This window comes from Haemaphysalis longicornis, unplaced genomic scaffold, assembly GCF_048455015.1.
Source record: "Haemaphysalis longicornis isolate Haplotype H1 unplaced genomic scaffold, Haemaphysalis longicornis Haplotype H1 scaffold_1, whole genome shotgun sequence".
Taxonomy (NCBI): domain Eukaryota; kingdom Metazoa; phylum Arthropoda; class Arachnida; order Ixodida; family Ixodidae; genus Haemaphysalis; species Haemaphysalis longicornis.
The window spans coordinates 87,482,627-87,554,715 of record NW_027526203.1 but is presented as its reverse complement, the minus strand read 5'-3'; the positions used below and the strand labels follow the sequence as shown (position 1 = coordinate 87,554,715).

Genomic DNA, 72,089 nt, shown 5'->3' with positions numbered 1-72,089 from the left:
ACAGGCGCCGGGCCTCCAGAGCGTGCATGGGTGGCTTCTGCCACGCGCTCGCGTGGTCTGCAAAATTAAGTCCCCGACTGTACGTGTGCGTGTGCGTGCCAGCGTGGGTGTGCGTGTACGTGTGCCTGTGCATGTGCCTCTGTGCTTGTGTACGTGCATGCGCGTATACGTGCACGTGTGCGCGTTCGTGCGCGTACGCGTACGTGCGTGTGTGCGTGAGTGCGTGTGCATGTTTGCGTGCGACCCGCCGCTGTGGCTCAGTGGCTAACGCGTTGCGCTGCTGAGCATGAGGCGGCGGGTTCGATTCCCGGCAGTGGCGGTCGCTTTTCTGATGGAGGCGAAAAGCAAAAACGCCCGTGTGTACAAGATTTCAGGGCACGTTAAAGAACCCCAGGTGGTCGAATGGAGCCCTCCACTACGGCGCGCCTCATCGCCTGCGTTGCGTCGGCGCGTTAAACCCTACAATCATGGTGTGTGAATGCATGTGCGTGTGCGTGTGTGAGCGCGCGCAAGTGCGCGTGCGTGTGACTGCGCGTGTTTGTACACGTGTTCGTGCGTGTGCGTGTACTTCTTCATGTGCGAGTGTACGTGCATATGCATGTACTTGTGCGTGCGCGTGCGTGCATGTGCGTGTATGCGTGCGCGTGTGTGTTTGTGTGTGTATTTGGGTTTCTGTGTGTGTGTGCGCGTGCGTGCCTCCATTTGGTGTGCGCATTTACGTATATACTTGCCACTCTATATACAGGCCTTCAATGGCTTTGATAGTTGCCCAACATTTTCTTTTGCGTATTTTTTGTATTGTTGCATGAAAGAAACAAGTGAACATTCAAATGCCAACCCTCATGCAGACGTGATTGGCTGACCGTGAGCAATACCTGTAGTCGGGGGAGGAGGCGGGGTAAGGCGAGAGTTGTCAGGAACGTTTAGAGTGTGCAAACTCCGGGTGCTTTATTATCGTTGCAGCTAGGCCCAAGAAAGTGCGTATTTTTTGTTCACACACTTTCATAAGAGGCCATCTGTGGCCAATATCCTGCAAGAATCAGCGCATAAAAACAGACTAAAGATGGCGCAGCGAGAGTGGTGGGCTGTATGAAAGAAACATCGACAGTTTTGCGTGGATTTGAGATCTGTGGCGGAACGACCAAGTTTTCCATTGACTTAACCCGTGAAGTCAACTTCATAAATAAGGCCGAAATTGCGCGGTCTACCCACTCCCAAATTCCACTACCAAATTTATAAAACAAGACATAGCTTCTTAAAGTGTGTAATGGAGTATAAATACTTAGGAGTTTATTTCTACACTGTGGTGGCAGAGACACATTGATTATATTACACGTAAGGCTTTGCGGACGTTAGGTTTTCTTTGCCGCAACACAAGCACCTTCTCGCAAAGTGCCAGAGAGCTATTGTAGAAAACTAACCTACGGCATATACTCGAATATCCTTGCATGGTATGAGACCCACCAGCCCTTCTTAATTTTTGTTTTTTTTTTCTTTTTTTTATTTACGAGTACCTTACAGGCCCATTGTGTAGGGTATTGAGTAAGGGGGGCAGAAAAAGAAAAAAAGTACACGTTTGTCTCCAATATACAGGAGTAATGCGTAAAAATTACTAAAAACAAGGAAACAGTGCAGCAAAATAAAATACATAAACCAGCATATCGCTTCAAAAACAACGTAGAATGCACAAAGAAACAGTGTAGCAAAACAGAATACGTAAGTCAGCATATCGCATCCAAACAAAGAAGAATGCAGTTTACAAATGATACAGGATGCGTAATAAAAATGGCTAAAACTTTGAGCAAAAAGGTAAGGATGTGAAGAAGAAAGGTAAAAAGCATGTTGACAATAAAAGATAAGAATTCAATCAACAACAAAAAAACGAAGCGCAAAACGTGGTTTTAGAAATTCACGGCGTACTGCACGTGCCAGACATATACGAAAACAAAAACAGTCTATTGAATTATGAGACTGTCGAGATAGATGTAAGACTAACTTTCGACGGAACGAATCGAGGTTAGTGTCAGATGCTATGTTATCAGGCAGGGCATTCCATAACCTGATTGCACAGGGCAATGCGGATGCGTTAAAATAATTTGTTTTCCCATAGATACGTGAGAAACTAAATCGGTTGTACAATCTATTTGATAAGTAGGAGGATCGTAGAATTGGTAGCCTAGTTATTTTACTGGTGTGTAAGTATTTGTGAAAGAGGCATAAGAGAGCGATGTTGCGGCGAGTGACTAAGAGTTGAAGTGAATGATCCTTTTTAAGTTGCGTTACACTGGAGCCGTAATCGTAATTGCGGGAAATGAAACGGACAGCCCTGTTTTGTATTGCTTCGACGATATTTATAAGGTAGTTGGGGTAAGGTGACCAGACTGCCAAAGCGAATTCAAGTTCGGGGCGGACAAATGTTTCGTAGGGTAATTTGCGGATGTTAGACGGAGTAGAATGTAGGTTACGGCGTAGGCATCGTAATGATCTTGAGGCACTGGCGCAGATGTTAGTGATGTGAGTGGCCCATGAAAGGTTATGGGTGAGATGAACTCCGAGGCATTTGTAGGTGGACACCTGCGCAAGCACTTCATTGCTTATGCGGTAAGACGGGTCATGCAGACCACTAAAGGGAATTGTTTTACATTTGGATGCGCTTAACGTCATTTGCCATGCATCACACCATTTGATAACTAGGTCAAGGTTTTTCTGTAAGATATTGCCGCGAACCATGTATGGGCTTGCTTGTTTACTGTTTGTTTTTACAGCCGGGCCACGCCCGGCTGTGTTATCTTCGTTCCAAGCAAAACGCGTCTTCCATTCTTTATTTTTATGCCGCACGGTCTATCCCATTCAGATAAGCAAACTGTTTCGCCCTAACGTCGCTAGCCCAGAATAATCGTATGTGATCTACAATGTTCTGGATGTGAATCGACGGTTCCAGAAACACTCGCACCGAAAGATAAAAAGCCTCCAGAGCAGACGCCTCGGCATTCGATTCTGCGACGCTCGCCGACGCAAGTCACTTTGTTGACCACTGCTTCGTCGCCTCTGTATGCTTTTGAGTTGTTAGGGGAGCACAAGTTCGCTCCAATAAACTTGTTTCTCCTTCAAGACAACTGCATCGTCCTTGGCTTCGTGACATCTGGTAGAGGTGCGGGGTACTCACCCTTTATGCTCTCTACGACATCTGGAAGCCGCCAAGCTAGCCCAACCAGAGAAAACCGCCGACTGCAAGGACTGTTACCCGAGTTCGGTTTGATGCCAGAAGGGCCCAAGAAAAGGAACGCTGCAACCAACACCATGGTGCAAGAAACAACATCGCCAATCGTCCTGCAGCAGCCGCGGGAACCGCCATCGTTCCGGGGAGCACCCGCTGAAGACCCCGAAGAATGGTTGGAGAAGCTGGAGCGCGTCCGCATCTTCAACAGGTGGGACGACGAAAAAACTTTCCGGCATGTCTTCTTTTACTTAGAAGATGCTGCTCGAACTTGGTTCGAGAACTATGAGAGTTCTTTGACCGACTGGGCTCAATTCAAAAGGGAGTTCCTTAAGACCTTCACTACCGTTGTGGGAAAAGAGCGAGCTGCGCTTTTGCTTGAAACTCGAACGCAGCACCCCAACGAAGGTGTCGTGATCTTCGTTGAGGAGTGGTGAAGCGACTTTTTCGCCGTGCGGACCCCGAAATGACCGAAGAAAAGAAGCTCAGGTTTCTAATGCGAGGAGTGAAGCAAGAGCTTTTTGCTTGTCTAGTCCGGAACCCGCCGAAGACGGTGGCTGAATTCGCGTCTGAGGCGGCCGCGATGGAGAAGATGGTAGAAATTGGAACGAGGCAATACGACCGCCCTGTGAACGCGCTGTTCTCGGAGACCATCAGTGCCGCAACTGGAAGCTCCGATACATTGCGCGAGACCATTCGAGCAGTGGTCAAGGAGGAGCTTCAGAAGCTTTTTCCAACAACGCCGCAACCACAAGTGGCTTCTCTGACTGACGTCATCCTTGAAGAGGTTCAACAGGCGCTGGGAACTTCTATGCCTTCAGAAGCACCCCGTCAGCCCCAAGCGATGACCTACTCCGCAGCTCTTCGTCAACCCCGCTTGCTCCAACCCGTCGTCAAGAGAGCCAGCCATACCGCCGTCCAATGCCGCCCGCCCTACGCCCTGTAGACCAATACCAGACGCCAAGGAAGACCGACGTGTGGCGAACACCCGATAATCGCCCGCTGTGCTACCACTGCGGAGAGGCCGACCACATCTACCGTCGCTGCCCTTACATGAGGCTTGGTCTGCGAAGATTCTCCGTCGACGCACCACGCCCCCGACCCGGCCACCGCCCTACTGAGATCGACGAATACCTGTCCAACACGAAAGGAGGACCTGCCCGCTTCAACCGTTCGCCGTCGCCCTACCGGTACCAGTCGCCAAACCGCCATAACACCGCTGTCTTCTCACGTGGAAGGTCCCCCAGCCCACGCGGGGGAAACTAAAAGCAGCAACTTCTGGAGGTGAAGTTGCAGAACGGCGAAAAAACGAAAACCCCCCAACGACGCATGGCCGCAGCGAACACCGTATACCTGCAGCCCAACGACTCGATCTAACCCGGACGTGACTCCCGAACCCGACGACGACACGACGCGACGCGTACACGAAACGACAGAGCCTGCCGCTGAGAAGATAACGAGAATGACGACGCATGGTGCCCAACCGTCAACACGTACAAGCCGAGATACAACGCCCCGACGGACCAAAAACTCCAGGAAAGGGGCGTCCGACGTCCAGTTGTCCATCGACGGCTTTGAGGTAGTCGCCCTCATCGACACGGGAGCCGACTACTCGGTAATGAGCGGCTAATTCGCGTCGAAGCTGAAGAAAGTTACGACAACATGGGACGGTCCGCATATACGCACAGCAGGAGGCCATCTCGTAACGCCAAGTGGAACGTGCACATCACGCGTCACCATAGGCGGCACCGCGTACCCTGCTGAGTTCGTTATTTTGCCTAACTGCTCCCGCGACGTAATTCTCGGATTGGACTGTTTGACGGACAACGGCCCAATAATTGATACGCAGACCAAGTCGATAACTTTTTCCTCCGATCACTCCACGACGCCGCAGCCGAACCCCAAACACCGTGCTGCTGTCAGGATCGCCAACGATCACATCACCCTGCCACCCCGCGCAAGCTTGATGATCGCCGTCTACTGTGAGGATGCTGCTTCTGACATCGACGCTATAGTAGAGAGTGATCGAAGGTTGCTTCTCGACCGCGGTGTCTCCGTCGCAAGAGGCATTGCGCACTTTAAGCAACGCCAATCTCACGTTTTGGTCACTAATTTTACGGAAGAGTACCAGCATTTAAACAAGGGAGCTGCAATTGCGTTCCTCGAAGAAACGCAAGAAGCAAGTGATGTGATCGCGGTCGCCGACCTTGAACACACACCTGATGACACCTTCAAGCTTCCGCAGCCATTCGACGTGAATCCGGCGCTACTGCAAGAACAACGGAACAAATTATTGGCTTTGCTGCGTCGCTACAGCGAGTGTTTTTCGTCGAGTTCAAAACTACGTCAGACACCCCTAGCTAAGCACCGTATTATAACTGAAGATGGAGCCCGACCTACCTGACAGTCACCATACCGCGTCTCTTCCCACGAACGGGAAGCCATCAGGACTCAAGCCGCCGACATGCTCAGCGACGACATTATACAGCCATCGAAAAGCCCCTGGGCTGCGCCGGTCGTACTTGTAAAGAAAAAAGACGGCACATTAAGGTTCTGCGTTGACTACCGGCGACTAAACAAAATCACCAAAAAGGACGTGTATCCCCTGCCACGAATCGACGATGCCCTTGACCACCTCTGCCATGCGAAGTACTTCTCATCGATGGATTTGAAGACCGGCTACTGGCAAATTCAAGTGGACGAGAGAGACCGAGAGAAGACTGCGTTTATAACCCCGGACGGCCTATACGAGTTCAAGGTGATGCCTTTTGGGCTGTACACGGCGCCAGCAACGTTTCAGAGAGTCATGGACACTTTGCTAGCTGGCCTGAAGTGGCACACTTGCCTCGTATACCTCGACGACGTTGTGGTATTCGCCCGGAATTTCGACGAACACCTTGCAAGGTTGGAGTCTAGACTTGAGGCCATTCGTACATCGGCGTTAACGCTGAAGCCTGAAAAGTGTCGTTTCGCGTATGAGGAGCTGAAGTTCTTGGGCCACGTCGTCAACGCCGCGGGAGTTCTACCTGACCCGCCAAAAACGTCGGCCATTCCAAACTTCCCAAGGCCGAAAGACAAGAAGGGCGTGCGAAGATTTCTCGGACTGTGCGCGTACTACCGGCGCTTCGTCGCAAACTTTGCCCGCATTGCAGAGCCACTCACACGGTTGACGAAAGATAGCACGCCTTTTAGCTGGGAAAACGACCAAGAAAAGGCATTCTGCGGGCTGCAAAAACGCCTGCAAAGCCCTCCCGTGCTCGCTCATTTCGACGAAAACGCCGAAACAGAAATGCACACCGACGCCAGCGATATAGGCTTGGGTGCCGTTCTCGTCCAAAAGCAAAGCGCTGGCGAAAAAGTAATCGCCTTTGCAAGCCGTGGTCTGTAGAAGGAGGAGAAAAATTACTCAGCCTATGAAAAAGAGTGCCTCGCAATTATATGGGCCATTTCAAAATTTCGCCCATACGTATATGGTAGACCATTCAAGGTTGTCACAGACCACCATGCGCTGTGTTGGCTCGCCAATTTGAAGGACCCCTCTGGCCGTCTTGGTCGCTGGAGCTTGCCCCTGCAAGAGTTCGACGTTACAATGGTCTACAAATCCGGCAGGAAACACTCCGACGCCGACTGCCTGTCCCGCGCCCCCGTCGACCCGCCACCACTAGACTGCGATGAAGACAGCGCGTTCTTCGGAGTCGTTACGGAGAGCGACCTAGCCGCCCAGCAGCGTGCCGACCCCGACTTCCGCGTCATGATCGACTACCTCCAAGGACGAAATGTCGCCGTGCCTAGGTCGTTCAAGCGGAACTTGCCAGCATTCAGCCTCAAAAACTCAGTCCTCGTGAAGAAGAATTTCAGCCCCGGAACGAGAACGCATTATCCACTTGTCATCCCTTCAGAGCTCCGTGACGAAATTTTGGAAGCGTGCCACGACCATAGGTCGGCGTACTCACTGGTGAGTACTCATTTGTACTCATTTGCACTCAAACTCACGAGTGAGTACGATGATGAGTGATCACACACCCAGAAAAAAAACAGTGAGTACGATGACGAGTGAGTACAGGGGTAAGTCTACTACTTGTGAGTACAGTACTCATGAGTACACTACTCATGAGTATGAGTACTCATGAGTACAGTATTCATGAGTACAAGTTCTCACGAGTTTGAGCACTCATGAGTATGAGTACTCATGAGTACTTAGTACTCATGAGTACACAGTACTCATGAGTACACAGTACTCATGAGTACACAGTACTCATTAGTACACAGTACTCATCAGTACACAGCACTCACGAGTACACAGCACTCACGACTACAATACTCATGAATACTGTTTTTGCGAGTGCTTGCACTCTTGAGTATATGCACTCCTGAGTACAGTAGTGCAAACAGTAGTGCAAACAAGAAAACGGACGACAAAAGCTGCCACCCGAAGACACGCACAAAAACGCAGTTTACGGCCACGGCTGCACCGTTAAGCCCCGAGCTCCCCTGAGCCCGACCCAACCTCAGAACAAGAGGAGACGCGAGACGCAACGCGAGTGCTTACGTTCCGTTTCGCTTTCTCACATGTACTTGCCGTCGCGCAGTAAGTCTCCCAACGGCAGTGCACCGCGTCTGACGTTTTCTTTCTCTGTCCTGATTTATATGTAACCTGTGTTTTTCTAATCAATTAAACAATTTATTTTTTCTACTTAGTTTTTCATTCGAGCTACGACCTAGCTAACAGTGCAGATGAGTTGATTATTCGTGAGTAATACAAATTGAGTACTTATGAGTACAGATTGAGTACTCATGAGTGCAGAATGAGTAGTACTCATGAGTGCAGAATGAGTAGTACTCATGAGTGCAGAATGAGTAGTACTCATGAGTAGTACTCATGAGCAGCAGTACTCATTGAGTACTCATGAGTACAGATTGAGTACTCATGAGTACAGATTCAGTACTCATGAGTACAGATTGAGTACGAATACTCGTGAGGACAACTGAGTTTGAGTACAAGTGAGTACGATTACAAATGAGTATTTGATGAGTGAGTACGAGGGATTTTGTGAACAGACGAACTTTTTGAGTCTGAGTTTGATTGAGTACAGCGTGAATGAAAAAAATTGTGATTGAGTTTGAGTGAGTTCTTTCTGTTTTGCCGACCTATGGCCACGACGACCCGTCTTCCGGACATCTCGGCACAGCTACTATTGCAAAAATCAAGGCGACGTACTTCTGGCCCCGCCTTACATCCGACGTCACCCACTACGTTCGGAGTTGCCGTGACTGCCAGCGACGAAAAACGCCGCCAACACGACCCGCCGGCTTTCTGCAACTGATCGCCGTCCCGTCGAGGCCCTTTTAACAGATTGGAATGGACCTTCTAGGCCCGTTCCCTACGTCACAATCACAGAACAAGTGCATTGCCGTGGCGACAGACCACATGACGCGCTACGAAGAGACCGTCGCTCTTCCGAGGGGCACTGCACAGGAAGTCGCAAAGTTCTTCATAAGCCAAGTTGTGCTGCGACATGGAGCCCCGGAAGTCCTTATCACGGACCACGGTATGGCCTTTACTGCGGAGCTGATGCAAGGAGTATTACGCTACAGCAACACGGAGCACCGAAGAACGACGGCGTACCACCCCCAAACGAACGGACTAACAGAACGTCTGAACAAGACAATCGCAGATATGCTGTCAATGTACGTTGACGTTGAACATAAGACTTGGGACGAAGTGCTCCCGTATGTCACGTTTGCGTACAACACGGCTATCCAGAAGACGACACAGCTGACGAAGTTCGAGCTTGTCTACGGAAGACGGCGAACTCCGATGCTCGACGCCATGCTTCCGCACGTAGAAGACGACGACCTCAACACCGACGTCCAAGGATACCTTCAGCGTGCGGAGGAGGCCCGCCAGCTGGCTCGAGTTCGTACAACGCGCCAGCAGCTCGTGGATGCCGGGCGCTACAACCTCCGACGCCAAGACGCCGAGTACCACCCAGGGGACCGTGTTTGGGTTTGGACTCCCATCCGACGACGCGGACTCAGTGAGAAGCTTCTGCGATGATATTTCGGGCCCTACCAAATTCTACGACGTGTCGGCCAACTTACCTACGAGGTGATCCCCGATGGTGATTCCGGAACATCACGACGACGCACGCGGCCCGAAGTCGTCCACGTGGTTCGCTTGAAACCTTACTATGCAAGATGACGGACTTTTTTTTTGTTGTTGTTGTTTGTTCAGACTGTCTTTTATTTTAGCATAGAGGGGGGGGTAATGCCACGAACCATGTATGGGCTTGCTTATTTATTGTTTGTTTTTACTGCCGGGCCACGCCCGGGTGTGTTATCTGCGTTCCAAGCAAAGCGCGTCTTCCATTCTTTATTTTTATGCCGCACGGGCTATCACATTCAGATAAGCAAACTGTTTCGCCCTAACGTCGCTAGCCCAGAATAATCGTCTGTGATCTACAATGTTCTGTATGTAAATCGACGGTTCCAGAAACACTCGCGCCGAAAGATAAAAAGCCTGCAGAGCAGACGCCTCGGCATTCGATTCTGCGACGCTCGCCGACGCAAGTCACTTTGTTGACCGCTGTCTTCGCCGCCTCTGTATGCTCTTGAGTTGTTAGGGGAGCACAAGTTCGCTCCAATAAACTTGTTTCTCCTTCAAGACAACTGCGTCGTCCTTGGCTTCGTGACAATATAATGCTCATCAACGTTTTTAATAGGTTGGTATAATATGCAATCATCGGCAAATATGCATATGCAGGATGTTAGGCCTTTTCCGAGTCATTAATTTAGATGAGAAACAGAAGTGGAGCAAGGACGCTGCCCTGCGGCACCCCAGAGGTTACAGAAGAAACATGTGACGAGTCGTTACCGATGACAGTGAATTGTTTACGGAGTGATAGAAAATTCCGAATCCATGATAAGGTTAGCGAATCTCATTGGATAGCACATAATTTGGAAATTAGGCGGAAATGAGGTAAGCGGTCAAAAGCTTTTGAAAAGTCTAAAAAAATGCAGTCTGTCTGTAGATTGGTATTCATATTAGTGTGAAGGTCAGTTGTGAATTCAAGTAATTGCGTTTCGCATGACCAACCCTTCCTAAACCCATGCTGATTAGGAGAAAAGAAATGGTTGGTTTCAAGGTAGTTGAATATATGGGAGCCGATGATGTGCTCCAGAAGTTTGCAACAAATGGATATGGGCGGTAATTTTGCGGCAAATGTTTGTCTCCAGATTTAAAAACAGGTACCACTTTGGCTATTTTCCAGTCATCTGGTAATTTACCAGACGCTAATGATTGCTGAAAAATGAGGCACAATATTTTACTTGTAATGGGAATGGTTTTTTTAGTATTTTGGAATCAACGCCGGCTGAGCTGGACACCTTCAACTTTTTTATGAGGCATGCAATACCTTCGATGGTGATTTCGATGGGCTGCATGTATTGGTAGTCATACTCCGGCACGACAGGAAGAGTAGGTTGATCTTCCTGAGTGAATTTTGAAGTGAAAAAGGTATTAAAGGCAGAGCAGCATTGACTGTTTGGAAGAGGTTCTTGGTTATCATCATATAGAATTATACGGTTAGTGTCACGATGACGAGATACCTCCCTCCAGAACGTTTTTGAATTACTTTTTAGAAGAGAACCGAGGTCTTTTGAAAAATACTTAGATTTGGCAGAGCGTATTGCAAAGCAGTACTCCACCAAACATTGCTTGTAAGTGTTCCAAGAAGTGAGTGTGCGTAGGCGTTTAGCTTTTTGGTACAGACGTTTTTTCCTATTTCTTAGCTGACTGAGTGATTTAGTGAACCAGGGGTTAGTTTTGTCATTAGAAATGGAAATCAAGGGAACGTACTGGTTAATCAGGGTGATCATCTGTTCACGAAAAATTACCCAGTTATCCTGCACGGCACGGTTATGAAAAGAGGGCAGGAATACCTGATCGAAGAATATTTCAAGTTTATTGTTTATTTCTGCGTAGTTAGCTTTGTTGTAATCTCTAATTTTTTTGGTACCCGCGAAAGTCGAAGGAAATTTAAGAGTTATTTCAAGAAGTGTGTGGTCACTGAACCCTTCATGGTGTAGAACGTCTGCGACAGTTTCAGGTGCTCTGGTTAATACTAGGTCTAAAACGTTGCTTCCACGGGTAGGTTCAGTAACGACATTTATAAGGTTTAAGTCAAGCGTTAGGCTGATAACTTCGTTAGATGCGTTACAAGGGGAGTACAGAAGCTTCCAGTCTATCAGCGGCCAATTAAAACCACAAAAAGAAAGACATTTTCTGTTTTACACAAAGAAATAGCTTCGGAATCACTTTTACGCAGTTCAACGTTGACAGAACTATTTGCGTCAGGAGGGCGGTAGCAGTTCCCGATTAAAACAATATCATTAGGGCTAGGTTTGCATGCTACCCAAACTGCGGACCTGGTGTCAATAATATAGGACGATGGTGTTTTCTTAATTCCCAGAAGAACGCCACCACCTCTTCTGTCAGTGCGATCTTTCCGGTAAATGTTAAAGGCGTTACTGTTAGGCAAGAGTTCTTTATCATTAATGTCGGGGTGCAGCCACGTCTCAGTAAGCACAAGAACGTCTGATTTGTTATCGTCGACAAGAGAACCAACTTCTTCTCGCTTAGGCATCAGGCTTCGGATGTTTGTGAAAGTAAAACATAATGAAGTTGTGTTAGAAACTGGATTATCGTGGTGGCGGTCTTTATTACACATGTTATTTCTGTTCGTGACATGGACTTGCGTAGTGCATGCATGATTCTTGAGCTATCTCGTCGATAGAACTACTTTGTTAGTAGCGCTATCGACGACATACGTTTTTTTGTCGGTGGGCAGAGAGCCGACGGCTAGATAGAATTTGACATTTTGGGTTTTGGCGAAGTCCTACAACTTTTTTCTTTTTTGTCTGGTAGCTAATGAGAAATCTTCGCTGATTGAAAAAGCCGTCCCTTTAAGTTTTCGCGCAGAGGAGAGAACTTCCTGCTTATATTTGAAGAACGTGAATTTAGCAATTACGGGTCTGTTTGTGCCTTCTTTGTACCTGCCTAGCCTGTGCACGTGATCAAATTGAGCACCTGTTTTTTGTAATCCCAATTTTCGGGAGCAGAAGTTGATTACTTTTTCCTCAGATTTGGCCAAGTCTTCTTCAGAATCATCAGCTATTCCAAAAAACAGCAAGTTGGACCTTCGTTGCCGATTTTCTGCGTCATTGCACCTTGATTCGATTGTGGTCATTTGATCGGAGAGATCAAGAATGGTTCTATCAGCAGTGTTAGTATCAGATGCACTTTGGGACGTCATTTTCGATTCCAGTGTTACAAATTCCGCTTTGAGCGCCGAAATTTCGTTTACGTAGGCTGCCTGTCTCTCTTTGATGCACTTAAGTTCGGCCATCAATGTCTCGTTCGACTGCTCCAGCTTACGCATTGTTTCCAAAGCCGAAGAAAAAGCATCAGCCTCGGCTTTTTTTTTACTCGATGTCTCCCGAAAGCATCAGTAAAAGGCTGAACAAGGATGAACACATGTTATGCGAGCACAACAGTAATCGCTTCAGCGCTTCAAACCACTCTGGGGGGCGCGACACCGAAATCATGCAATAATCCCGACAAGTTACTGTGGGAGCACCTTTCAGGTAACTAACCTGCAACAACAGGGAAGGTGAGCCGTGCATATTTGCTGCAGTGCCGTGCCCTAAGTGGAAGGGTTCTGAAGGCCTTTTGTATCCCTCGGGTTGCGCGCGGACCGTAGTCGTTGGCGTTCCAGGTTGCCGGATCAGTGGGCTCGCCGTATCCAAATTCGGCGCCAGGAGCACCGAAGCAGGCCAGTTGAAAAGTTCGTCATTTCGCAACCGCTCGCACGTGCCGGGAAGAGAAGCGCAGATAATCCAGGTCACTGTAGCCTGCAACAACAGGGAAGGTGAGCCGTGCATATTTGCTGCGGTGCGGTGCCGTGACCTGTGATATATTTAAATTAGAAAATGTTCAAATCCTCGCATTCAGGTATGTGTTGAGAAAATTCTGAAAAGACACAAAGGTTAGTACCCCGCACGGGGCCCCTTGAGCAATTTTGGTGATGGTACTGGCGATTCCCCGGACCCCGAGCCCCCATACTCTTGCTGTAATCTACCGTGGCTACGAGGTTTAAGGTGAAGGGCAGAAACTACAAACCGTGGCCGTCGGAGCCCAGGCCAAGCTCCGGCGGATGGGCCAGGCAGGATGGGCCAGTCTGTTTACCAGGCAGGGAGCTCCGGGACCTTTCTCGGTATCAGGGTAACCCGAGCGAAGAAAGTACCCCCGTTCCCTTCTTCTATGCTATGCTATATGGTATTCTCTAAACCCCAACCCAAACGTGATCGGCCTCCGGAAAGGGGCCGCACCGAAGTTTCATTCCCACCTCTTTCAACGACTGTCTTTTCAACAAATGTGAATAACTACTCTCGTTTTCTTGTGATCGAGTCAGCTGACTCCGCAAGGCCTACCACTTCCCTGTCTGTATTCCTGGTTTCGAAGTTTCTGCAAAACACAATAGGTGGAAAGTACCAAGCTAAAAAGCTCAGGACCGGAGAAATCCTAGTAGAACTCAATGCCGAACAACACGCCCGCACTCTTCTTGCACAAACCCGCATCCATAATCTGGACATCAGGGTCACATCCCATCGGAGCCTCAATAGCTCCCAGGGTGTGATTTCTGAGACAGATCTCCTTACCGAGACAGATGCAGACCTTCTTGAAGGTTTAAATGATCAGGGTGTCACAGCCGTGCGCCGTATCACGATGCGCAGGGATGATAACATCATCCCTGCGAAACATATTATCCTGACCTTTAACCGTTCTTTCCTCAGTTCCTGAACATATCAACGAAGGCGTCATTCGATGCTCCATTCGTCCCTATATTCCGAACCCGCGCCGCTGCTTCAACTGCCAGCGGCTCGGGCACAGTACAACCTCTTGCCGCGGCAAAACAACCTGTGCGAAATGCGCCACGCAGGATCATCCCATGGACAACTGTGATTCTGAAAACCTCACGTGTGCAAACTGCAGGGGCCCACATGCGGCCTACTCCAGGAAGTGCGAGAAATTCCAAGTGGAAAAGAAAATAGTCAATCTAAAAGTGACAGAAAACATCACCTTCCCAGAGGCGCGGAAGAGGTTTGCCTCTTTCCCCCTGGGGATGTAAGCCGACGCGGCTCGCCGGGGGGCGGAGCGGCGTCTGGTGTCCACAGGGACCCAGTTCAGCGAGTCTGACCTGGTCCCACCCCCGACCCCCGCTGGGTTGCCTCACGCAGCCCAACCCGGCACCATGCCGCTTGCTGAGGCAGCAGCGGTTGTGGTGCAGAGCACTTCTGTCGGGACCAGTGCCGCTCCCGCCTCTGCCTCCTCGTCCTCCAGTGCTTTGAACGGTGCCGAGGGGATAGACATCACGGGCCCCGCATCGGCTCTTACCGCCACCGCACTGCCCGTGCCACCTCTGGTGCCCCGGACACCCTCGGTGGTGGAGGCTCAAACGAAGGGCTCCCGAAAGGGGGCCAAGTCCGGGGGGCCCGGTCCGTCAGGCACCCCTGGGACATCTGATGACGACATGGATGTCTGGCCGTTCCTGCCTGCAACGCAGCGCAAGGAGCGGCCACCGACTTCCAAGCCTACAGAAAGGCCTAAAAAGCCTAATCCCAGAGTACAGCCCCGAAAGACGACACATGAATGCACACGCACACACACTTCAGGTATTCTTAATTCTACATAATGGGAACAGAAAACATCATCCTATGGAACTGCAGAGGCCTCCTCAAAAATCTTGACGATGTGTAGGAGATTCTGCATGCCAATCAGCCAAGTATCATGTGTCTCCAGGAAGCCCACCTCAATTCTAAACAAACAAATTTCTTAAATAGGTACGTCGTATTCAGAAAGGAAAGGGTTGGCTGCACTCACTCTTCAGGAGGTGTGGCCATTGTCGCCCGGAAATCATTAGCATGCCACCCTCTTTCTTTAAACACTGTCCTTGAGGCTGTAGCGATCCGTACGATAATATTTAATAGGTTGATAACGGTATGCTCCATTTAAATCTCTCCTGATTTTGCACTTTTGAACTCTGATTTCGAGGCACTGGTTGACCACCTGCCAGAACCCTGCATCCTAACAGGCGACCTTAATGCGCACAACTCACTTTTGGGCTCCTCTAGAACAGATGCCCGAGGTCGCCTGATAGAGAAGTTTCTTACATCCTCTGGAGCATGCCTTCTCAACAAAAAACAGCCTACATACCATAACTTAGGACACAATACATACTCGCATCTTGACTTGGCTATTGGTTCTTCAGTTCTCTTTCCATGTCTTGAGTGGGGTGTGAGCACGGACCCATATGGCAGTGACCATTTCCCCACTTCATTAACGTATATAGGTACAGGCCCGAGCAGTCCATCTTCCCATAAAAGGTTTAATGAATCCAAAGCAAACTGGAGCACATTCACCCAAACATCTTAACTACACCACACAGCCATAAAACACCTACACGTAGAGGAAGCAGCCCAACTCCTCACGGCGCACATCCTCGACGCTTGCCAAAAGTCCATTCCCCAGGCCTCCAGTGCGTCCTGCAACCCAAGGAGGCCCTGGTGGAACCAGGACTGTAGGCGGGCGCGAGAGGCCCAGAACAAGGCGTGGGGTTTCGCCGGTACCCGACGTCGGATAACCTGATCTCGTTTAAACGGGCAAAGGCCTTTGGAAAGCGTGTGCGTTGTGAGGCGAAAAGGGAGAGTTGGCGCGCTTTCCTTACATCCATTAACTCATACACAGACACTCACAAGGTATGGACAGGAATACGTAAACATAATGGACAACATACACATAGCCCGCCCCTTCTCAGTACAACAGGGGACACACTCGAAGACCTGGCTAATACACTTGCACAACACTTCCAACACGTTTCCAGCTCTGCACACTACACAAACACTTTCCTGAGACATAAAACCGCTTGTGAAAAGAAGCCCTTACATGATAATAACAGGTCAAAAGCTGGTCACAACTCTGAATTTACACTGTATGAGCTGAGGGCTGCCCTGAGCACATGTAAACCTTCAGCTCCAGGCGCAGATCAGGTTACATACACCATGATACAACACCTACACCCAGATACTCTTGAAACACTCCTCCACCTATACAACAACATATGGCTTTCGGAGCACATTCCAAAATCCTGGAGGGAGGCTATTGTAGTGGCGTTCCTGAAGGAGGGTAAGGACCCTTCTCCCGCCAGTTATCAACCCGTCGCCCTCACAAGCTGCCTGTGCAAGCTTCTCGAGAAGATGATTAACAGGAGACTGGTGTACTTCTTAGAGTACAATGGTCTTCTCGAGAGCTGTCAGGCCGGCTTCAGGGTGGGGTGATCCACAAACGGCCAACTCGTCGCCCTTGAGTCGTATATATAAGATGCCTTTGTCCAGAAGCAGTTTTGTGCTACGGTCTTTTTTAATCTTGAGAAAGCCTACGACACCGCTTGGCGAAACGGGATACTTAGCGACCTGGAATCATTCGGTGTTTCGGGCAATATGTTTAACACTCTTTATAGCTACCTGGCAGAACGAACCTTTCGTGTAAGAGTTGGTACTGCCCTCTGAAATGTTTTGTGTAGGAAAATGGTGTGCATCAAGGTGGCGTTTTTTTTGTATTTGATCAATTTTTTCCCCTTTTTTTCTTTATTTATTTCTTCAATAGTGTACATGTCTAACAGGAGACCAGGGCTAAAGGCGAAAACCGCCTGACGGGGTCCCGGCCCCCTTTCCACGTTAATACATCAATTCACATCAATACAATAATGAATACATTAAACAGTTCTATCAGAGTCACTCTGAGCATAATGCAGAAAGGAAAACATTGAAACAGTGCACTTATCAGTTTCAACAAAGTAACAGAATATTTCTGCAAAAAAGAAAAAAAAACATGAACATGAGCATTCATCAGTTTATACATTACCAGCGTTACCCTCACGCAGAAAACAAACACAAAAGCAAATACAAAAATGTAAACCATATTGATAAACACACACAACCAAAAAGATAAAATTTGTACTGAGGTTCATTCAGGGCGATGGATTTTGGCAGATATCAAAGTATTTCAAAGTTGTTTTGATCCCCTTTTTCTAGTCCATAAACACCCCAAGTACATTGCATAGAGAAACAGGTTACCGAGTTATCACAGAAACATTTTTGCTTACTAAAAGCGTCCTGCAGTTCTTTTTAAAAGTAGATGGGACGTCATAAAAATTCATGCTCAGTTCTTGCATACTTAGCACTTTCGTTGACTGAAAATCAATAGTCTGCTCGCCGTAATTCGTCCTTATAGGCAATGGCCTTCGTTTTGGATTCCGGATATTATATTCGCCTGCATTTTCAGATGGTAATTTATATATCCCGCTCCTGTAAATCCACTGTAGAAGCTTAAAATAATAAACTTGGTCGGCTTTCAGCATGTTCTATTTAATAAAGAGTGGTCGTGTTCTTAGATCGTGCCTATCCCCTTTGAAATTTTCGCACATTCGCAGAATTTTATTTTGCAGAATAATTAACTTATTGTAGTTATACGCGGTTGTGGTGCCCCATACCAGGATTCCGTAGCGTAGCCTAGAATAGAAAAGGGAATAATATAATGTCTGTTTCAGCCAGTTGGGTATCAGTGTGTGTATTTGATAAATTTGCCCGGTAACACGTGATAAATCGGATATAAGGCTATTGGCATGTGCAGTCCATGTAAGGTCTTCCGCAAACCAGACCCCTACGAATTTCTGTTCAACCACTCGGTCTAGTGTGGTACCATTGTATGTTATACTGATGTTGTAGGGATCTCTTTTATTTATTGGTTTGAGTATAATGTACTTTGTTTTACTTGTATTTAGACTTAATTGATTGTTATGGAGACAGTTAGAAAGCTTTATTAGGTAGGAATTTGCAGCTTGTTCTAGACACTTTTTTGTTGACCCTGAAAAAAATATATTTGTGTCGTCAGCGTACATGATCATGTCGGTTGAGCCAGGTATCGTGGTTATGTCGTTTATATATATAAGAAACAGGAGCGGTCCCAGAATGGAGCCCTGCGGAACGCCACTGGTTATTTTCAATTTAGTAGAAAATATATTACCAACACATACGTACGGGGTTCTGTCAGCACGGTAACTTTTCATTACGCTTAGTGCTACTCCGCGCACACCGTAGCACTCAAGTTTCTTTAAGAGAATTTTATGCTGGACAGTGTCAAAATCCTTCCTAAGGTCTAAGAATAATCCAAGTGTTAGTAATTTCTTTTCGATGTTTTCAACTATTTTTTCTTTAATATGAACTAGTGCCATTTCAGTACCTTTGTTTTTTTGGAAACCGTATTGAGCGTTGTTTATATATTGGTGCTTTTCGAAGAAGTTAGTCAGCCTGTCATTGATGACCCTTTCAAATATTTTAGAAAACATAGGTAGAACTGAGATAGGTCGATAGTTATTGATTTCTGTTTCACCACCTCCCTTGTAGACAGGGGTGACTAGCGATTTTCAGTTCGTCTGGGAAGTATGAACATCTTGTTTATTATGTGCGTTAATATTGAACTCATGATATGGGCAGTATACTTGAGGGGTAAGGCTTTCACTTCATCGTGCCCTGCTGCCGCCTGGTTACATAAATCCTGGAATATTTTAAATATCTCACCCGGTGATGTAGGTGCAAACATTATGGATGGCGACAGGCTACACTGCAAGGTACAAGATCCCACGTCGTCAGTTTCTTCTGGACTATTACCAATGTTAACAAAGTGGCGGTTCATTTCGTTTGCAAGTTCCTGAACAGTGACAAGGCGATTGTTAATCAAAACTTCTTTTACATTGCTGTCTAAAGGCTTTCTGTTCATTACATCGTTTATTAAGTTCCACATTTTTCTTTGATCTCCCTGGGTGCTCATGAATCTCTGTTTATAATATTCGCACTTCGCTTTTTTTAACTGAGTGTTAAGCTTGTTTCTGAATTGATTAAATTCTGATAATACAGTAGGTTCCCGTTTTCTAACAAATTTATAATACAGTCTATCTTTTTCTTTTATTGTCTTGTACACGTGAGGAGTAATCCGTGGTTTTCCAATTTTTTTGTGTTGTTTTTTGCATTCCCGCAGTGGAAAGGAGGTATTGTATATTTGTAGAAACTTATCGCGAAAACTTGTAAATGCGGTTCGAGGATTGTGGTCGTTATATACGTGGTCCCACGTTTCAAGCTCTATGCGGTGAGCAAAGCTTTCTAACGACTGTTCATTTATTTGGCGGGTGAAAAATGTACCTGCAATATTTTTTGGTTGTTAAAGGCGCAAGACAGAATATTGGCATATGATCAGATAAGTCACATGATAGCACACCACATTTAAGACTACCATTTTCTATATTTGTTATACATACATCAAGGCAGGTTGCTGTGGCAGTCGTCACGCGAGTAGGCCGTCTTATCGTATTTTGAAAAGCATGGGCATGAATAATGTCTTTGAGCTCTCTTTACGAAGGGCTATCAGAGTTTGAATCGATGTTAACATCCCCAAGAATGACAATCGGTACAGCCATAGGGCCAAAACTGTTTATTGCATTTTCCAGGAATGTCATAAATTCAGGTAGAATGCCAGAGGGTGGCCTGTACAGTGCACCAATGACAACATTTGATAACTTAATGAACAGACTTTCAATATTTGTATCAATACATGTTAGTTCAGCCATGATCTCATGTGGCAAGTTATCTCGCAGGTAAATGGCAATACCACCACCTCTTTTATTTTTCCTGACATAAGGTTTTAACTTTGTATCCTGGAAAGTGGGGTGGTATATCGTGTGACGTTAGCCAAGTTTCTGTTAGTACTATGGCATCGAAGACAAGAGAGAACGACCTCAGAAATGCTTCCAAATTATCGACCTTATTTTTGATGCTTCTTATATTTAAGTGTAGCGTTTTGAACAGAGTCTCTTCCTTTCCAAACTTTTTGTTAAATGCTTCAGAGTTGAACAGGGAGCAATCTTTTTCCCCAGCTTCCACCGATTGCGTTTCCGTTCTTATCTTACATTATAGCAGTACGGTCTTTACCGCGTGATTTTTTCAAGATCAGATATGCCGGTTATTCTGATGGCATCCGTGTCCTCATTCTGTCTCGCATAGATTTTTCTCCCAGCTGTCCACACGAACTTCCAACCTTCCTGTTTTTTCTTTGCAACTGCGGCACCCATCAGCTTCTTGTTCGAACTCGTCAGGTGCTCGTTTATAAAAACAGGCGCAGTACTGCCACCATAATCGAGGTCCTTAATAATGATTTTGTTCTTGCGGGCCTTTGCCAGTAGCTTATCACGCTTGGACCTTTGAACAAAGCGAACAACAAGGTTTTTCTCGAGTGGCTTAAAGGTTGGCACGCGGTGCCATATGTCGATATCGCCATCTGAAATCTGCTCGCCCAAGAAGGCGCCAATTCTTTTCACGACGTCGCACGCGTCACCTTCCTCGGGCACACCCTTTATTTCCAAATTGTTTGATCGCTGATATTGCTCCATTTGTTCGATCTTTTCGCTCAGATGCCTGTTTTCAGCAGCCAGCTGATCGTTTTTTTTTTTGCCGCGAGTAGTTCATTTCGAAGTTGTTCCATTTCATTTCTGAGCTCCTTTACACCGTCACACGTGTAGCTGCAATACTTCACGCTATCTTTTAGGGTTCTGAGGTCCGCCCTTAGCTCGCGCTTTAGATCTTCGAGTGCTTTAGTCACGTCTTTGATTTCTTTGCTCATGCCGACAAAAAGAAGCACCAATCACACACAACACTACACTCTACAATCCCCCAAGAAACCACAAGTAAAGAATTCACACCCGTGTGTTCGACGTCGATGACAAGTGCATGTCCACTGTCTTTCAGGGAATGCAATTTGCCTCTAACCCTAGAACACAAGAACAGGGAGCGATCCAAGCTTGTTTAGGGCAATTCAAAACAGTATTTCACCAACCTATAAAAGTGCAGCACGTTGAGCTGCACGTCGTTCATAGTCAAGATGAACTCACTTCGAAAGGCGTTGCCACGAACCATTTCCTGTACAATGTATGTAGATGATGTCCAAATATCTTTTAATTCATGTAATATGTCAATTTGCGAATGCCAAGTCCAGCTTGGTGTTGATAAGCTGGCTGGATGGGCTGATCAGAACGGTTTTAAGCTAAACCCAGTTAAGAGCACTTGTTTGTGTTCTCCAAAAGGCGTGGGATCAGGTCAGATCCTGACGTCAAACTGAATGGTGTCTCGATTCCGGTCAAAAAAGAGCACAAGTTCTTAGGTATAGTCTTTGATGAAAAATTTTCCTTTATCCCTTCCTTTATCCCTCATATCAAACAACTAAAACAAAAATGTCTTAAAACAGTGAATATTCTCAAGGCCTTGTCGCATCACTCGTACGGTGCTGACAAAGAACTTCTTCTGTGAGTGTTTACCAGCCTGGTGGGCTCGCGGTTAGACTATGGGAGAGTTGTGTATGGTTCAGGAATGGAAACTGCTTTAAAAATGCTCGACCCAGTGCAGCACTTGAGCCTTCGACTTGCGTCTGGTGTTTTCCGGACTAGCCCTGTGCGAAGTCTGTACGTCGAGTGTGACAGATGGTGCCTAGGGTACCAGCGCGAGTATGTCGATTCACTATATGCGTTTAAAGTGTCATCAATATCTCACCATTCCATTAGGTCTATAATGAACGATACAGCTACATCCCAACTGTTTTTAAATCGTCCATCTATATTTGCGCCTTTCTCGCTCCGGGCGAGGGCGGAGGCCTCTGTACATTCTGTCTCGTTTTTAGACACTTTTAAAACATCTCTCATTGATTATATAGCCCCATGGCATCTTCGTCCTGTATTGGGTGATTTGTCGTTTACGCAATTTAGGAAAAACACGGTGCCCACAACTGCCATTTTGCAGCATTTCATGTATCTCCAGGCGAAATATGGGGCGGAAGAATTTTTTAGTGATGCATCAAAAACATCCACTGCAGTGTGTTGTGCTGCACACGGACCCAACTTCAATGCTTGCAAAGCAATGAATGTGAATTCCAGCATCTTTACGGCGGAAGCATATGGTATATTTCTTGTTTTAAATCACATTATCGAATGTATCATTGCTAAGTCCATCATTTTCAAAGATTCACTTAGCGTCGTGCGCATATTGTCGTCAGAAAGGTCTTGCATAATTACGTTGTAAATCTTATTTTTAAATCTTTGATGTCAGCGTATGCGTTAGGTCTGAATGTGACCGTCTGCTGGGTTCCAGGCCACGCTTGGATCGCTGTCAATGAGTTGGCTGATGAAATGGCGGCGGCTGCTGTACTCAGAAACACTCTAGACATAGCAACAGTACCATACACTGACCTCAAGCCACTCACCAGACAACACCTTCGTAAAACATGGCAAACACACTGGAGTGAACAGACAGACAACAAACTACATGTATTAAAGCCACACTTGGGACGATACACAACTGACTCGCACAACAGACACACCGAAGTGACCTTGGCAAGATTACGGATAGGCCACACACATGCAACACACTCGCACCTGCTCACTGGATCTCCAAGACCCATGTTCAGCGGGTGTGGAGAGGGTCTATCCGTAATCCACGTACTCATCCAGTGCAAGGCACTTAACACAACATGACGCAAACACTTCCCCCAACTCTACAGACAACACGTCCCGTTTCACCCATCGTGCGTTTTAGGAGACGAGCCAATGTTTTCCACCAAGCATGTTTTTAAGTTTCTCACCGATGTCAATTTTTTACACCTCATCTCTTATGCATCATGACAACCTGGCCCTTTACACCAGTCATCTTCATTAGCTTGTGTTTTACATTGTTAATTTTTACTGAAATTCTCTACTTTTACTTTCACGTCGCTGTCATGAAATCACTTGTGTTTGGCGCTCTTTGCCCTTAGCTGGCCTTGCGCCATTAAAATCCAAATTTCATCATCATCATCATCACAAAGGTTAGTAGAAATGCCCGCTTGAAATTACTGAAGTGGGAATCACTTTAACATCGTAGAACGGTATTTCGCTTAAAATTATTTCCCGAAGTTTATTTTTCCCAGAGTCGTATGCACCGCGAATCGCATATTTTCCCTCCTAATTACATATCCGCCCTCACAAACCATATATATAACGTTCGTGAGATAGATTGTAAGTCTAGTGGGTTCCTTGAGTCATTTTTTCTAAAAACCATTCGTCAGTGGGACAATGTCTGTGCACCATTCTAGTAGCACACTGCCGTCTACAGAAACGGCGCACGAAGGCCTAAACTAACATTGTCATGTGTTTGGTACAGCGCGAGTTTTGCTGTTTCTTCAAATCGCCTGTCAAGTGCGCTGAGTATTCTGTAATAGCTTCTTGCAATATAAGAATTCTATTTTCGCAGCCTCGTAACACGCAACGTTTTTGGATTATCGTACCGATGCTGTATTTTCACGTTGTGTGTCTGAGGGCTGTCGTTATTTAAACCTTCGAATCCTGCTTGTGTAAAATACTTGAGTGCACTTTTTTCAATTGCGGTAATAATGCAGCATTTTTAGTCAACATAAATTACGCTATTTAAAATGCATACATGCGTTTATGTTGCAACTTTCTATCTTGCTTTCTTCATGTGATTGCTTAATGTGAGTGCCTTTTTTCTCCTTTTTGATTTTTTTACTCGCCGCGTCGCAAGGTGCTAACGGCACTAAAGAAATAAATGAATAACTAAATACGCTCGACAGTTTATATTGCGCGTACTTCTTCCCCAGGACGACGAGACAATGACCATTGGCAATGTGCAAGTATCTGACCGGGGGAAGTACACCTGCATCGCCACTAACCAAGCAGGCACGGCCGAGAAGGACTTTCACGTAAGCGTACTCGGTAAGTCGTTGCCCTGATCTTCCAACTTGCAATGTCATCTCAAATCGTTACAGTGCTGGAGTAATAGGCTCATGCTAACGCTTCAAGTCACGGGAATGCTGAATAATCGGATAGGTAAACACAGAAATCGTTGATGTCTTATTATGCATGATCCACCCGTTTATCTATCCACGATCAATCCATTTATCCGTGCGTCTGTCCGTCCGTCTACTCATCATTCATGACATAATAATATGAACAGCAAGGAGGGTCGATTGGCTTTTGCAAGGGCAGAGTAGTTCCAAAAAACAGGAAATGCTTCGTACTGCGGCAAATACACGGTGTCCCAGCTATCATGCACCAACATTTTAAAAAAGAGTACGTGCGTTACTCGAATAAATGCTACCGTATAGTGCCTGCAGTGGAGTGGAGCAGCGGCCAGTTTTTTTTAATGAGATTTAGTAATTGATTATAATATATTATCCATCTCGAGAAGAACCGAACTAGTTATTAAAGTGTTAAGAGGCTCTTGAAAATACCCACGAGAGGCACCTAACTGTGGTATTTTCAGCGACGAACTAGATGCGTACTTATTTATTGTGACTGGTAGAGAAACCCCGCGAAATATGAAAAATACCACGTGATGGCGCTCCCGCCTTAATCATAAAGCAGAGCCCTTGAACAGGCTGTCTCAGAGGTAGCCAAAATTAAATCAAGAAAAGAAAGAAAGAGACAAGGAATCACGACCGAGTTTTGCCTTATCTGTAAGACCCGTCCCGCGAAACTTGCCGTGGCTCCTGATTCCGTGCATGCCAGTATCGAGGTGATGCGAAGTCTCTCTGGGCGTATGACAGGCAAAGCATTTGCTTTCAATGGGCTTATTTGAGGGCGCTGCGTTGTGGTGCGTGTGGGAGCGCCATCACGTCGCATTTTTCACATTTCGGGGGTTCCTGTATCAATAAGAATAAATGTGTACGCAATTAGTTCATCGCTCAAAATACGGCAGTGATGCTTCTAGTGGATACCTACAAGTGCCTCATTGACAATTGAATGATTAGGACAGTGTTTCTCGAGTTAGATAATTGATTAAAACTATGTAAATGTTTTTAAATAATATGTAAAAATTTAAATTTTATATCTTTTGCCAGGAGGTTGAGCAATTGATCAACGTAGGTGAGGGCTCAAGTTTTTAGGTACCTATACATGAAAAGCGTGTACACGCAGTGGTTAATGAAAACTTGAAGTCTAACGATGGAGAATCAGTGCAGAATCAAAGCCAGCCAAGGTAACGAAGAGGAAGCAAGGTAGATTTAAACAAGTAAATGGAGGGAGAAACTGCAAGCTAAAACATCGTTATTTATTTATTTATTTTTATTATTTATTTATTTATTTATTTATTTATTTATTTATTTATTTATTTATTTATTTATTCATTTATTTATTTATTTATTTATTTATTTATTTATTTATTTATTTATTTATTTATTTATTTATTTATTTATTTAACATACTTTCAAAGCCCGAAGGCATTACAGAAAGGAGTGGGTGAACAAACATACTCAAAAAATGTGCAAGGTACAAAGAAATCTTTCAACACGGCGTTTCATGAATGATGTTTTTGAATGTGTTGGTATCCAGGATGGCGGCGACGGTGGCGGGAATGTGGTTCCATTCTTTGCTTGTGCTTAGGATGAATGAATTGCTACAAAGTTTAGTACGAGAAGACGGCACACTAACTTTGAAACGGTGGTCAACGCGAGATGAAATGTATGACGGTGGGGTGATAAGCTGTTCTTTCAAGAAAGGGTTGTGGTGGTATATTTTTTCATTTATTTTCATTTATTGGTACCCTCAAGACCGGGAGGTATTACAGAGGGGAGTGGTACTTGCACATGGGGGAAAAAAAACACAGAAATGCAGCAGTTGATATGCATGTTATTACAGTGGTGCGGGTCCTACTCATACAGTCTTAGCTAATAGCGTTTTTAAACAATATACGATCTCGGATAGTTGCTATTGATGCGGGAACGTGATTCCATTCAATGCTCGTGCGTGGTAGGAATGATGTGTAGCAGCCATTTGTTCTGCATAATGGGACTCCGACCTTGTGACGATGATCTAGACGAGGTGAAATATAATCTGGTAGGGATATAAGTTCTTTATGTAATTGGGGATGGTGATATATTTTGTGGAAAAGACACAATCGAAGAATCTGACGGCGGGATGCTAAAGATGGGAGATTGAAGCTAGATTTCATTGCTGATATGCTGGCGGTGCGATTATAGTTAGAGAGAATAAAACGGACAGAATTATTTTGAACCATTTCGACTGAGTGTATTAGATTAGCATATACAGGATCCCAAACCGAGGCAGCATATTCTAATTTGGGTCGAATCAGTGTTTTGTAGAGGGTGAGTTTTAAGGAAGAAGGAGCTTTAGCAAAGTTGCGACGTAGGTACCCAAGCATTCTGTTTGCTTTAGCAATTATGTGTTCAGTGTGGATTGCCCAATTTAAATTGCTGGTTATGTGTAAGCCTAAATATTTATAGCTAGAAACGGTATCCAATGCAAGATTATTAAGATAGTAGGTAGGAGGTGGATTAGTTGTTCTAGACACTCGCATAACTTTGCACTTGTTGACGTTGAGTTTCATTAACCATTTTTGACACCAAGTTGAGACAGCAGTAAGGTCAGTTTGAAGAGCAGTTACGTCGGCATCGGAGGTTAATTCACGGAAGATTACACAGTCATCAGCAAATAAGTGTACATGAGAAGAAAGACACGCAGGTAAGTCGTTAACATAAACAAGAAAAAGAAGAGGACCAAGCACTGACCCTTGCGGTACTCCAGACTGAACAGCGGTGTGGCGGCTATTCACCCTGTTAGCTGCGACATACTGAGAGCGATTGTTAAGAAAGAATTCAATCCAGGTTAGTAATTCCCGGTCAAGGTTTAGTTGAAGTAATTTGTGCATTAATAAACTGTGGGAAACTTTGTCGAACGCTTTAGAAAAATCTAAAAATATGCAGTCGGCCTGGGAAGGGTGGTCCAGTATAACGTTCAGTTTATGTGTAAAAGATGCCAGTTGGGTCTCGCAGGAGTATGTTTTTCGGAAACCATGTTGTGCTAGGGTAAAAAATGAATTAGATTCGAGGAAGTCTACAAGGTTAGAAAATAAGATGGGTTCTAATATTTTGCACGGTATACTGGTAAGGGATATAGGTCGGTAATTTAGTGAGTCATGGCGGTTGCCAGCTTTGAAAAATGGAGTCACCTTCCCGATCTTCCATTCAACGGGCAAAAGTGAAAGGCGGAAGCATCTACGACGGAAAGAAAGTTCTGGCAATTTAAGTGTTGTTTTCATTGAAGTCACGCTAGCATATCGGGAGTAGTTGGATAAGATAAAACGTGTTGCGCGATTTTGGATGGCTTCAATGCTTTGAACGAGGGTGATGTTTGACGGGTCCCAAATGGCGCATGCGTATTCCAGTTTGGAGCGAACTAATGTTTTGTAGAGTGTTAGCTTCAGAGGTGACGGCGCAGACGAGAAATTCCGACGCAAGTAGCCCAACATGCGGTTAGCATTGCTGCATATAATGTCGACATGCATGTGCCGGGATAGGTTGCTGGTAATGTTTAGTCCAAAATATTTGTAAGAAGAGACAACTGAGAGAGGTCTATCATTGAGTAGGTATGAATTCAGATTAGTAACATTAGTGCGCTGCGATACATGCATGCTTTTACATTTGGTGAAGTTAAGTTTCATAGACCACTTGTTACAGCACGATAGAACGTTATCCATGTCTTGTTGAAGTTTGTTAGAATCACTGAAGTCAGTAATTTTACGATATAGAACGCAGTCATCAGCGAAATGTCGAATAGTTGAAAATTTCACACAGGAAGCAAGATCATTAATATAGACAAGAAAAAGTAGAGGACCGAGAACCGACCCTTGCGGCACGCCTGAGGTTACCGCAAGGGGTGCAGAAGACGAGTTGTTAGCAATTACGTATTGGGTTCTATTAGCAAGGAAGTTTTTAATCCCAGCCTAGTACTATCGGGTCAATGTTAAGAGAACTAAGTTTATGGATTAGTAGGTTATGGGAAACGGTATCAAAGGCCTTAGCGAAGTCGATAAAGATGCAATGAGTGTCAAATCCTAGGTCAGTGTTAGAAAACCGGTCGTTAGTAAAGCAAGCTAGTTGTGTTTCACAGGAGAAAGATTTTCTAAAGCCGTGCTGACTGTTGTTAAAAAAAGAGCTGGTCTCAAGAAAATCTATTAGGCGGGAATATATTACATGCTCAAGAATCTTACAGGGAATGCTGGTTAGAGATATGGGACGGTAGTTTTCCGGAGAATGTGTTACCTGACTTGTGAACCGGAACCACCTTCCCCACCTTCCAGTCGCTTGGCAGAAATGAGCAGTGTAATGATTGTTGAAATATCCTAGAAAGAATAATTGATGAATGCAGTTCAGTGCATTTCAGAATTTTAGAATTGATTTCATCCGAACCCGCAGATGATGATGTTTTGAAATTACCAATTAGTTTCCCAATGCCAACCCAGTCTATAATAATCAGATCCATTTGAGTAGCGGGAACTGTTGTAGTAGGTGGAAAATGCACTGGTGCAGCGTCAAAAAAAAATGAAGCTAAGGCTTCATTAAAAACTGTGCAACACTGGTCACTTTGAACAGGGGTGTTAAATTGGGACAACTGTATTGTGCCTGGTGTATTGCCACGAACGACATTCCAAAATTTACGTGGATCAACTTGTAAGTATGATGGCAACGTAACGTTAAAAAAGGTTTGCTTAGCCTGTGAAATGGCGCGACAGTATTCCTCATTGATGCGGTGATAGTCAGACCAACGATTCAAATTGTTCGATTTTTTCCCCGAACGATATAACCGTTTTTTCTTGTTACAAAGACAGCGCAAGGCCGCCGTAAACCAAGGTGACTGGGGATTACATAGTAGTTGTCGTTGGGAAACATAATGTTCGATTAGGAATAACAGTTTGCTCTTAAAAAGAGACCAGTTTTGCTCCACTGTTCGTTCATCGAAATCAGGCATCATTTCATCCATAAAACGTTCCATTTGTTCGGTAATTGCCGCAAGATCAGCTTTGGAATAATCGCGAATTGTTTTAGCCTTTTTCGCGTACGAAAAGCGGGCTTTTAAATCAAACTGCAGCAAAGAATGGTCACTTATTCCAGGAAGATACGTTAAGGGGGAAATTAGGTCGGGGGTAGTTGACAGCACTAACTCAAGTGTGTTAGAACACGCTGGAGTGACTCGGGTTGGTTTGTGGACAAGCTGGGTTAGGTTGAAGTCCAAGCACAAATATAAAAATTCAGTAGTCTCGGCTGAAGTACGCCTAAAATTAGCACAGTCAGTCTGCCATATTATATCCGGGAAATTAAAGTCCCCCAAAACAAACTGGGGAGAGTTATGAAACCTTATAATCAGTTTGTTAAGGACATCATGAAGATCTGTGCAAAATGTAGGGGAAGAATTTGGTGGCCGATAACATGCGCAGAATATAAAGTGACGGTCTCAAATGGTCACACGCACACAGACGATTTCTAGGGGTGAAGAAATAGCAGTAATAGATGAATTTAGGTTAACTTTGACAGAAATCAAAACGCCACCCCCAGAACGGATATCGCGGTCATACCTGTAGATGTTGTAAGCACTTTCACAGTCAAATATTTCACTGTTTTTTATTTTTGCAGAGAGCCAAGTTTCAGCTAAGATGACGATGTCAGCGGAGCAAGAATCGATGGCTGAAGATAATAGTGTTCGCTTGTTCCAAACACTGCGCACATTAGTGTAAAGAATAGACACGTTACTTTGACGTTGTTGCCTTAAAGACAGCTATGCAGAAGGAGAGGAAGGATTGTTAAGAACTGACGCGTCGTTCCTTGGTTCAGCAGCAAAATTGGAAGAATGGAGTTCGCAGATAGCATCGGTGGCAGCAGAGTATACATATGTTTTCTTATTCAGGACCAACTTGTTAGACCGCAAAGAATACTGCTGTCCACTGGGTTTTGCAAACTCGGAAGTTTTTTCCTAGATTGCCGTGTCGACCGACAAAAATCTTCGCCCAATGGAACGTTAGCGGGCTTTACCAGGCCTTTCAGTGACAGGATCTTTTCTCTTGTTTTGAACGATGAAAATTTGACGATAATGGGCCGAGTCTTGCCCACCACAAATGAACCAAGTCGATGTGACCTGGCAATCGCTTCTTCGGATATGTCAAGCTTCAGATTGTTTTTAATGAGGTCAAGAACAAGGTTTTCAGTTTCTGCCCACGATTCGGAAGCATTATCCACAACACCATAGAATAAAAGGTTGTCCCTCCTAGATCGATCCTCTAAGTCGTCCAGCCTTGACCTTAGCTCAGAATTGTCTGCACTAGCTGCTGTTGCAACTATTTCCGGTATGTCTGTGGGAGACGCTGAAGATTGAAGTGTTTCGACAACTGTTTCAAGAGTTGCCAATCTGGTTGACAGGTCCGAAACTTTGTCAGCGAGTGCTTCTTGGGTTGCTTTCAGTTCCGAAAAGGAGCGCATTACATCCTGATGACGGGACTCAGCTTTCACGGACAAAGTAGCAATTGCAGCAAGAACTGCGCAGTTTTCATCATCAGACGGCCCAGGATTCACCTCTACGTCCCCACAGACGAGCAATTTTTTTGAAACATGCACGCAGTCACAAAGAATGTCACATAACACACTTGGGCACGGCAGGAGCAGCAAGAAGACGTTATTTGAGCGCTTACAATGCAGTGACGGACTGCCACTAACCTGCACATAGACGAAGGAGACATTGAGCGGCGAACGCATCTTTGCCGCTCCTCCGTGCCCACTGAAGGCGGCCAGGCCATGCCAGTCCTTTAAGTAGTGAACACGTTGTGACGTTCCATGTGACGTGATGAAGAGGGACACGTGGCTGGTCTCCTGGTGGTGACGATAGAAGAAGCCACTGTTCGGCTGATACGGCAGTTCAGCTGAAGCGGAAGATGGAAGCAGTCGTCCAGCCGACATCTTGTAATCAGCAGCCTGGGGTACCGGGCCAAACCATCCGCCGTAGAGGATAATCTGCACATAGACGACAGAGACATTGAGCGGCGAACGCATCTTTGCCGCTCCTCCGTGCCCACATTTACATGTCAAACATGTACATGTCAAAGAAATTGGACATCAGAAAATTTTCAACGATAATTCCAAGTGCAGTGCTTTGCTTTTTGAGGCTAGAGCGTGTTCCTTTGTGGGGAAGTGTACATAAAATGGTGGATTCCAGCGCCGACGGGGCCCGTTGGGGCGATGACCCTTCTCGTGGCTTTGTTGTGACCCCCGTACGTCGGTGGAGTGATTGTGGCCACCGCGGCGGCCTGGGAAGCCCAACCGTTACGGATGGCCCTGCCAGTGGCCTTATACGCAGCTCCGGGGAATGCTTTCTTTTCCTCCTGACCTTCGGGGGCCAACAGGGGGGAGCGGGGGTCAAAACCCTACTTGGTATGTGCACTGCTGTGCGGAGGCGGCTGCGCTTGCGACCGCCCGGGTAATATTGACGAGTTCGTCCGCAGCAGCGGCCGACAGCGGACGCTGGCTGACTAGCTCCCGTGGTAGCCCCTGGGCGCCAGAGCTACACATAATTTTCAGCCAACTGCGCGGCGCTTCGGCACCCTCTCGGTCTACGGGATGTTCTTCGCAGGAATCGCGCTGCGATAGCCCTCGTGCGCGGCAGCGTTATTTTATATTAACCCAGTTATCCTCGTCTTGTATTGTAGCTTTTATGTGTCCAGCGTAACGCCATGCAAATACTTCTCAATAGACGATTTCTGCATCGCCTAACCTGTGCGTCTCGTCATCTGGGGCTTCATCCCGTCCACGACGACCTCAGAAAACCTCACCGACGAACCAACCTTCACTATGGGGTATGCGTGGTATGCGGAGAAGAAACAGAAACTATACGGCACATAGATTTAGAATGTGAGTGTATCCATCCAAATCTTCAAGAATGAAATGTCAGGCTTCCAAAAACTAGCATTTAAGGGTGGAACAGAGGGAGTTAACTTCAAGGCTGTCGAGGGGACGAAAAGAAAATTAGAATGCTGGTGGACGAAAAGCATAGAAGAGAGAGGAATATTGCCTAGTCCAGTTACCACCTGCAACATAAAAAAATATATTTTAAGCCTGCCCTCAGAGCAGCGCTAGTAACAAATGGAGAGAATAAAGCACGGATATAATAGTTTCCCAAGCGGCAGAAATTGCCAAGCCCAAGAATGGCAAACCATCAGTGGCCAATGTGTCTGAGCTTGGCTTCAAAATATGTCCCATGCCATAAGCATGGTAATGAATGACAAGCGTTGAGGTGCTGTTTTCACCACCCCTCAAGCATGCATGAATGTGTAAGCAAGATGAAAGCAAGATGAATGTAAGCAAGATGAAAGGGACCCTGAAACTTGATTTGAGCAGTAAAAAACGTACGCAATGTTTCGATTACACTGCGAAGAATACCTGGGCCAAATATTACACGTGCACATGAAGCAGCAGGCACGCAAACCACTGTAAAATACGCGGAAATATCAACCGCACTCTCTTCAATTTTTCTCATTATTTGACGCACCACTGGCACCTCCGAATTTACGTCATTTCTGCCATGCCTGTCCTATTGGTTGTTTGTAACGCTCTGCCGCCATCGGTGCTGTGCACCGATGCCTGAACCGGTGCCTGTGCAGCTCTTCTATGCCTGAAAATGTACAAACAGTCTCAGTGTTTCGTTTGTTTTGAGTGTGCACGAAGTGTGAGTGGCAAACTTAATACTTCCCTTTCAATCAGACCCCTTGAAAGCAAACTTTTTTGCTTCAAAACGCCTGACTGCTTTTTTGTTGCTCCAGACCGGAAATGCACCCCTCCACATTAGGGAAAAAAGGAGAAAACTCCCCTGCCTGCGATATATCGAAGAGAACACTGCGAGCCACCCCCTTCTCCGGGAGAGAGCGTGCAGCTTTCATCGCGCTGTCCCACTTGTCCGCAATAAGTTGAGAGGGAGTGATTATGTGTGATCTCTCATCGCACGTACCTTCCATCATAGCCAACAGATTTTCATGATTCTTGTGGGAGGTGATTGCTGAGACAAGAGACTTTACCCAAAAATACATTCCGAGTAGTCGAGGGTAAGTGCTGCGGGCCCTTTGATAGGCAAGGGTGCGAGAAAAAGCACACCAGTGCCTACGCAAGTTTCTGTGTAGAGAAATTGCTTATGAGATACCTCTTTCATTTGGAAAGGTCTACATAGGGCACACTGGAAGATGTGTGAACGTGCGATTGAGCGAACATGAACATAACCTCTCAGTTGAGAACTGCACAAGTGGGCATCACCCCATCCATAGCTCTGCAAGCGCGTGCATGATGCTCTTAAAGCAAGTGGAAATTGTCCAGCTGCAGTGATACATGAGGAAGGGAGATACAGGAAGCTTACCACATAAGAAAAAAGGGATCCGATTGTGTCAGTGACATTTCAACGGGTCTTCATATGAAAGAGCGTATTTATTGGGCTGTGAACTTTCCTTATCATATTTTTTGCATGCAAGTGGAGCCACGTAACTATGGCCTGCAAATATGTGTGTCTGCCTAAAAGTTAGTTGCTAGTCATTGCTTGTTCTCACCAGCTACTCTCTGGGATTGTCAATATTTCGTGCCAAGTTAAATATCATTAGGATGCACCAACTCGCCAAACACGTCTTTCTAAGCTTGAAAGAAGGGCTGAAATAAACTTAAACACAAAGCAATCATACTGTTCTTGATGGCTATGCCAAGGAACCTTCCAGTAACTATTAACAGCGTAGTAAATTAACAGCGTAGTAAACTATTAAAAGCATAGTAAACTGCGTGCAGAAATTTCGCGAACTTTGTGAGATTAGCAGCAGTGACGCAGAGATTTCGCCCACTATCGTCCACAGGGGTTGTGGCAGGGTCAGTAGTAAGGAGCTCATGCCAGGCACTGCAAAAAAACACACCACATAATCTACGGTACTTTGCGAATGAAAAATAGACAAGGAACCAAAACGAATAGAAAATCGGGCAAGCATCTTAAATGCTTCATCCGGGTCACAAACTGTTACAATATTGTAAAAACAATTCTTTCTTTAGGATCTTTGCAGCAGCCATAAAAATTTTGGAATTTATTAGCACCAGAAAACTAGTCTGCAAACAGGTCCTGTGACACAGGGTTTCCCTCTCAGAAGTGTTGCAATGCAATGAGAACATGCTTGTCAATCTTCCCACTAAAACCTACCTTGAGGTGTTCGCTACACCCAGAAAGTTTCCATAGATGCCACCCATCCCTGTCACAAGTCAAGTCATCACGAACTGACCACCTTAGGTTGTCTAGTGCTTCACGTTTAGACGATATACGAAAATGGTATAAATCAGGGGTTGGCGACCCGCATCCCACGGAGCAGTAATGGTAGAACCCCTTCTCTTCTGTCACTTACTACCTGAAGGCCGACATGGCAGCTTTTACCTCAACTGGCATGGAAGCTCGTGACATTCGTGCGGAAAGTAAACATGATAAGGATTGCTACGGTAGTTTTGTACAATGCTTTCAGTTTGCCAAAAAATTTTATTTGCCTGCACAGCCCCCCTCCCAACCAATGTGCCCTCCGGCCCCCTCCGTGTCCATTGCATTGAAGCCGGCTGAATGCAGATATCACCGATGTTCAACCTGTAATCATTAAAAGAGCCTAAATGTAGTAATTCATCAAACGAAATTTTAAAAATATTAAAAAACTAAATAATAGAAAAAATATCGAAAACAGCGAACCGAGTAACACGGGAGTCATGGATTGGGTTAAAATTTAAAGTGATGTGCCGCTAGGGCATGTGGGGTACCAAATTGAAGGTCTTGAGGGGGGAAATCCCGTAGGATAAAAACAAAGCTTCATGGCCATAATCATGACTTAGTTATCGTGAGTCATAATAAACGTTGGACTTCATAAGGATGACCCGTAGGCGTATGAGGTCTCAAATAAATGTTTCAACTGGGGAAATAACGTTCGACAAATAAGAAATACATCCTGGTAATAATATTGACATAGTCACGGTGAATCGTGCAATGATTTAAAATTCATTGGGATGTCGCTACTGTGTCCCCCCCGCACCGAACTGATGATCTCGGAGCTGGGATGCGTGTGCCAGAAATAACTGCTTCCTGGTTATAATCATGACACCCTCATGGTGAGTCATAGGTATGGTTAACATTTAAAGTAATGTGTGCTAGAGCGTGTGGGGTGTTGTAGTAACACAGGCGCGCGCAGCGCAGCAGCATGGACGATGGTCGGGCAGTCAACGGCGGCGTTTATTGCCAGAACGGCGATTATATACGTTGCCATCAAGACAGGGTAAAGGGAGGGGGAGAGAGGGAGAATCAAGGCGCACAGGGCCGAAAAGAAAAGGTGCGCGCTCAGCTGGTTCTGCTGGCCCGTACAAAACGAACGAATACAACATTTCTTTCCTCTTAAAAGTGAAACCGTTGTACCGGTTTCCTAACTCTTGTCGATCGACTCAGAGTGGGCTGATGTGGGACCACCTCAGGAGGGTGATCGGCTGTGACGACTGGAGGTTCCGTAGCAGCTGGTGTGGGAAACCCACTCAGACCATCCCGTGCCGGTAGCTCTGGGCTTCGCTCTTGCTCCTTCCGCCTGGGCTTGCGTTGCAACGCAGGAGACGGGACCGGAGTAGTCACGCTGTCAGGTTCACCTTCAGCCTCCGCGCCTTCAGTCGCCCCCGTAGATGTAGACTCCGGCGTCGATTCGCGACGGCGGCGGACTTGGTCGATATGACGCTGCACTACCCCCGTTGGCGTGTCCACTGCTATCATTCTTGCCCCTGAAGCAGATTTTACACGTCCAGGCGTCCATCTTTTGCCGACACCGTAGTTCCGCACGTAGACGCTGCTGCCTAGTGAGATGGTCCAGTCGTCAGCGCCCGGCGACAAGTTCTCATCCCTGGGCGGCAGGCATGTGTCAAGACGGGAACGGAGCTGGTAGCCGAGAAGCATTTCCGAGGGTGACTTTCCTTCCTTTTGCGGGGTCCTCCTGTAATGGAATAACAGGCGCATGAGGTTATCTTCCAGTGGGCCATCTTGCATTTTCCGCAAGCCGCCTTTAATGGTTCGCACTGCTCTTTCCGCTGCTCCGCTTGACTGAGGTTGGAAAGGCGCTGTACGCAGGTGCACAATATTGTTTCTTTCTACAAACATGGCACACTTGTGACTCGTGAATTGCGTGCCATTATCGGACACGATTGTGCGTGGCACACCGAACCGACAAAACATACTTCTTAAGCAGCGAATGGTACCCGCTGTGTTCGCATGCCTCATGGGTACTGCTTCAATCCACTTCGTGTGAGCATCTACCACCACAAGTGTCATCTTGCCGGCTAACGGGCCCGCAAAATCAATGTGGATCCGGGACCACCTCTCGGCAGTTTTCGGCCAACTTACCGGTGGTGCTGCCGCAGATGGTGCTGCCGCAGGCAAGCTTACACACTGTGCCGACAATTCCTGAATCTCCCTGTCCATGCCCGGCCACCAGAACAGTGACCGCGCCACCGCTTTCATTGACGAGGAGCCCTGGTGTGTTTCATGTAGAAGCTCCAACATCCTTTCCTGCGCCTTCCGTGGTATGACGACTCTGTTGCCCCAATAGATTAGCCGGTGAGCCATCGACAGCTCCATTTAGCGATCAAAAAACGGCAACAAGTCGGGCGCCATTCCACTTGTGGTTCGAGGCCAGCCATGCAAGATATGTTCCGCGACACGGGCTAACAACGTGTCCTTGGCAGTGAGCTCCTGCAACTCGTGCGTCGTCACTATACCTTCGTCGAAGGCTTCCAACGACAATACGTACTGGGGAGGGTCCCCCTCAGCTACCGGTTCCGCTGCCGTCGGGGCTGGTAGTCAGCTGAGGGCATCTGCTGTCAGTAGTTGTTTCCCCGGAACGTACTTTAGCTTGTACTGGTAGCCTCCCAAGAACAGTGCCCATCGTTGCATGCGCGCGGCGGCCATCGGCGGCGTTGGGCGGTCAGGCTTGAGCAGTCCCAGCAGTGGCTGATGGTCGGTTACCAGGGTGAATTGCCGACCTAGGAGGTAGTCACGGAAACGAGAAACGCCAAAAATCAGTGTCAATGCTTCTCGCTCCAGCTGAGAGTAGTTTCGCTCCGCTTTTGTTTACGTTCTGGAACGAAACCCAATTGGTCTGTGCTCATTTCCCTCCGAGTGAAACAGAACAGCACCCACGCCATACGGGGAAGCGTCACATTCTAGCTTCAGTTCCTTGTTGGGATCAAAATGAACGAGAAGTTGCGCATTCTTCAAAATTCCTTTCGCTTTTTCGAACGCTGTCTTCTGCGGTTCTCGCCATTCCCAACGGGCTCGTTTTTCCATGAGCTGATACAAGGGGCTCAGCACAGTAGACATATTGGGCAGGAAAGGGCGTAGAACGTGAGCATCCCAAGGAACGAGCGCTATTCGCTAACGTTACGTGGGCGCGGGGCTTGCATGACGGCGTCTACGTTCTTTTCAATGGGGTGGAGGCCTTGCCGATCTATACGATGGCCAAGGTAAGTGACGAAAGGCTGCCGAAACTTGCATTTGTCAATCCTAAGTTTAACGCCGTGCTCTCGAAACCGCTCCAACACTCTCTTAAGCTGCTCTCCGTTATCACTCTTGCCTTCTGACACTAGCACGTCGTCAAGTAGTCTTGCACACCCGGCAGCCCGCCGAGTACTGCATCAATCTTTCTTTGAAAAATAGCCGGTGCGGAAGCTATTCCAAACGGAAGTCTGTTATACCGGAAAAGCCCGCGGTGTGTGTTGATGACACACAGCCCGCTGGACGCTTCGTCAAGGGGCACTTGATTGAGGGGCACTTGATTGTATGCTTCTTTTAAATCCAAGATGCTGAAATATTCGCCTCCGTTTAAGCTTGCGAACATGTCCTCTATCACCGGAAGAGGGTAATGCTCCACCTCACATGCAGGATTGAGGGTGACCTTAAAATCACCGCATATCCTCACGCTTTCGTCCTTTTTCAAAACAACCACGATAGGCGTAGCCCATTCTCCATGTTGCACAGGCGATAGAACACCAAGTGACACCAGCCGATCAATCTCACGAGAGACCTTATCGCGGAGGGCGTAAGGAAGAGTTCTGGGCTTACAGAATTTTGGTGTCGCCGTCTCCTTGAGTTTCAGGCTGGCTGGTGGACCTTTGATAAGTCCAAGGTCTATTGAGAAAACATCCTCGAACTCGCCAAGCAGTCGTTTCAGCATATTGTCCCTTGGCTCGGCACTTGTTGTAAGGTCCGGCGCGGTCAGGTCTCCAATCGGAACGCCCGTCTTGTCAAGCAAAGCGATGAGATCGCGGCCACATAGGCTGGGTCCTGCACAGTCAAGCACGATCAGCGGACAAGGCACAGATACATTTTTGTACCTCACTGGAAGTTCGAGTTCACCCAACACCGGAAGCTGTCCCGCGTAACACGAGAGCTTGATTCGTGGTGGTTGTAAGCGCGGCCACTGTGCGTGGTGTCGATCGCACACTTGGCGCGATACGACGCACACCGGGGAACCAGTATCCACTTCCATGGGCAGTTCTACGTCGCCCCATTGAAACGTGCGGCGTATGGGTGGTTCCAAACCGTTTTTTCTTCCCGAAATCAACGTCCACACGTGTGCGCTATCCATGTCGTCGTTGCTAGACGCGCTTTCAACTGTCAGTGCCTTTACACTCGCTGCCCGCCTTTCAACCCTTGCATCAGTTGAAGCACTGCAGCATTTCTTTGCCAAATGACCGCGTCGCCCACAGCGATAGCAGCGTGCGTTAGCCCAGCTGCACGCGTTATCTTCGTGCTTCGTGCTTCCACATCGGCCGCAGTCATGTGACGCGCCTTGTATACGGTTACCTCGAGAGGGTGAGCGATGATGGGCTTGCATTTTTAAAGCAAAGCTTTCTACCTGTACCCCCCAAGGGTTCTTTCGCGACCGTTGGTGTCACCAGAAAACTCCAGCGAACAAATAAAAGAATGTACTGGCACCGCCAGGAATCGAACCTGGAACTAATAGACTAACAAAGCGAGAGCCCGTTGTCTTACCGATTTGGCTACGAGCCCACGCGAACACGGGAAGACAAATGGTGTACTCAGCGAGCACATCTTCGGGTTTACCCCCTGCCTTCTCGCTGAATGCCACGTGAAATCGTCACACGACCACTCACGCCCGTCTAGCGGCCCTGTGCGCACCTTGCTCATGTGGTCAGAGTTACAAAAATTAAAGGAAGCTCACACCAATCCATGGAATCTCACTTTTAGTACGCCAATGTGCTAAAGCCTGTCGCCTCCAGTGTTCACGTAAAAAATCACAGCTCCTTCTCGTCCGCCCTCACGCCAAATCAAGGAATACATTCAAATACCCCTTGCCAACCAGGCCATCACTCCAAACCCCAGCATCAAGATCCTGGGCCTACATTTCCAGGCCAACACCAAGAGTGACGTCTCCTTGCAGCGCCTCAAAAACAGCATTAATCTAATCATACACATGATCAGGCGAGTTGCCACCAAGAAGCGAGGCCTAAAAGGACCTTTCGATTAATTGAAGCTTTTGTCCTCTCGAGAGTTACTTACGACAAACCCCTATCTTCTCGACGAGGAAGACATAGAGATGCTTTATATAATGATTAGAAAGGCGATTGAGCAGGCCATTGGTCTTCTCATGAGTGCGTCCACACAGAGGGTGCTTAGCACAGGGCTCCACAACACGGTGGAAGAGCTGATAGAAGGCCATCTTTCTATCCAGAAGGTCCGACTCAGAACTGCGGTGGGTAACCGCATGCTTCACCAGATTGGCTGGGCAGCCCAGAATGTCACTCCGCTTGACATACTCCCAGACTCTTGGCGACTAAAACTAAAGATGCTCCCTTTGCTTGGAAATATGAACCCCTGACATGACGAGGGTCAACGAAAAGCACGGGCTTAAGAGCTAAACACCACCCCCGGTGGGGCTCATGCAGTTATCTACACAGACTTCTCCTAACATCGAGGGCAGCAACCCGCCATCATCGTGGCTACCTCCAGAACCAACCTCCTTGCGTGTACCTCGCTTAGGACCCAACAAATGACGGCAGCAGAAGAGGCAGCCATCACCTTGGCTCTCACTCAACCAGGGGTTCGGAGGGCAGTCACCGATTCCCAGCAAGCCTACTGGAATTACCAGTCGGGTTGGCTGTCCTGACCTGCACTGTGCGTGCTAAAAACCACTCCCCAAACGGTTCCATTCAGCTCATCTGGACACCGCCTCACGCTTCAATGGAGGGCAACAAATACGCCCACCCAACAAGCCTGCGCTTTTACCTCCCGTGCTATGGAGCTGCACGAGGACAGTCACCCGCTTGTCACGCCCAGGGAGATAATCCAGCATTATCCCCTTCTGAGACCGACCGTACCTTCGCCTTACCCTGACCTTTCCAGAGAACAACAAACTACCCTACGGCTCATACAATCCGGGCTCCTTTCCCCAGCCCACGCGTCTTCACGTAATGCATCCGAATCGCTACGACGCTGAATGTAAATTTTTCTCAGAAGTAGGAATACACCGCCCCGAAATCGGGGTGTGCGACTTTAGCCCTGAGCACCCTCCTCTCTTTCCGTCAACTACCCAACAAGAGCAATGGGAGATCCTGCTGTTCAGGCCCTCTCTGCCTACCCAGCTTCAACGGGTGGACAGAACACAGGCCGCGCGGACTGCATATGGGCCCCACAGAAGAAGGAATCACTCCCCAAGGCTGCACTCTGGGCCGTTCCGAAATCTGAACAGAAGTATTTCTTCGTCCTCCTTCTCAGCCGCAAGTCTCGTCGCCTCCGTCCGCGGCGCAGAGACAGAGATGTCAGATCGTCTAACACCGGGTTGGAGCTTACTTTGATTTTATAAAAAAAAGTTTCCACTCTTGCTACACCAATACAACTCAACCAAACACCGTTCATGCATCATGCATTGATTTAACGTTACCAAGAATATCTCTTTGAAGTAATAAATGGTGTGGTTAAGTGCATTTAACTTCTAACTGGTTTTACTATTTGTAGAGCGATGTCAGTGGTTTTAAGTGACGTCGCATGAGTAATCGTTATGGGTGCCGTTTACAGCTTTGCTTTCCAACCACATTCACGGGGTGGATTGGCGCGATTTTTTGCACAGTCGGCGGTCCTGCACTCATATCTTTCGCATCGCTGACGGTTGTCGCGGCTGCAATGGCCATTGTTTCAGCCTCCTCGAGGGTTAAATCTTTCATTGCCAGTAACTGCTTGCGCGAGTTATAGCGCTTTCCATTGGGCGAACAGGAGCACTTCTAACTGCACCCAAAGTGCTCTTGCGAGTTCTGGCGTCTTCCAGTGGTCGGGCAGGAGCAGGGGCGTTGTGTTTCATTGGTCGATGAGGAGCACTTTTTTGGCGCCGAGAGCAGCCGAGAGAAGTTCTCGGTGCTCCGTCGCCAGCGGCGGAGTAACAGGGAACGCCGAGGAAGTCACATGACCTCTTTTGCGTCACTTCTGGTGGCGGAGGAAAAATGGCGGAATCCAGCAGCCGCAGTAGTCGCTCAGTGCGTACGGCAGCAGCTAAGCGTGGCCGTCTGGACAAGGAATTGCTGCTACTTTTAGACGATGAAAGCACCACAGATTCAAGCGCAAGCTCATCATCGGACAGCAGCAGCAGCGACGACGACGACGATTTGACATTGCATGAGTTTATGTTCGAGCACCTGTTCACCCCGCCGGAGCAGCGACCGAAGGTCGTATCTGGAAAAGAGTCGGTGGACGCTGTTATCTTTCGCAGCTAATTTTTGGGAGACACGATGGTGACCCCTTTATCATGAACATGAACATCCGCTCGGCTTCTTATTCATTGGTCGCCATGCGGAAGGCAGACACAAAACCACCGGCACGTATCTAGCAAAACTGGCGAGGAATAACTGCGTGCGGACATCACGAGCGCGCGAAATGCTGCGGGAAGCGAGCGCGGGAAACGTTTGGTCACATGACTCTTGACATCTCGCCCTCCCCCTCTGTTCACTGCTCCCGGAGCAGCGCGAATGTTTCATTCGCGGATCGAAAGCACACGTCCCCGTTCCTCCCATGTGCTGCTCTGGCTGCTCGCTCCACTTGCTCCTGTTCGCCCAATGGAATTTATTTATTTATTTATTTATTTACAAACTCTCAGGGCCATTCAGGCGTTACAGAGAGGACCGGGTACAAAGTACAAAAATAATAATAATCAAGTAACACGCAAGAAATGGATGAAAATGGCAAACAATCTCAAGTTATACCGCCAAGAAGTGCGTTTTTGAAAGTGAAATGATCTGTGACTGATACAACAGAGGCCGGAAGGTGGTTCCAGTCCCTGCTGGTTCTGGGTACAAAAGAATCATAAAAAAGGTTAGTCCTGCATTGGGGTATGCCAACTTCCAAATCGTGGTCTATGCGAGATGATAGGTAGCTGGGACGAGTGAAAAGACTTTCTTTTAGGATCGCATTGGTATAAAACATTTTATGAAAGAGTGATAAGCGAGATAGTTGTCGGCGGGACGAAAGATCAGGAAGATGTAATGAAGATTTCATTTGCGTGACACTAGCTAAACGGGAATAATTTGAAAGTATAAGTTGTGCTGCGCGGTTCTGGAGTGATTCGAGTGTGGAAATGAGCGTGTTACTTGGTGTATCCCAAACTGATGATGCGTATTCTACTTTTGACCGTACTAGCGTTTCATAAAGCAACAATTTTAGTGCGGTAGGGGCGAGAGAAAAGTTTCGACGAATGAAACCAAGCATCCGGTTGGCATTGTTGGTTATGTGCTGAATGTGAGTGTGCCAGGTGAGGTCATTAGTAATGTAGACACCAAGGTATTTGTAACTCTTGACGGGGGATAAAGGCAAGTCATTCAGAGAATAAGCAGGGTCATGAAGATTAGTCTTCCGTGAAATTCTCATCGATTTACACTTGGAAGTATTAAGTATCATCATCCAGCGGTCACACCATGCAGATATGTTAAGGTCAGATTGAAGGCAAGAGACATCGGATTGGTTAGTAATTTGTCTATATATTACGAAATCATCAGCGAACAGCCGTATGGAAGAAGAAACAGATTCAGGAAGATCATTAATATATATGAGAAACAGGAGAGGGGCTAAAACTGACCCCTGTGGCACACCGGACGTCATTGGGTGAAGGTTGGATTGGTAACCATTGACACTGACATATTGGGTACGGTTATGTAGGAAGTACTCAATCCATTTAAGTATGCCCGCGTCCAGGTTAAGTTTGCTCAGCTTAAAGAGAAGAAGTTGATGGGATACGGTGTCAAAAGCTTTCGCAAAATCGATGAAGATGCAGTCAATGAGCAACGAGTGATCTAACGCCGAAAGAAGGTCATTGGTAAAGGCTATTAATTGGGTCTCACAGGAATGATATTTACGAAATCCATGTTGGTATGGTGAAAAGAAGAAATTTGATTCGAGGAAACTGATAAGATTAGTATAGATTATATGTTCGAGGAGTTTACACGGAACAGAAGTGAGGCTAATTGGTCTGTAGTTAAAGGGAGAATGAACATCCCCAGACTTGTGCACTGGGACCACCTTGCCGATACCCCAGTCTGAAGGAAGGGCGCCACTTCGTAAAGACTGTGAGAATATGTATGACAAGATAATGGATGAGTATGCTTCAGTGCTTTTTAGAAACTTGTAGTTAATTGCGTCGACACCGGAGGAGGATGAGAGCTTGGCCTTACGAATAAGTTTAGCAATGCCTTATGATTCCATTGTAATATCATTCATTCGTTCAAACGGTACGGTGCAACAATAAGGGAATGTTGTTGGTGTAGAATCTGTAAACGACAGGGAGAATGTGTTATTTAGGACGGTGCAACATTGGTGAGAGGGTACAGGTGTATCATCGGGTAGTCTTAATTGTACGTCATTGGTTCGGCGCATGGTAATCACGTTCCAAAATTTCCGTGGATTAGTGTTTAATAGATCAGGAAGTGTTTGCGTAAAAAACGTGTGTTTCGCGCTTGAGAGAGCGCGTTTGTATTCTGAAGCTGCGGAGAAATAAGAGGATAGTCTGTTGCTCGATCTGGAATGTTTGTAGCTGCGAAAGATGCGCTTTTTTTATTAAGAAGCCGTTTAAGCGTTGGGTTAAACCACGGCAACTTGTGCTGTGCCAATCGACGCAGTGGGATATACTTATCTGTTAGTTTTTTAACTATATCTCTGAATAAGCACCAATTATCATCAATGCTACGCCCCCAGAATTGCGGAAAATATTAATCGACAAAATTCGCAAGCTCCGAGTTAATTGCGTCAAAATTAGCCTTACTGTAGTCCCTAATTGTTTTGTAACATTTAGGCGGACGGGGTAGAGCGGAAGGAATGCTGACGTGTATATCCGCGTGGTCGCTTAAACCGGGCAAAACAGTTAGGGAAGAGACAAAATCAGGTACCGTAGTCAAAATTAGGTCTAGCACATTGGCTGAGGAAGTGGTTACGCGCGTAGGGGTTGTTACAATTTGTGATAGATGGAATGTGTTACACAAGTCAAGAAATGCCAGACATTCCGAGGAACCATTGGTTACTACAGGCTGGTCTTCCCATGAGATTGCGGGAAAATTAAAGTCTCCCAAAAGAAAAATTGGAACACTAGGATACCTCATAGAAATTTTGCTCAAACAGTCAAATAGGTCAGCAGAAAAAGTATCTGCGGCGTTAGGTGCACGATAACGTGCGCAGAACACTGCGTCTCTGTGGTTCACAGTGATGCTAACTGAGACGAATTCAAAGGAGGCGGGGACGGTGACAGGGATGGAATATGATACTAGGTCATTTGATACCGCAATCAGGGTTCCTCCGCCGATACGCTCGCATCGGTCACTTCTGTATACGTTGTATCCTTTTTTTGCAAGTAAACAACTCGCAGTTGTCCACTTTACTGGAAAGCCACGTTTCAGTTAATATGACTACGTCGGCTGAGCAAGTGTCTATCAAGGCAGACAAAGAATCACGTTTATTTACAATACTTCTAATGTTGGTGAAAAGAAATGAACAGCGGCAGAAGTACATGCATCATCGCCAGTCGCAGACGAGAATACGATATCGGCCGTGGTGCCGGGCATGTTCAAAGGTGTCACTTCACATACACTGTCAGTTTGCGCAACATAGACATAACACCTTTTGTTAATGTAAAGCTTGTTGTACTTTAGGTTAAATTTCTGTCCACACGCGTTACCGAATTCAAGCAGCTTTTTCCTTGAAAGCCTCGTTGACTTGCAAAAATCCTCTTGCAAGGTTACACCACTGCCTTTCAGTTTGGATCGCTGGGACAGAAATTTATCCCTAGTTTTGAACGCAGCAAAATTAACCACAGGGCGGCACTTGTTCACGACGAAACCGCCTAGCCTATGTGCTCGCGCGATGCCTTCGTCATTCAGCTGCAGGGAAAATGTTTTCGCGAGAATAGCCCGCACTTTTTCTTCTGTTTGGGACCATGTCTCGGCGGGCGTGTCAGTTATTCCATGAAACATAAGATTATCCCGTCGAGACCTATCCTCGTGATCGTCCAAGCGGGGCTGAATGGCGGCATTCTCGCTACTAACAGTTTCTGCAACAAGGCGTTGAATATCGGTTGGAGCAGGAAGGCTTTCCAGCGAGCTTACCTTTAACTCGACCGCAGCTAGCCTGGTGTTAATATTTGCGACTCGTTCTTCAAGCAGTTTTTGGCTAACTTTAACTTCATTCAGGGATGAAATCACTTCTAAGTGCCTTGATTCCATGGTTCGAGCGAGGGATTTTATGGCAGCTAGCACCTCATTGTTACTCCCATTTTCTTCATCGGAACTATCGCTTGGAGGACGGGGATTTTGCTCCACATCACCACACATAAGTAGCAACTTGGTCACTCGAACACAATCACAAGCCAACAATAAGAGCGTATTTGGGCATGGGACAAGCAGCAAACACCGGTTACTAGTGCGCGTCGAACTCAAGGAGCAGGAAGGACTAACCTGCGTAATCAAAAAGAACGGTCTGAGCCATGTTCGCTCCATCGCTGCTTGCCCATGCCCAGTGGTCGGTGCGGATGCACGCTGGCTATTTAAACTAGGTCCACACGATGATGGCAGCGTCGATCCGGTCGCCCTGCAGTGGCAGAGTTGAAGTGGGTGCACCGGTGTCGAAGAAGGCGGTTCCGGCGCTGCAGAACCGTGCCGCAGCAACAACAGCGGGACCGAAGAAACAGCTTGCAGCGGTTGTACATAGCCAGGTGGTATCGCGTCCGAGGCAGGCCACGAGCAGAAGATTGCCAGCAGCTGCGCAATCGAAAAGAACGGTCTGAGCCATGTTCGCTCCATCGCTGCTTGCCCATGCCCAGGCAAGCATTAGTTGAGCGTCATTAGTTGATTAGTTGATTAGTTGATTCGCCATTAGTGGAGCGTACGCCGCAAACAATCCGGTCCCTCAACATCCGGTCTAGCGCACTTCCAAAGTTGCAATTGTCTGCTATGCGCCGTATTTCGACTAGGAATGCGTGCACCGACTCTCCTTGTTGGCACCTGGTGAAAAACTTGTAGCTTTCTGCTATCTCGTGACGCTTGGGATCGTAGTAGTCATTTAAGGCTGCGACCGCTTCGGCGTAAGTAAGGGAATTCGGTATCCGAGGTGCAATTAGCCCCGCTAGCACTTGCACAGTCTGCGTGCTGAGTGCTGCCACCAGAAGTGCTCTCTGCCTTTTGGAGTCAGTAATACCATTTGCTTCAAAATACGCTTCAGCCCGAATAAGGTACGCTTTCCACTTACCTCTTGTGTCGTCGAAGACCGGGAGCTGTAGGCTGGTCATGGTCGTCGGGACTTGTTGCGGCAGGCCGTGGGCTTCAACTTTCAGGGCAGCATGGGCCGTTTCCGTGCTCGTCGCCACTGCAGTAACACAGGCGCGCGCAGCGCAGCAGCATGGACGAAGGTCGGGCAGTCAACGACGGCGTCTATTGCCAGAACGGTGATTATATACGTTGCCATCAAGAGAGGGTAAAGGGAGGGGGGAGAGAGGGAGAATCAAGGCGCACAGGGCCGAAAAGAAAAGGTGCGCGCGCAGCTGGTTTTGCTGGCCGGTACAAAACGAAAGAATACAACAGGTGTCAAATTGAATTTCTCAAAGAGGGAAATCACATGAGACAAATAAAAATTTCCCCTGGACATAATAACGACACCGTCATGGTGAATCATCGATTGGGTTAAAAATCGGTGATACCGCCGCGAGGTGTGGGGTATAGGAGAGATGCTTGCTCGTTATTCCCTTGCGATAGTCATGGGAAGTCAAAAATTACGCTAAAATTCAAAAAAATTCCGGCAGATTGTGTGGGATATTAAAATAAAGGTTTAGATGAATAAATCATGTGGGGCAGATAAAAAGGTAATACCGCTGATTGGTAATAGTTACGAGGAACTGCGCATATTCATCGCAGATGCTGGAACGGTAGCACAAAAGGAATTGTGGGAAGGGTTTGAGGGAGAAAATTGAAACCGGGCAAAAACCGCATCGTAAGATCATTATGTGAACTTACTTCATAAGTAAAAATTCGGAGTTGTGTCGTAAGCTCATTGGGGCTGCACAATTATTGGTTTCCGTGTTGGGATATTCGCCTGTAGCTAAAGCGAACACATGCTAATTAGCGATGGCGTGTTCAGTTTTGAAGGACGGCAATATTTTAAGCGCGAATCTCGGTAGCGTGAAAATTCATTTATTTCACTTCCACATTATCTCCATCATCAAACAATTCGAGGAACACTTTGTCTTCTTTTTGGCTGACCATCATCATCGTTTGTTCATGGACCGGTGTTCGGAGACGGTTGTGTCGTAGAATAAACGTCCTACTTCATCAAGTACGCAAGGCCCTTGCAATTCAAAAACCCTCATTTGGTGCTTCACAGGCATCAATCGTGCTTGCGGTATTTGACCAGACCATCTTTAAAACGAGGCTTGGTCGACACCCTGTGGCTCGCAATGTGTGGCAAAAACCCCACGTAGCCACCATAAAAACGCTGGCGAACAGCCACAGGGGCAAGATGGAAATAGAAATCAGGGAAACTTCTTTTAATGTCGGGATGGGTCAACATCCGCAGCTAACCACTGCTCACTGTACCCCGCTTCTATAACTTTTATAGACTAGAATTTTGCCGGGTCGGGCGTTTTCTAACGATCGAGGTACCACCTGGCGGGCATTTTTTGGGACTGCGGGGCGAGCAGTCGACGTCCCAGTCCCACGCTGTTGCTCCGTGCCGCGCACGGGTATGAGACGTCCAGCCGGCATCGAAAATCGGTAAGTGTCATTTATTCGGTACGTCAGCAGCGCCAAGTTCAACAGGCCTTTAAAGAGGACGAATTCGAAGCGTCCGAGAGCTGTCAGATTTGCCGTGAATTCTGTCCCCAACCCGCTAAGGCGGCGGCCACCCAACAGGCGCTTTGTCTTTACGGGGGTTGCTTGTGAGGCTACATTTACCTGTGCAAGCAGGACGCCCGACTTTTCATCCCCAATTGATGTTTCTTTTCTTATACTGGGAGCAGGTTGCCGTCATTGCCTTTACTTGGCAATGTGCAGGAGCTACTCGTCCGGGCGTGATTACGCCATTGTTGTCTGCACCATCAATCAGCGTTAGGGCAAAGGGATCGTTCAACAGACGTGTGAAGTGCACCACGAAAAAAGAAGTGTCTGCCTGAGGGGAATCTATTCGCTGCGCAAATTCCCTGCGCCCCTTGAGTGCCGCCACAATTTGGTCGCCGTGCTGAACCGGAAAGTTTTTTCGCCACCAGGGGGCCATGGAGTGATGACGTGCCCCACATGAGCTCCTGCTTTTCCTCGCCATTACCGCGGACTCCAACGTTACAACGGCCTGATTTTGGTGTCAGTCGACGCCCTACAACTTCCGCTTTCGGCTAACACCGGGATCTTCGTGCTACAGCTACTTTCGGCGGAGAAAACGGCCGCGACCTTCTCTTACGGGTGAGCTGGCCACGCTAGGCCTAACCCCGCCACATCGCCTATCGGCACACCGCACTCTCCGCCGAGGAACACCCACGATGGCCACCGCTATGGAGGTGAGTGGTGATTTTCAACGCGAGGAAGATGACGACATTACGCCGCAAGCAACCCTCGACCGATCGACCGGCCGCACCGCGATCGCCGTACCGGGGGAGCGCCTCGACGACGGCGACACCGCGCGCCGGATCGTGCCGAGGAAACGAGCAGCTTAAGCACAACGATCGACAACGCAAACCTCAACGAGCGGTGAGTCCGTTTCAACGGTTTCATCGTCCCCCAACGCACGCAAGCACTTTGCCAGGAGAGTTAAGGCCGCGCTGTCGAAATCGGTACGCATGCCCGCCAGCCTACCGAGGGAAGAACACAAAGTTATCGTCCGACCGCGTGGCGGACTGCACGCAGGGAGGATTCGAGCACCCAAACTAATGCAAGCCATTACGAACGCTACAGGCACCCCCAAGAACGAGGCATTGAGGGACACCATATGCCCGAACGTGCGCCAAAATATAATCGTAATAAGCACGCCCGACGAGAACCGAGCGGCGCGATACGCACGCGTACAAACGCTACGAATGAACGGGCAGGACTACGAGTTGTTTGCATATCAGGCAGCCCCCGAAGGCACTGCGAAAGGCGTAATACGCGGCATTTCGAAAGACGATACGCCCGAGGAGATAAGAGAATATCTAGTCAACGAGTACAACCCCACGGTGCTCGACGCACATCGAATCGACAACTCGACGGCAGTGGTGGTCTTGTTTCAAGGCCTCGAAGTGCCGTCGACGGTGAAGTACGGCGCGGTGCTGCTCCGCTGCAGCCCGTATAGGCAGCACAACGAAGTGTGCACCACGTGCGGCGGCATAGGGCACCGCCGAGACGTTTGCCCGCGCCCGCAAGCACAAGTATGCCTCGCATGCGGAACGCCAAACCCGAACTCGGACCACGAAAATCACTGCAAACCGAAGTGCAAACTGTGGTGCGGCCCGCACCCGACCGGCGCGCAAGGATGCACTAACAAATTTAAGACGCCATATCTCGTTAAGAGACGCCAATGGGAGCGCAAGGACATGGCGGACCTCGAGCGTCAAGATGGCGAGAGCGGCTTCCCCGCGCTGCAGTCACGTGGGCGCAGCCAAAGCAGAGGGCGCAGCCGCAGCCGCGCCTCGGGCGGAGGAGCAAAGGGGCGGAGCAGGAGCGGAAAGGGGCGTAGCCGAAGCAGGAACGCGTAGCGCTCACGCGAGGGCGTGGCGTGGGCATGGAGGAAAGAAAAGTTTAAGAGGGAGCGTCACGTGACTATCGTGAAGCCTAGTCATAAAAAGAAAGGGCCCATCTCCCCGCGATGGGGACTCGAATAAATGCGTCGCATAGGGGGTGGGTGTATTGCGTTAACGTTTAGTGTTTGGGGAGTTCGTGGTAGTGAATGCGTTGTATCAGCAGCTTCTTGACGTAGTTTGAATGAGTCAAGGATATAAGGCGCGTTCGTAGCCTTTCATTCTGTGTCGGTTTTGTGGCGCAGTGGGAAGAGAACCATGTACCTCGCGTTCCGCCCACAGGTAGTGAATGCGTTGTATCAGCAGCTTCTTGACGTAGTTTGAATGAGTCAATGATATAAGGCGCGTTCGTAGCCTTCCATTCTGTCTCGGCTTTGTGGCGCAGTGGGTAGAGCACCATGTACCTTGCGTTCCGGCCGCAGGGTCGTGGGATCGAAACCAGGCGCCGGTAAGTATTCTTTTTTCATATAGTGTAGGGGGAGGGGTGCGGACCTGTTGTTGAGAGGGAGGAGGGTAGCGTGATGCGGGGGAGGAGGAGTGGGGGAGAGGGCGCACCTGGAATGGCTGTTGCAGACGCCGAGGCGCGCCGACAACGCCGGGTGACATCGTGATTTAAAGAAATGCTCTGCATTTAAAAAATAAAAAGGAAAAACTGATGGGAGATGCCCTACCTCACGTGATAGGCAAGCGGTAGTTCTTTGCGCCTCACGCGGCCGCCCGCCTGCCCGCGCTATGCTGCGTCATTCCGTTTGGTTGCCGGGCCGTCCGGGTATTCGGGTTTCGGCGACGAGTCCCCGTCCGGGTGTTACGCGCAGCGCTGCCTGCAACCCTAAACGCGCAGCGGGCTGATCGTGCAGGCAAAGTGTTCGGCCGGGCGAGACAGAAAACATCTTTATTTATTGAGCTGTGGGTCCGTCGAAGTGCGCCGCAGTCCAAGTGTCTTGTTCCGCCGCAGTGCAAAAGTGGAGAAGTCAGAGTACGACATCCGAGCCTCACATTTTATTTCACAAAACACACCTCACTTCCTTGGTTGTGGTCATTTTATCTTTTCACCTCCCAGGCGTAATTTAGCGTTCGTTACCCATATACCTATCGCACGGATTGAGCACTCGGACAACCAGCCCGCGTTCTGCCTTCGACGCGAGGCGGAAAACGATTTGTTCTTCCCGCGCCCGCACCCAACATCAGTGGTTCTGCACCTTTTGTTCTCTAATGCAATGAAGGAGACAGCAACGCAAAAAGACGTCGTCACTACAATTATGGCACGTACAACGTGCCACCATGCCGGAGCACCGATAAGGCGAATGTATGCAAATGCGCACGCGAGCGAAACCAAAGGTTTTCGCACCACCTCTCAGCTGATGGGACAGTCGTTACAGCGCTATGATGTAAAGGGAAGGTGGCGCGATAACTCCCAGCAAAACTCGAAACGCAATCGTCAATGCACACCTGGCAAACACCGCGCACTCGTAGGCTGCTCCGTGCTTGTGAATGTTTACAGCGGCGCGTTCGAGCAAATCCGGTCGTGCTTCCAGCGGTAAGCGTCAAATTCGGCTCGCAGCTCGCGAAGGTGCTCCCTGAGCATGGGATCTACGTATCGTGTCGCTTTGAACAGCGACAGTACCTCCACGATACGAGGGTGGGAGCGCAACGCTGGCGAAAAATCTCGTACGGCGCCTTCGGCAACGCCACTCGCCTCCACCTCCACCGGCAGCCAGCCGGAGCCACTAAATGCTACCGCGGGCCTGAGCGTGGTGGATTTTCCATAATGCATCGCGCGGGAAGAGACCGAGGAGAGGAGAATGCGGCGTCAGAGGAGGTTGGCTTGCCAGAGCTGGGCTGCCTGACGTCATGCTCCCTCCTAACAATTTTCTTCCGCCATGGGCGTGGGCCTCCTCCATGGCCGCCGTCGGGCGTGCGTCACTGCGTGCGTCAACGCCACCGCCGCCGCCACCTGCCGCTGTCGCCGCCGCCGCGCGCCACGCTCGCACCAAGACGCCGTGTCGACAGAGAGAACAATCGCGAAGGCGAGAATATAGCGAAGAAGCGCGTGCGCCCGCATCGAGCAAGCGAAGCCAGACGCCGCACGACCCGAACTACGCCATGCTATACGAAACGATACAGCTCCTACGAGAGGAGAACGCTCAGCTAAGAAGACAGCTTAACGAAATTACCACCACTCTGCGCACGATGGCGGCCGAACGGCAGCGGCCCCGCACGCCACCACCGCAAAGGGAGGCGAACCCCCCGAGAAGTATATGGAGGTGGCGACACCCTCCCAGGCGAGCGACACGCAGCAAGACGACGACGCAGACGACACGGTAAGCGTGAACGAACAACGTGCCAAGCAGAAGACGGCGGCGCCGCGGCGCACCCTCGAAAGCCTTAGGATGCGACGCCTCACGAGCTGCCGTGACAAGTTTGACGAGTACGTCAACAGGCGCTTCGATGCAGTGGAGCACGACGTTCACACGCTCAAACAGGACGTAAAGAAGGTACAGGAGTCGCAAGCGCACATGCAGACGATCTTTGCCCTAATGCAAGTAACGCAAACACAAATTCAGAACCTCCTCCAACGAAATTCGGCCACGAGAGCGGCGACCGCGAGACCGGACCAACCCGCCACGCACCATGACGCGACAACCCAAATCGAGACCCAACCTGTTAATATGGCAGTGCAACGCTAATGCCTACAACTAGAGGAAAGCGGCACTAATGCAATTGATACAAAGCAAGGAGAGACCCCCGACGTAATTTTCATACAGAAGACACACGCCGAGCTCGAGCCGCACCTCACGGGGTACCGAGCGCACGCCAGCCCCCCGAGCGCCCGCACGAAAGGCAAAGGAGCGGCACAGGGGGGCACAGACACCAACCCCGACCTGACGTTCGTACGACTGTCGCGAAAGGCGAGGAGACGGGTGAGCTGGATCAACACCAGGGAGAATCTCGGGAGCGACCATTACGTCCTGGAGATCGCATTACCCGTCTCGGCGGCACCCGCGGCAGCGAGCAAGTACAAGCAACGCATCACCGACTGGACCCTTTTCCGAACGCGAGCGGATGAGGAGCAGGAAGAGGACATCACGGACGTCGACGCGTGGACGAAAGCGCTCGTGCGGACGGTCGCCGACGCAACCACCTAACACGAAGCCGACGAGGAAACGCCCCAACTCGATAGCCGCCTCACACACTTACTGGAGGCGCGCCGGTCGCTCCAAGAACGGTGGAAAAAAGGGCGCAAGACCAACCATAGGCTCCGCACGGAGATGACGAAGCTCGGTCGGGAGATTGCAATGTACAGCAAGAAGCTCTGCACGCAGCGCTGGCATGAGGTGTGCAGCGAGGCGGACGGACAACTACACAAGGGGCGATCGTGGAGGCTCTTGCGCTGCCTCCTCGACGACACTTCGACGAAGGGGTACCAGCAGCATCGCCTAGCGCAAATCGTGCACCGCGCCGTCAAAGAGCTCGGGCGAGACGAGACGGTACGACGCCTGAACGCCAAGTACCTCCCGAGCACCCCCGGGAAACAACACCACGACTACGCCAGCGAAGCCAACCCCGAGCTCGATAGGAACATCGAGGAATGGGAGGTCCGAGCGGTGCTGCAAGCCATCAACTGCAAGTCGGCGGCCGGCCCCGACCGCGTCGCAAACAAGGCGCTGCGAAACCTCGGAGACTCAGGCATCGCGTCACTCACGAAATTCTACAACGAGCGCTGGCGGGCGGGCCGGCTACCGAAGTAGTGGAACACAGCTTGGACCGTCCTCATTCCGAAACCGGGCAAGCCCCCGAACATCGACAACCTCCGACCAATATCGCTGACGTCGTGCGTCGGCAAGGTGTTGGAACACGTGCTCAACAACCGCTGGCAACGGTACCTCTAGACGCAGGGCCTGTACCCCAACTCCATGCTGGGCTTCAGGGCGCAATTGAGTACGCAAGACGCCATGATCCAACTCTACCAAGACATCAACGACAAGTCCGAACGCATCCGAGACGCCAAGGCGGTACTCGGCCTGGACCTTCGGGGCGCATTCGATAACGTTAAACACTCCGCCATCCTGGCCCAAGTGTCCCTCCTCAACCTCGGGAAACGGTCGTACGACTACATCAGGGACTTTCTCTCCGAGCGGACGGTCGAGATATGCGCGGGCGACCTCCAACTGCCGGAGAAACAGCTCGGCAGCGTCGGCACCCCGCAGGGATCGGTCATCTCGCCGCTCCTCTTCCATCTCGTAATGATCGGGGTGGCGAGACGGCTCGAAGGGATCCCGCAAGTCCGGCCTACGATATACGCCGACGATATCACGTTGTGGGTGCCCGGCGGCAGCGACGGGCACATCGAGAATACACTGCAGGAAGCGGTAACAGCGATCGAAGATCACCTCGCCGACACGGACCTCCGGTGTGCACCTCAGAAGTCAGAGCTCCTGATCGTCGCTCCCCCGGCAGACGCGGCAAGAACAGCAACGACAAGCCCAACATCACGGTTCGCACGAGGGACGGCATCCCCATCCCGCAAGTAGCCACCCTCCGAGTCCTGGATATGTACCTGGAGGCGAGTGGCAGCAATAAGACCACGGTGGATCGACTCCTCACCAAAATCGGCACGGCGGCGCGTCTCATCCGACGCGTGGCAACCAAACACCAAGGTATGCGAGAGGGCAGCTTGCTACGACTGCTACAATCGTTCGCTATAAGCCAGGTGGCGTACGTAGAACGTTTCACAGTTGGCTCACGCAAGAACGCGATCGCATCAACGCCGCAATCCGCAAAGCGTACAAGACGGCCCTTGGTCTCCTACAAAGCACCAGCACCGACCGGCTGCTCTCCTTAGGGGTGCACAACACCCTGGAAGAGATCAGCGAAGCGCAACGCACGGCGCAGCTGAGCGGCTGCAAGCGACGCGGACGGGCCGGGCCATCCTGGCCAGGCTCGGCCTGCAACGATCACCGAACGAGACGGCGCAAGCGGGGGACGTCCCATCGCTCCCACAAGAGACGCTATAATGACTCCGGGTCCTACCGCTACCCCGGAACATCGGCGGACAGCACGGCGGACAGCACCAGGATCGGCGGACAGCACGGGCACGGGCAATCATGGACGTCCACGCCACCGACACGGGCGCCAGGTACGTCGACGCCGCGGCGTACCCGGGAAGGCCCGGGACCTACGTGGCGGTGGCGGTTCGAGCGACGACGGGCGAGGTGGTCAACGCCTGCAGCGTTCGAGTCAGTTCGGCGCTACAGGCAGAGGAGGCGGCGATCGCCCTGGCGCTCCAAGATCCCGGATGTACAACTGTCATCAGTGACTCAAAGACAGCCATCACATGTTTCGCGCGGAACGCGGTGTGTGAAAGTGCAATGTGCAGTGAAACGACGCCGGCCACCTACCTTCGGTGGTTCCCGGCGCACGTCGACATCAGCAACAACGGCAGCGGCAACCCCAACCGCAATGAGACGGCGGACGCCGCCGCGCGCGCACTCTCCGACCGCGCGGCGGCAGGCCAGAGAACCCTGAGCGGGGGTCCCGGGCGCCGACCGAAATCGACTGTGGGTGACGGGGACGACGACGGGGGAGCGGACCCCATTGTAACATACAGCGAAGAGCTAGAGTGGTACCGGTACAACCGGCGCACCATGCCGCCGCCCCACAAGGACCTCACGAGACACCAAGCGGTGCTGCTCCGGCAGTTACAGACAAATTCAGTATTAACGCCGGCACTGGCGCGCCACGTGTGTCCAGAACTATACGCCAGTGAGAAGTGCAGTATGTGCGGTGCGGTGACAGCAACCCTAGCCCACATCATGTGGGATTTTGAAGCGCGACCGAGAGAGGCGGCGGACCCGTACGGGCCGCTGCCCGCTAGCATCACGAACGCCGTGAGGTCCGCAGACCTGGACACGCAGACAGCTGTCGTTCAGCAACTCGAGGCTGCTCTCGCGCGGCAGAGGCGGGGGGAGAAGCAGCGGGGGACCCCCGGGGGCAGGACGCCTCGGGGATCCGACGCGCTCCGAACCCGCCGACGCCGGCGCGGGGCTTTAGTCATCGGGACGCGATAACCGCGTGAGGCGGGGATCAGCCCGGCGCGGCCTATATCCCACGCCTACTTGTTGGCCTCAATAAGTGTTTCTCTCTTTCTCTCTCTCTCTCTCACTCTGAACCGGAAAGACCTCGAACCAAGCAAATTTGCCAGGATACGTACCGTCGTACGCTGCTTCCGGAAGCACTGTTTACTCACTCAAATGTTCAAACCCTATAGCACGTTTTTGTTCTCCGGAGGTATGTTCTGTTCATTTAATCAACGGGAAGCCGACAAAAATTCTCCAGACACCCATGCTGCAACTCGGGTATGCGGAAAAGTTGAGCAGAAAGCGAACTAAAAACGTCGCGTTGGCGGAGAATACCCGGTCATGCCAGCAAATAGCTGTTCGCGGTTCCAACCGCCGCTGAAACGCTGAAGTTCTTCTAAGCAAGCAAACGTTCCGTGAAATATTGGTGTATCAAATAAGTTGCCCCTGTTTGGCAGCAGGAAATACGGTTATGAGGCGGCAAATACTAGATGCAGAGCATCTGACTCACTCGCCTTGTCCCTCCGGCGTCGTCGTCGTCGTCGTCGGCGTTGTCCACCCCTCCCCCATTCTCGCCGCGCCAGCTGCGCTCTCCGCCGCTCACCCCCTCTCCTCTCCGATAGCGAACACTCTCTCGCGAGATGCATTGCATTGTATTCGATTGGATTGGCTTGGCTTGGATTGGATTGGATTTGGATTGGATTAAAGGGGATTGTGTTGGATTGTGTTGCGTCATAGCCGCGGCAGACGCGCTGGGGCCAGCGCATGTGCAGTACTCTCTCTTCCGCGGTTTCCTCTCCTTCGGGCGCGCTGCGCATATAACCGGTGTGCCGTTCTCCGGCGAAGCAACATCCACGCTTGGCTCAAACACCTAGAGTCCACGCCGCTTTTCAGTACGCCAACGTCGTCATCGACTGGGACCGGCTTACGCAGTCCCCTCAATGTTATGCGCGTTATAAAACGCGGTCCCTTCGCCGCTCCGCCTATGCGTCGCATCTACACAGGGGTTTCCGCGAGGGGAGGTGGTAGTTTTTTTACTTTTATGAGCATGTACGTCTACGACCTGCACAGTTAACGAATTATTTCATGGCCTTGTTTAACAGCCAACTCAGTATGAGGTATGCGATCGCGTATTAAATGTCATTTCGTTCGCGCACCGACAGCAGCAAGCCATGCTTGGAAATTTGCACTATCGCGCGCGCGATCGGAGGCATTCGCTGATTGCGCCAACCCACTTACTTCTTAGCGTATACGTAGGAGGCATATCAGCCCAGTATTTCCTAAGCTGTTTCATGGGAACGCAGGCGTGTTGACGGATATTGAGTGCTGCAATGTGTCGAACCAACCACGCTTTCAAGATGGCGTTCTAATAATTAACGAGTACAGTTATGTCTATCGGGCACTGAATAAGACTTTTTTACTTAAGTGATCATTATTCAGCGCTATGATTTCCGATGTTTGCATCCGATCCACCTTCCTTCATCGAGACAACATTTTGATACCCTACACGCCCTCCCGGCATCACTTTGAACTTTAACCCAGTGATTGACTAGTCATGACTATGACAAGGAGGTCGCATTTTTTAATTTATTCCACGCGATTCCCCTCATCGAGACCTTTAACTTGATACCCAACAAGCCCTATTGGCATCACTCTAAATTTTCACTCAATCTATTACTCACCACGACTATCTCATGACCATAACCAGGAAGCATTTTTATATTTCTTCCACGTGATTCCCCTCAACGAGACATTTAAATTGATACCCTACACACCCTGGCAGGATCATTTGTAATTTTAATCAAATCTGAATAACCATGACCCTCATGGCTGTAAGCAGGACGCATTATTTACATGCCCCAAGTGATTCCCCTCATCGAAACCTTAAAGTTTGCCCCATTTGCTTTAGCGGCTTCACCTTGCATATTAACCCAATCTATGACCCGCCATGACTATCTCATGATTAGAAACACGATGCCTTTTTTATTTGTCCCACGTGTTTCCCCTCGTGAATATCGCGAATTTGATACCCTTACACGCCTGAGCGGGGTCACTTCGAATTTTAACCCAATGTAAGACTTCTGTGAAGGAAAGTTTGGCATCCACCTAAATGCAGTCATACGGCTACAAAGCCGTAGGTGGATGCCAAATTTAGGTGGATGCCAAACTTTCCTTCACAGAAACTTACTCCACCTTGGGGATTTCCCCTAAATCTGGTCGATTAACACCTGTCCTTCACTTCGAGTTGTTGATCAATTCGCTTTCGCGCTGCTAACGACTAGCCTCCTGGTTAGCTCAGTTGGTAGAGCGACTGCTCCGGTTAAGCAGTGGTCCCGGGTTCGAATCCTGGACCAGGACGAATTTTTCTTCAACTGCGAAGTTTCTGAGAAAGCTGTATAGCTTTCCTTTGTAGCCGTATGGCTGCATTTAGGTGGATGCCAAACTTTCCGTCACAGAAACTTACTCCACCTTGGGAATTTCCCCTAAATCTGGTCGATTAATGTAAGACTTCACATGACTATCATGGCTATAACCGGGAAGCATTTTTGTATTTGTCTTGCGTGATTCCCCTCATGGAGGCCATTAATTTGATACCCAACACATCTTAGTGGCATCAATTTGAATGTTAACCCAAGCAGTGATTAACCATGGCTATCTCATGATATAGCCACACAGCATTTTTGTCCCACGTGATTTCCCTCATTGCAACCTTCCGTTTGATGCCCCGCACACCCTGGTGCCATCATTTTGACTTTTAACCCAATTTATGACATATTGTGACTATGTCGTATGATAATAATCAGGCAGCATTTCTGCATTTGTCCGACCTGATTCTCCTCATGGAGACCTTTAATTTCATACGCCACACGCCCTAGCACTATGCATTTCAATTTTAACCCATTCTATGACTAGCCACGACTAGGTCATAATATAAATAACGCATTTTGGTCCCACGTGATTCCCCTCATCTAGACCTTGATATATGATTCCTCAGACGCCCTCGTGGCATCATTTTGGATTTTATTTCAATCTATGACTTATTATGACTGTCTGGTGACTATACACAGGAAGCATTTTTTTTAATTTACCTCGCGTCATTCCGTTAATCACGCGAGGTAAATTAAATTACCTTTATCTTAATACCTTACACGCCTTAGCGACATCCGTTTGAATTTTTACCCTATCTATGTCATAACGTGGTCATTATTATATCTAAACAGACGTCGCCCAGTTCATCTAGACAACTCAGTTGACAACTCATTTGAAATAGCGGAGGGGACAGCCGCCACCCCTTCTGCCCGGTGGTCAGCTCTTCCATTTTGACCCCGGCAAATCAAACCTTTAACAGGAGCAGGCGAACAACCAACAAGAAAGCGCCGCCGCGTGCTTTCCCACCACCCTCTGCCAAGAGGATCCATCAAGAGGGAAAGCTGCGATAACCCTTTTTTATGACCTACCAGTCGATTATTATTCACACGCAAACCCGCCAAATAAGACACCCTCCCCCACCTCCCCACCAACCGATCATGCGCATCGCGAATGCTGCCGTACCCGCAGCTAACCTGAATTGCGAGCCCGAAGCGTCACATGAAACTGAACCAATTCAATTCAATTCAATTTATTGTTCTATGTGGCGCTAGAAAACATACCAAAAAACTGTTTGGACCCATAGCCAGCGGCTAGTAAGGGGTGCAATAAAAAAATGCAAGAATTGCAGACACACATGTCAGTACACATCGTCGACAGTAAATTTAAAAAAAACGTTAAAAGACACTCTAAACACTCGTTAGAGCACAGATTTCTTGAATGAATACAATTCTGAAAGCCAGTGAAATAAACAAGAGCACGTTCAATTTTTGCCAGCAATAAAAACGGCAATTGCATTTGTCACTCAGGTTACGATGAATACATTATATTAAAGCACCAGAATCACTTAAAATGCAGGGTGCCATCACATTGTATTAGAATAATCACGTCATTCGATAATGGGGTATATGTGTGAGAGAACGTACAAATAATAGCTGCAAGCATGAACTCAAAGTGCGTCATTGATTTTAAGGTAGTGCGTTTTTATTGCAACAGAATAATTGTTAGCAACTTTTACGTCATGCGGCAGGCTGTTCCAGATCTTTACACCAGTATATTCCAGCATACGTGCACCGTACACATTTTTTTTTATGGCTAAGTTAAAGTTTCCAAAGGTATGGCCCCCCGTTGCGCGTGTAGGGGTATTAAGTGTAGACACGTCAAACGGAAGGTTGTTCGTTATTATGTTGGGGATGCATTCAGCAGTTTTTTTTCTCGCGAAGTAGATCAAATGGTAAGACGCGTAGTTCAGTAAACAGCGACTGTCTGGGTCGAGAGTAGCTAGAACGCGTAATTATTCTAAGAGCTCGTCTTTGCGCTCGCCTCAGGCGCTCTAGGTAAGTATTTTATGTCCAGTCCCACGACTCGATGGAATACGTAAGATGAGTGTGCACTAACGTGAAGTATATGAGTCACAGAACATCGGTGTCGAAGTATTCACGCAACTGGATTAGAGCAGAGCAGCCAGACCCAATCTTCGCGCAAACTGCGTCGACGAGACGTTCACACCGAGGTCACACCGTGAAGGTCACACCGAGGTACGTAAAACGGTTGGTTGATTCAAGCTGCGCTTGGCAAATAGCTAATCTGATATCAGCCAAACCGAGAGATCGGTTTCGCGACTGAAAAAGAACGTACTTAGTTTTCTTTGTGTTGACTGTGAATTTGTTCCTCCGATACCAGTCTGAGATTTCTTTAAGCTCAGCGTTTGCGATGCATTCGAGTTCGGTAGTATGATTGGCAGTAATTATAATGGCAGTGTCATCAGCGTACATGATAGAATTGGCTGAGGTTAATATCTGAGGCAAGTCATTCACGTAAAGGGAAAAAAATAACGGACCAAGAGTAGAGCCCTGCGGTACTCCTGTTCCCAGGTACTGCATAGATGACGTCACATTTATCATTGAGACAACGTGTTGACGGTTTGTAAGATAGGTAGCGAAAAATTCAAACACCCTATCATGAAACCCGTATATTTTTAATTTGTTTAGCAAGATGTCGTGGTTCACCGTGTCGAACGCCTTCTTTATATCTAGAAAGATAACAGCAGCTAGTTTGTTGGTGTCTAGGGCAGCATTGATAGACTGGGTGAGTGTAATGACGGCTCAGCTAGTGAAATGCTTCGGACGAAATTCATGTTGCTGCGGGCAACCAATATTATATTTATTTAGGAAATTGTGAAGGCGTTTAGATAGAATTTTTTCAAATATGTTATTTATTTATTTTATTTATTTATTTATTATACCCTCAGGGCCAGAGGCATTACAGAGGGGAGTGGTACAAACAAAAGGCATAAAATGAGGTAGCATGGTTACAAAAACGTGGTGTGCATAAAAAAGAAAAGAAAAGACAAAACAAATTAGTATTATCGCAACAATATGGTCACATAAACAGAGATTAAACATCAGATATTTCTGCATATACAATATTGGCTAGAGCAGCTCGGAACAATTCTTTATCAGTGATACACGCAATTTCAGCAGGAAGGTGGTTCCATTCCCGGGATGAACGGGGCAAGAATGATTGAGTTGCAGATTTTGTATGACAATAGTTAATGCCAACCTTGTGACGGTGATAAATGCGATGGGAAATGTATAGTGGTTGGGGTAAGAGTTCGTTGCGCAGGGTGGAATGATGATATATTTTGTGCAGCATGGTTAGCCGAAAAAGTTTCCTGCGTGATGATAAAGAGGGAAGGGAAAGGCTGCGTTTCATTGATGATATGCTGGCAGTCCGGTTATAGTTCGATAGGATAAAGCGAACGGAATTATTTTGAACAAGCTCGAGAGAAGCGATTAGATTTTCATGGCTTGGATCCCATACTGATGCTGCGTATTCTAACCTGGGGCGTATTAAGGATTTGTAAAGCGATAATTTTAGTGACGATGGGGCTCTAGAAAAATTGCGGCGTAAATACCCTAACATGCTGTTAGCGTTGTTGATGATATGTTCAATATGTGTAGACCAGCTGAGGTTAGTTGTAATGTGCACTCCAAGGTACTTATATGATGTAACTAGTTCTAAAGCTATGTTGTTTAGGTAGTAAGTTGACTGATGCCTAGGGTTGCGGGATACATGCATAACCTTACATTTGTTAATGTTTAATTCCATCAGCCAAGTTTGGCACCAGTTAGAAACAGTGGTTAGATCAGACTGAAGGATTCTAGTGTCATCACTGCTATTAATCGTACGAAATATCACACAGTCGTCTGCAAACAAATGAATATTAGAGCACAATTTCGAGGGGAGGTCATTAATATAGATAAGAAATAGAAGGGGCCCAAGGACGGATCCTTGTGGGACCCCAGAGCGTACTTCGCTGAAAGAAGAGTTAAAGCCATTAGCATGAACAAGTACTTATAATTAATAGGTACTTTAACAGAACGTGCAGTTCTTTACCTTTACAGTGGGCCCTTTCGTTTATGTGTCTTCTTCTCTTCCTCAAGCCTCCGTTGTCGTAGCGCCTGTCCCGTTTGCCACCGTCCTCGTCTTGTTTGCGCTAAACCTTCCATTTAAGTATGTTATTAATAACACTTAGAACAGAAATAGGTCTGTAGCTGGAAAGGTCAGAAGTATCACCATCCTTAAATACCGGTGTAAGTCTGGCTATCTTTAAGTGTATGTGTATTCAAGCAAGGAATGGTTGAACAGACGGCACAAAATTGGTCCTATTGTTTTCCTTGATTAGTTTTGCAGAAATGCTGTCCAAGCCTACTGCTTTCTTTGTTGACAACTGCGCAATAACCGACAATACTTCGTTGGCTTCAATTTAGTGAAGGGCGAAAGAGTTAACCACTGGCGGTAGAGGAACACTGTCCAAACTTGCGACTGGAAGCTTCGAAGCTAGTTCAGGGCCGACATTGGTGAAGAAAGTATTGAATTCGTTAACGATGTCTTTGGTAACGATAGGCGGAAGGGTGGAGCATTTTGGAGGTGGAGCAGGGTGGAGCAATCTCGTTACCTCGTTGACCATTTCCTACATTTTTTTTCGGATTCCCTGTGGCATCTTCAATGCGGCGAGTAAAATATTCTTTTTTTCTGGCTCTCATTAAAGACACTGATTTGTTACGCGAGCATTTGAACTGGCACAGGTAATATTCGTGTCCCTTATGATGTAGCCACTTATGATACCAATAGTCCTTTTTCCTTAATATGCTTAGAATTTCGTCAGTCATCCACGGACAAATTGGTTTATAGCGTTGCGACGATGCTACATTTCGGCTACTGCAGTCTATAAGCTCATTTAGGGTAGGGTTCGATTCCCGGCCGCGGCGACCGCTTTTCTGATGGAGGCGAAAAGCAAACACGCCCGTGTGTACGAGATTTCGGCGCACGATAAAGACCCCCAGGTGGTCAAAATTAATCCGGAGCCCTCCACTACGGCGCGCCTCATCACCTGCGTTGCGTCGGCGCGTTAAACCCCACAATCAATCAAAATCATTTAGGGTAGTATCAGGTTCGAAAACTCTGTATTTACGGCTTCATGCTAGATATGATCCGGTCTGATTAACAACAGCTTGTTACGGAATAATTCATAATTTGCATTGGTTCTGCGTGTAGGCATAAGCGTTTTTACCATATGAAGTGTGTTAACCTGTACGAAGATTGCCAAGTGGTCCGAAATTGGTGTTTGGTAGACGCCTCCGTTTATACCTGTATCAATGTTTGTCAGCGCATGGTCGATTGATGTTGCTGAAGACGTGGTTATACGCGTCGTGGCGGTGATCAGGTTGCGAAAGTTGTATGGTCGACGAAGGTGTGTGTAATCCATGAAATTCTTGGAAGCTGCATCAATGTTCACATCTCCGACAATTATGACACGAGTTTTGCTTTTCTTGGTTAAGGAAGACATGATTATTTCCATTTCATCGATAAACCCGGCAAGGCTTGAATGCGAAGGTCAGTAGACAACGCCCACTACGAGCCCACATTCAAGTTTCAAAAATAACGCTTCAAGTGCCGGCGAACAACAAGAAACTGATGATAAGATAGTGTATTGTAACCTATCTTTGACGGACAATGCCACACCACCACCACGAAACTGAGAGTCCCGTGGCTTCGATATTGTCATGTAGCCAGGAATGGTTATATTTTCGTGTTTTCTTAGCCATGTTTCAGTTGTCGCTATGATTTCAAACGACCCGTCTTGCGTACCGATAAAAGAAGGAAGGGAGTTCAGGTTTTTATTGATGCTGCGGACGCTACTGTGAAGAACGGATATGTGTTTTCTGGGAGCAATCATGGTCCAGAGTTAGTGTAGCTTGCTTCGTTTTGCGGCTGAATGCTAGAAGTTCCAGTAATTTTTTTAGATCTGCTTCACAGGTAACGTGGACTACTTTTGATTTTTCAGCTTTCCTCTCCTCTCATTTTCCCGTCCGAGACCCAAGCAAACTTGCAGCCTTTAGCACGCTTGGTTGCGATTGCCTTCCCCAGAAGAATCTTATTTTCCGGACATAGAGTGCCTTTGTAGGCACTCTATGTGCAACCTCTACGTCGTGACTGGACAGTCGCGCAGACAAACGCGAAGCGATTGCTTCAACGACCTTGGAAATATCCTCATTGTCAGTAACAGGTATGCCCTTCACTTCGAGGTTGCTCCTCCTGCTGTACTGCTTCAGTTCAATTAGCTGTTTGGTCTCATCAAGTTCTTTGCTTAGTGTTCGGTTCTCTTTCTGTCATTCAAGGACAAGATGTTTTGCCTCTTTCAGTTCATTACGGAGAGTGATAACTTCGCTTTTGAACTCTTCAAAATTTCCGTTCATGAAATTCACTCCCTCTTTGACTAACGCAACTTTTGCCTGGACAGAAGTGTTCGATGAGTGCAGCTCTTTTATTTCATTTTTTAGTTCATTCATTACCTCCAGAAATTTGGAAGTCATGTCGGTTAAAACCTTGACTACTTCTTTTATACTGCTGGGCGCTTTTTCAGCGAGTGTCTGTGCAAATGTGGTCAAAGTGTCACCCTTTTTACTTGCCATCGTGTTAAGGCGTATTTCACACAGGTTACAGTAACACAGAGAAGCACAGGCTACAGTAACACTCTACAATAACGACTACAGTAACACACAAGTTTCAGAGCAGTCCGACAGCCGTAAATAGCTGAATTACAATGGGCGGTGAAATTGAATCCCCACCTGCAACGACTGAAGAGAGCGGTTTAGCCGAGGTGTCCACCACGGCCGCCGGTACCGGTCTGAATGTGGCTTGGCCGGTGCTTCATTCCCTTTTGTAGCGAAGCCAGCACCTCCAGTCGTTGGTTGCCCGCAGTAAAAAGGCACGTGTCCCGATGACGGTGTCCGATGCGCATGCGCGTAGCTTCCGACGATTCCTCGCGCTGTTGACCGTTTTCTTATCGGATGCCTGCAACGAGTGAAGACAGCGGTTTAGCCGAAGTGTCCACCACGGCCGCCGCTACCACTCTGAACCGCCAACTATATCTGCCTCCTAGGCTACTCTTATGTACTCAGAACTCAAAATGTGCTCAGAACTCAAAATGTACTCAAACTCAAAATGTACTCAGTACTCAAAATGTGCTCAGTACTCAAATTGTACTCAAACTCGAAATGTACTCAAAACTCAAAATGTACTCAAACTCAAAATTTATCCAGTACTCAAAATGTACTCAAACTCAAAATGCACTCAAACTCAAAATGTACTAAAAACTCAAAATGTACTCAAATAAAATGTACTCATACTCAAAATGTACTCAAAACTCAAAATACACTCAAACTCAAAATGTACTCAGTACTCAAAATGTACTCAAAACTCAAAATGTACTCAAACTCAAAATGTACTCAGCACTCAAAATGTACTCAAAACTCGAAGTGTACTACACTCAAAATGTAGCCAAAACTCAAAATGAACTTAGAACTCACTCGGTCTCAGGCGTACTCAAAATCAGTCGGCACAAACTCACTCAAGCTCAAACTCACGTGTAAGTTGAGTCCAAATGAGTCTGAGTGAATGGACTCATGGGTGAGTGTGCCGACCTCTGGTTATCGATATCCAAGGAGTGTGCGTTCTCAGATAAGTTCTTCTTGTGTGTGGCCTTTCTCAATATCCGTAACCTGTCGTTTTTCCTTCTCTAATACCTGACTGATGTACCCTAAATAAATCGGTTGCAAGTAGCGCCCGTCCTGTCAGGTCAACGTCCATGTGCCATATCTCGAAGCAAGTACAAATGAAGCTCTCGATGAATGAATAAATGGTGAAAGTGGATATGGTTTCAGCTGTTCCACTCATCACCATCATCATTATCATCGTCGTCATCATCGTGGTCGTCGTCGTATCTACGCCCACTGAAGGAAAATGTCTCTGCCATAGATCTCCAATTGTACTGGTCCTGTGCAAGCTGTGGACAATTTAACCCCGCAAACTTCTTGATCTCATCTACCCACCTAACCTTCTGCCGCCCCCGGCCACGCTTGCCTTCTCTAGGGATCCACTCTGTTACCCTTAATGACGAACGGTTATCCTACCTTCGCAGTACATGCCCTGCCCACTATCGTTTCTTCTTAATTTCTACTAATATGGCCTTAACACGTGTTTGTTCCTTGATCCACTCAGCTTTCTTCTTGTCCCTTAATGTTACAGCTATCATCTTCCGTTCCGTTACTCGCTGAGTCGTGCACAATATAAGTTGAGCCCTTTTAGTGAGCCTCCAAGTTTCTGTCCCGTCGGTGTGTACAGGTAAAATGCAGCTGTCATACACTTTCCTCTTCAGGGACGATGGTAGGCTGCTATTCATTATGAGAATGCCTGCCATATGCACCCCACCCCATTATTGTCCTTCTAACTATGTCTGCCTCGTGGTTTGGATGCGGGGTCACAGCTTGGCCCAAGTAGATATATTGTAGAAACAGTACTGTATATGTACTTCTAAGTATATGTAACTATAGCTATATCTAAACGACTATATCTACGCACCATAGTTTTACTTGTAGAAACAAAATCCAGGGTAACCGGGCTTAAAACAGCACATCATCTTAATGTTGAATACGGGCATATAACAGCGCGGCACTTTTCTATTCTGTATGTGGCAACTAGCTGGAATGCATCCTTTGTACCTGCCTTGCTGAAGCTTATATAGTCCAAGCAGGCATCATATTCGCATAGGCAAAGCACGCACAAGTCTCATGCTGTAACTACAGCTTCTATGTACAGTTAAAATGCATTGAGCGCTTTGTTGTTCACCCTTGGCACAAACTTACGGCTTCATGCTTTAAAAAATTCTTCTGAACAGAAAAAATGCTCGAACACGAAAACAGGTGAGAACTGACGATCGCACGGGCTAGAATGCACTGCTAATCCAAGCGGGCGTGACAAGCTAGAATGCACTACTAACATACTGAAGTGGAGCTTGCAGGCTCTAGTAGAATGTAAAACCGTTGTTGAAACACACTAGGTTATTCCTAGAAATTCTGAGTCACTAGCGGCAGACATATTCCTAGGCATATTGGTAGATGAGATAACAGTGATGGGCAGAAGCACGCCGGCCAATACACGAAGAAACACAGGCACCCCTGTCCAAAACGCAGAGGGCGCGTGAACCTCGCCTTCCACTCAGCGAAATTCCTTGGCACAAACCCGTGGTGGTGCTGCGACACATGCACCCCGGTTAGCCCACTTCACACAAGGATCGCACGGAACATCAGTTTGAAGAAAGAAACCAGCGAAGTGGGCACAATTGAGTATTGATTGATTGTAGGGTTTAACGCGCCGACGCAACGCGGGTGATCAGGAGCGCAGTAGTGGAGGGCTCCGTATTAGTTTGGACTACCTGGGGATATTTAGTGTGCGCCGAAATCTCGTACACACGGGGTTTTTGCTTTTCGCCTCCATCAGAAAAGCGTCCGCTGTGGCCGGGAATCGAACCCGCGACCTCGTGCTCAGCAGCACAACGCCTTAGCCGCTGAGCCATCGCGGCTGGTGGCACAATTGAGTAATTTCCAAGTGAAGATGGGCTGCTTATTCATTGTACCTCGGCGGGTGCGTCTTGTTGATTCTGGGCAGCGACTAAAATCTGTCCACAACACGGACGTTGTTCCGGGCGCGTTCCAAGTGTTGCCAGCATAGTCGTGAGATGTAGCGTCCAGCGTTGGCTGAGGTTGGGACAAAGTAGTGTTGCCAGCACGCGTTTCTAGTGTATACTGGCAACAACGTCCGGTCGGCAGGCGGGTTTTTAGCTGATCTGTGAAACGAGTAATTTGTCTGCCCCTATTGCCATTTTGTTAAATTGATGGCGGTCTTTGCCCTGCAGTGGGCGTAGATAGGCTGGTGATGATGCTGATTAATCGAAAACTGGAAACGATGAGGAGAAATGTATCCGAGCGCCATTCTACATATCCCAAAGTGGGACGAGTATCCTAAAGTAGATTATTCACTTTCCTCTAAAAGTGACGCCTTGTGCAATTCATCGTTTCTTACATCAATACGAGAGTGGAATTACCTACCACCTGTGATTGCATCCATTGTTTCTACCTTCGATTTTCACCACGCTTTGTAGAATTATTTTGGTAATTGGTCCAAATTTGATGCTTACTTTTATGGAAAGGGAAGGCAGGTATCAAATAAATAAAAAAGAAAAAAAAAACCGGTGAAAAGCGCCTCATTGTTCGCATACTTTAGAAAATGGGAATAGCACGGTACAAAAATTGTTTTCCCTGAGTGTAAATTCTTGTACCAAAAACGGACTAACACGCACCTATTGACGGTGCTGAAAGTGCGAAAACGTGGCCACTGGAACGGTTGGAGGGCAAAGCACGGCTGGCGCTGTTTTGAGGGGGCGTGCGCGAAATGCCATGTGCCGCGTTAGACTCTGAAGCTGGAGGAAGGTGCGTATATACACATAGGGCCGAGCCGCAAGCTCGCCTCCCAAGGGTTGAGAGTCAAACTCGCCCAAAGAAATATTACGTTTTATTCCTTGCAGTGTGCAAGGTTTGCTATGGTATTGGTTTAAAACAAATGATAAAACTCTAGTCTTTGCTTGCGTGACCACAAACGTGGATATAACTGCAGCCACCACAAGCAGTGCGTCATTCGCAACACGTGTAGAATTTTTTAACGACGTGCGACATTATAGAAAATGAAGTTCTTAAGTGATGTGCACGTAACTCATGATAACAACAACAAATATAGAATGAAAATGGAGGTACTTGTCCGGTCTCTCCTACAATAAGTCCTGTGAAAGGTCATCAGAAAAGTTTCAACAAGAGTGTGAAGCTGGGCGAGTCGGTAAGTATACATGATTAAAACAGTGCAGGACGAGGAAGGCGACAAGTACGGGCAAGCCTTGTCGCCCTTCTCGTCCTGGCTCCTACGCTGTTTTAGCCACAGAAAAATTTGACGAGTACAAAATTTCGCCAGAAAAAATGTGAAACACTGGACATACTTTTTATGTGAAGGAAATTATATGGAACGTTCCTGAGTGTTTCGTGTAGGGCCAAAAGGCTTTGAAAGGCATTCGGACCGGTGTTATATACAACGTAAGAGGTCAAGCAACTCTTGTAAAAATAGTTGATGTAGTCCGGGCATGGAAGGGTTCGAGGTTGACCTAAAAAATTGTTTCAAAGTGGCATAGGGTGGTAGTTCCGTGTGCACATGGCATCGCCCACAACCTGAAAAAAATTGCAGCCAGACAAGGTGTGTCCGTTGTCTGCAGTGCCCCCAACAAGGCGCATCAAATGTGCCGACGCGTAAACAACGAAGCAAGAGGGGAGACATACGCCGAATGCCAGACTGAAGTCGTATACAGCATCCAATTGTCATGCGGAAAAATGAACGTGGGACAAAGACAGGGCACGAGAACACCCCGCCTGACTGAAGACTACGTCACCCGGCCGCCTGTCATTCCATTGCCGCACTTGCCCCAAATGCATCGCCCGCATCGCGCCCGTGGCTCGGAAGAAACGCAGTCGCCTCGCACGTGAGGTCGTCGAAGCAGTGGCCTTCAGCAAGAAAGGCCCAGCTTCCATGGCACTGACAGAGAAAGAACTGGACCTGCTTAGCGAATATCCTGGTGACAAATCTCGGGAAAAAGAGTGTCGCACTGTGCCAATGCTGTGCAATGTTTCATGTATATATGTCCCTCCTTTTTTGTTAGTAAACTCAGTTGATACTCAGCATTGTGTCTGTGTTTCCTTCCTAAATCCTGTGGTTTTTGTTCAAGCTGAAATTTCAAGTGAAGTCGACGTAAGGTCCTAGGTTATCCGTCCTTTTATTGGTAAGCGGTGTACAGTCGAACACCGGCACGTGTCTGGGCCCCGACAAACTTGGAAGAATACCGTCCGGCGCACGTGGGGTTTTTCATTCGGCAAGGAGAAAGCCGCTAGTGATCCGAAAGAGGCAGGCGGGTTTTTCATCCGCTCGGTGTTTATACGCTTTTAATCACTGAACTTCGTTTGTCAACTAGTAAAAAGTGGTATTAGGGGACCCGGGAAGGTGCACAGACCCACTGGACATTACCAGTTAACCCTTTATGCCGTCGGAAAGTTATTTATTGCCACAAGGAATTTGTGCCATACCGACGGGTGTGCTATGCCTCGCCAGTCATAGCACTACCCCATGTCACCCGCCGGCCTCGTCGACGCATCAGCTCAAGGGTATTCGCCCCCTCCTAAAATGGAGAGCATTGGAGAAATCGACCTTGCAGAAATGTCCGACCACACATGGCCGTGGTTCACCGAAAATAACTCACCTGCAAGGGCGTCGAGCAAGCGGTCACCACGCAGGGGCTCAATCGGCGCCATGTCAAGGAATCCCCACCAAAGAAAGGCAAGGGCGCGCAAAAGCGCAAGTTTCCGGCAATTCTTCTGGAAATAATGCTGCAAAAAAAAACAATGTTGCATTCTGTTGTTCGTACTAAATATATTGCCGCGAACCATACATTGGGTTTGTTTATTTGTGTTTTGCTTTTACCGCCCGGCTGCGCCGGTCTGTGTTCTCTCTGCGTGAAGGGAAGCGCGTGTTCCATTCTTTCTTTCTGTGCCGCATGTGTTATCTGTCGTGATAGGGAGAGCATTCCGATCTAACGTGAACAGCCCAGAATAATCTTCTTGGATCTACTATGTTCTCGATGTGAATCGACGTTTCGAGAACCACGCGCGCCGAAAGATAAAAAGCCTGCAGTGCGGACGCCGGAGCATTCGATTCGACGACACTAGCCTGTGCAAGTCACTTTGTTGACCGCTGCTTCGCCGCCTCTGTATTCTTTTGAGTTGTTAGGGGAGCACAAGTTCGCTCCAATAAACGTGTTTCTCATTCAAGACAACTGCATCGTTCTTGTCTTCGCGACATCTGGTGGAGGTGCTGGGTACTAAGTCTTTATGCCCTCTACGACATCTCGAAGCCGCCAAGCCAGTCCAACCAGAGAAAGCCCCCGACTGCAAGGATTGCTACCCGAG

General features: G+C 48.0%; 1 pseudogene across 1 annotated transcript; it reads right to left on the bottom strand.

Moving 5' to 3' along the window:
- Positions 1 to 36,702: 36,702 nt before the first annotated feature.
- Positions 36,703 to 47,177, bottom strand: LOC144177936 (uncharacterized; annotated as a pseudogene). Its single transcript, XR_013323885.1, has 3 exons — positions 47,017 to 47,177; positions 38,347 to 38,568; positions 36,703 to 37,268 (listed from the first exon to the last, which is right to left on the bottom strand). The product of XR_013323885.1 is annotated as an uncharacterized LOC144177936 (transcript).
- Between the last annotated feature and the right edge of the window lie 24,912 nt (positions 47,178 to 72,089).